This window comes from Pseudophryne corroboree, chromosome 3, assembly GCF_028390025.1.
Source record: "Pseudophryne corroboree isolate aPseCor3 chromosome 3, aPseCor3.hap2, whole genome shotgun sequence".
Classification (NCBI taxonomy): domain Eukaryota; kingdom Metazoa; phylum Chordata; class Amphibia; order Anura; family Myobatrachidae; genus Pseudophryne; species Pseudophryne corroboree.
This window is the reverse complement of record NC_086446.1, coordinates 759,975,657-760,047,745: the sequence shown is the minus strand read 5'-3', so window position 1 is coordinate 760,047,745 and position 72,089 is coordinate 759,975,657. Positions and strand designations below refer to the sequence as shown.

The following is a 72,089-nucleotide window of genomic DNA, read 5'->3' as shown; positions in this document are numbered from 1 at the left end:
GATAGGGCTTGATAAAAGGTCGTGGAGCACCAGAGTCGGTTGTGGACAGGAACCCGTTTACCAGAGGACGGTCGCGGTAAAAACAATCAGATATTTAAAGCATGGCCATGTCTAATAGAGTTTAACAATTATAACTCTGTAATACATTTCAACTCTGCATGCATAAAAGTTCCAAATTTGCTTGGCAAACCAACACTTAACAACTGGAACTCTTGTTACAATACTTGGAAATAACTGCATAGACTTGTAACCATTTGCGTTATATGAAACAAATACCGCAACAGTTACTATTATAAAGTTACTTATTATATTTTGTTGCCATCCAAACATCTGGCTGTATTAAGTGCACTAATTCTGCTGTAGAAATTTATTACATATATTTTTGGCCAAAATCTATAGTGTTGTGATTATAGGGAACTCATTTGTCTATTTACTGTTAGGGATTGATCAGGGTTACTATAGTAATATAGTGTTTAAAGGTAGTCTAGGAACAGTCCATAGGTATTTTACATATTTTAATAAAAAGTGAGTGTTTTTTAATATTGTGTAGTGTGTCAGCGCTTTCTTAGTTGTTTTTCTTTGTATTTCTATACCTGTGGAGGGCGTGGTGGTCCCTCTAATTTAAGAGAGCTGCAGACAGTTTTTAAATTACTGAGCATTTAAAATTGACGCCACGAGGTACTAAGTACCAACTTCTTTTTCCGAGGTATCCAGCAATTGGCTTCCTCCTCGACGAAATGGATGCTTTAGATGTCCAGATTGTACAACCTGCAGGTCCATGCAGACTGGCACGAGCTTTCCACATCCGCATAGCGGAAATAAAATCTCTATTAGACATCGGTTACACTGCAAAATGGACTATTTTGTCTATATCATCATATGCCCGTGTGGGCTTTACTACGTCGGAATGATGACTCGTTGCTTCAGAGATAGTATGGTAAACCATCGATACTCCATACGTATAGCCTTATCTACTAAAGAAACAGATAAGCCTGTCGCTAAGCATTATGCGCTTCTTGGACATTCAGTATCAAGCATTAAATGTATGCTTATAGATCATATTCCTATTCCTGCATGCGGTGGTGATCATGAGAAACTTCTACACCAACGTGAAACAAGATGGATTTACCAGCTCGACACTGTTGCTCCACGTGGGCTTAATGAATATAATCCATATAATAAATGTTTGCATTAAGGGGCTATGATTGCCCTAGTGGAATTCGTATAAGGCAGGTATCTTGTCTTATCTGACAGGAGTTTTTCCTGAGACAATATGTGGTGATGTTTTATACCCTAAATCTTTTTTCCTTGGAGTTTTTCTGATTTTTTATAATTGGATTTTTTTAATGTTTATATGTTGTTTTGTCTGTTACATTTGTGTTGGTTTATGTCTATGTAGCTCCCTATTACCTGGCAAATACCACCCGGGTCCGTGATTGACAAGTACTGTAATAACCTTTTGTTATAATTAATGACAATTTGATGTAAGGGCTATTTTGCCAATAGTTAACATGGCGAAAAAAACAGCAGGTTTATTTGTCTATATTATAAAGGCTTGTACAGGCCCTCTGACGCATATAGCGCTACTTCCGGTTCCGGCTTCCGGTCACCTGATGCGTTACACATACTGTGGAATGCACAGTACTTTCTGTCGCGGCCGTGATTTCTTGTTTGTTCTCTCTTAAGGAGCTTATTTTTAAGTATCCTTGGTTCTCACTAGGCTAATCGCCTGCTAAGCAGCCCCATGAGAACATGTGTACTCTCTCTAGTACGTGGGTTTGAGCACTTTGATACACTTCTGGTCTTAATTGGCTAGGGGGAAGGACCTAAGTGGTTTGTTACCTTAATAGGGAGCCCTGGTGACATTTGGTGAATGGTGGTCCATTGGGCAACATCTTTGCTGCTGTGCTCTATGATGTCCTGATGAAGGTCGTGCTATGACCAAAATGTCGACACTTTCTGTATAAATGTCCATGAGTTCTCATTAAATGTCTGTTTGAACTCTTTTTTGGTGAGTGCCTGCACCATGGTTTTCATATATATTGGGTCATGGTTGCCCCTTACGGAGCTCCGCCTATGTAGTCCTTTTAAAGGCTGGAGTGTGGACTTATCCATATCTATATTATATATATATATATATATATATATATATATATATATATGTATACCAACGAATACAGGAAGATGGCACTCCTGGACTCCATACAAATGGAAAAGGGCGCTTTTATTAGCATTGTTTTGGGGTACTAGCCCCCATCATCAGGACACACCTCCTACTACCTCAGTTAAGCTTTTTTATATGCTCTTTTTCATTTATCTCAATTTTTTATGTGTATTTATTCAGATTAGCTGAATGCTAATTTATATTTATTTTTTAGACCCTGTGTAACGCTAAATAAGATAAAACAATGTTTTTATCATAATTTATTACGTTTATTTTTAAACATATTTCTGAGATATTCCCGTTTAGATTGACACCATTGGTTGCTTGTACCCTTATCCTCCAATACCACATACTTTTTCAGTAGGCAACCAATACTGTATATTTAAGGGTCAGCTGACACCCACTAGATTGGGAGTGTAATTTTAAGCAATTATTTAAATACTACATAATTAAGATTGGTATATATAATCTCACAAAGTGGAACTGCATTTCTTTGTCTGTATATATATATATATATATATATAATTTTATTTTTTATTTATTTTTCCAAATGCATCTCCAAAACACACAGCTAGTTGGCACTATTATGACATCAGTGTGAAACACTTTTTAAATCCTCCATACAATGCATACAGAACTTTATTTTACCCATATTTTATTTATCTAACAACACCCCAAATAATAATAATAATAATAATAATAATAACAATAATAATAATAATAATAATAATAATAATTATTATTATTATTATTATTATTATTATTATTATTACAACCCTTAAACATGTCACAATCAAGTTAGTGTTTTAATAATAATAATAATAATAATAATAATAAATAAATAAAAATAATTATTATTTTTATTTTATTTTTCTATTAACAAATGTCTATACCGCAAGCATCACACAAAATTGTGCTATCATTCTAGACAAATGACCATTTATACAGGTTTTATAACCATTATAACGGTTCCTAACGAGTTGTTATAATAATAATACTGCTTATAATTTATGAAAATGGTGTAATAATGACACTTATAATGCATAAAAATAATGATGTTTCCAGATGATAATAATAATAATAATAATAATAATAATTTTATTTATATAGCTTTCTTTATCCAATAGACCTGAAGGCTCTTAACAGATGGAATGAATGTAATACAGTACAGGAACAATGAAGTACAACACCGCTATAATAATAATAATAATAATAATAATTTTATTTTTTATTTTTTGCCATCATTCTAGGCAAAGCACCATTTAGACAGCTAAAATACCAAACTGATACAAATTTATGTACTGTATTTCCAAAACACACTGCTAGATGTCACTATTACTGCATCACAGTATGAAACATATCTTAACTGAGCACCCATGTATTGAATACAATGGACATTAAACTTAAAAAATACATTTTTACACCCGCATATTAAAATATGTTATTTTATAATTCATAGACAGGTTTTATAAGTATAATAAAGGGGCCTAACAAGGTGTTATAATAATAATAATAATAATAATAATAATATGTCTTATGTATAAAAATGATGTAATAATAATGCCGCTTTTAATGCATAAAAATGATGTGATAAATAAATAAAAAACTACTTTTAAAACCATTATATAATAATAATTAAAAACATATTAAAAACAAACAAAAGCAATGATATAATTAATGTTACTGCCATGCAAAAATAATAATAATAAATAATTATTATTACTGCAAAGTTCTCTGTGTGTATAGCAATGTGTCTTCAGTTTAATTTCTTTCTCAGATATATACCCCATCCTTATAGCCTTGGACATGAGCCAACTAGCCCCCACCATTATGTGATATGACTGCCCACATTTGTAGGATACAGGGTGGGGTTTTTATACTTACAGATAAAGCTATCTTTATCTTGGCCTTTAATAGTAATAACTGATTCCACGGCAGTCGGACTTAATCCCCTGCTGTATTGTTTTCTCTTGTTGTATTGCAGCTAAGAACAATAGATGATAGGCTTATGCTAACAAACCATGGTATGCCTAGGCACAGCATAGAAGCCAAGATGATCGTGGCACCATCTGTATAATTTACGATTTCATTTGCACAAACTGTGTTAATTCTGATTCAAAACATAGACCAGTAGAGTGCACTCATGGTCTTTGCAAAAATTTGCACAGCACAAACACACTATGTACTTTAATTTGATATACATATATATATATATATATATATATATATATAGTATGCAATTGGCGGCACTCCGGTGATACAAAAAATGCAAACTGCCTTTGCATTTTTTGTATCACCGGAGTGCCGCCGATTGCATGCTATTGTTGTCCCGCTGCCATACGGGACTAGGAGGGCACCGGACAGCTGTTTGCTGAGATTGGGAGTGCTGCCGAAGGACTATCATATATATATATATATATATATATATACTGTATCTTGATAAAAGGGAGAGGTCCATGAAACATTGACCTTACCAGCTGTGGTGTCGACTTATTATTTCCTGAGTGCCTCATTACGTTTTTGTATATGTGTATATATATATATATATATATATATACATTTTCCAATAACCGGCACTCTGTTATCACTGGCAGCTGCCCCGGTGCCTCCCCTTGCTGGATGCAAAGATATACTGTGTAATCGGGTGGCACTCAAGGGGACTTACTTGATAGAAATAATCACAGAGACAGCGCTCTTCAGATGCGGTAACATTTCAGTTGTATTACAACTTTCGTCAGACCCAACAAACATTTACAAAATACAAACATTTATACCTTACCCTCCACCTCGTGCAGCGTCTTCTCCGGCCCGGTGCGCTGGCGGGGATAGATGACGTCATTGCCCACTTTCTGTGCGACGCGCTCCCGCCCCTAACAGCGTCCCGGTTACCTGGAGAACACACGGATACAATAACAGTGCAGCTTATTAAACCCATTGATACAATTAAACACAGCGATTAACATTGGCATATAGAGGCAAAATTACAAAACTTAAATAGACAGCATAACTCTTGAGCGATCAAAGGAACCATAACTGATTTAATGAGCCATTCGCAATTTCACTGTACCGGCCGTGTGTACTTACACGTGCATGGCTCAATCTTTGAGACAAGCATATGCTACTGGCAGGATCAACCAGGTTGATCCTGCCAGTAGCATATGCTTGTTTCAAAGATTAAGCCATGTGGTTCCTTTGATCACTCGAGAGTTATGCTGTCTATTTAAGTTTTGTAATTTTGCCTCTATATGCCAATGTTAATCGCTGTGTTTAATTGTATCAATGGGTTCAATAAGCTGCACTATTATTGTATCCGTGCGTTCTCCAGGTAACCGGGACGCTGTTAGGGGCGGGAGCGCGTCGCACAGAAAGTGCATGATGACGTCATCTATCCCCACCAGCGCGCCGGGCCGGAGAAGACGCTGCACGAGGTGTAGGGTAATGTATAAATGTCTGTATTTTGTAAATGTTTGTTGGGTCTGACGAAAGTTGTAATACAACTGAAACGTTACCGCATCTGAAGAGCGCTGTCTCTGTGATTATTTCTATCAAGTAAGTCCCCTTGAGTGCCACCCGATTACACAGTATATATATATATATATATATATAACAACAAAAAATGCTCCGGCACTCCAGAAATCCCGTAGGACCGACTTGCTCAGGTGCCCTCCCCTGGGGGGTCACCCCAGATTACACACGACGACAGAAAGAGGCGGCACTCAGAGACTTAGAAACAGTGCAAAACTTGTATTAGGTGCGATCTACGTTTCGGGGACCAACTCCCCTTCGTCAGGATAACTGCACAAGTGGTACAAACAGACTTATATAACAGTGAACTTACCCCCACATCAGAATCCCCACGCCCGTTCTCCTCTGGCCACGCCACTCAGGCTTCCGGCAGGCGTCACTGCTCACTCCGGCGAAACCGGAAGTGACGTCGCGGCTCCCTCCTGTGTGACCATGGAGACGCTAAACAATAACAAAAGCAAGTGTATGAACATCGTGTCTGGCAATAAGACTGCAGCATAAATAGCAATACAGATTAAGTGCATCCAAATAACATAACCATACAGTGATCGTGTTGCATAATGTAAAAATAGTTTAAAAAATATATCTAGTCAATCTAGATGAGCTTTGCAATTATTTAAAACAGACGGTGTCCCTATTTTCAAGTGGGCACCTACTTGTGCATAGTGGATTAAAACTCAGTAAATGTGAATGACAACATTACGGTGCGTCTAGATCACTCTGTGCCACTTAAGAACCTCCATATGATTACTACATTAATAAAATAACATCCTGCGCTGACACCTATAAAGGCTTCCTAGTAAATCAGGCCCTCATGGGGCAAGAAATATGCTGCCTCATAGAAGACACCTTGTGGATCTATACAGTTATAACAAGATGTGCAGGTCACGACAATTATGAACATACCTGAGAAGTTATATCAGATTATAAAGACTATTTATAAAAAATTGACGAGGCCCAGGCTCTCATTGAGCCCGCCTGGTTTAAGTGTATTGAGCCTATGTATCCACCTAGACTCAAGCTGTAGCAATTTCTTGCCCCTGTTGCCCCCCCGAGGGGCCTCGGGGACATGGTCAATGATACGATGTTTGAACGTGGCCATGCTATGCCTGTGTTCGAGAAAATGCTTGGCCACTGGCTGCTCACCCTCCCCAGTTGACAGCGCGTTTCTGATGGCAAGCCTATGTTGCGCCATCCTCACCTTGAATTGGCATTCCGTTTTACCAATATAATAACGCCCGCATGGGCAAATAATGGCATAAACCACATATTTCGAGGTACACGTAAGGGGCCATCTGATGTTAAATTTCTTACCCGAGAAGGGATGTGAGATGCTGTCTCCGGGAGACATGTGGGTACACGTAGTGCAGCCTGAGCACTTAAAACAGCCATTTTTGCGGGATAGAAAATGCCTAGGAGGAGGTGGTTTAAACCTGGTCATATCAGTTTTAACTAACCAGTCTCTGATGTTTCTGCCTCGTGTATAACTGGGCATCACTCTCTTGTCTCGAAAGGACTTTAAGTCTGGGTCAGTGGCCACCAAAGGCCACAGTTGACGCAGCTTCTTTGCACTTTGCTCACTCTGGGTGCTGAATTCAGTGATCCATGGAATGACTTTGGTCATATCCTGTGCCTGTCTGGGTGATAATAACTCCTCCCTGTTTTTAGCTGCAGCTTTTTGTTTGGCTGTGCGGAGGAGGTCGTATGGATACCCTCTCTCAGCAAACCTCTGCTCCATTTCCTCCAATTGTGTCTCTTTCACCTTGGTGTTACTATTAACCCTGCACACCCTGAGGAACTGGGAATACGGTAAGCCCTGTAGCGTGGATTTAGGGTGGAAACTGTCATATCTCAAGAGCGTATTCCGATCAGACGGTTTTTTATACAGGCTCGTTTCCAAACTCCTATCTCCCAGTGTCAGCTGGACGTCCAAGAAACATATCTCGGTTTTACTATAACTCATAGTCAGTTTCACAGGACTGTCTGTGGAGTTGTGTGCTGTTACAAGATCACAAAGATCCTGCGCTTCATCTCTCCAAAACACTAACAAGTCATCTATATATCTATAATAGATGAACAGTCTGTGGGCAATGTCAGGGTTAGTGAAGAATAATGCCCGCTCCACCTCCCACATATAGGCATTGGCGAACGAGGGTGCCACGGCCGACCCCATGGCACACCCCGTTCGCTGTCTATAGTAGACGCCATCAAAAATGAAAAAATTGTGTGTGAGAGTGAAACGCAATAGTGAAATGAAAAAATCTATGTCAGGGCCTGTGTATGCACTGTTGCCTGTGATCAGCTGTCGCACGGCTTGTAAGCCCTGTTCATGCGGTATGCATGTGTACAGGCTTGTGACGTCTATCGTGGCCAATGTGACATTCTCGGGGACTTGATCTATCTGTGACAACCTCTTTAATAGCACACTTGAATCTTTCAAATGGGTAAAAGTACCCTGCACACAGGGCTGTAAATAGGCATCCAAATATATCGCTAAAGGCTCACACAGGGACCCCCGGGCAGAGATGATAGGTCTCCCAGGGGGTCTCTGTGCGTCCTTGTGTATCTTTGGAATAGTGTAAAAGAGAGGGATGACCGGCCATTCAGAGGACAATTTCTGCACAATATTAGTGCCAATGGTGCCCTCATCTTTGGCCTGTTGCAGCAGCTGGGCCAGTTCAGCCTGGTAAGCCTTAGTGGGGTCTTTGGATAACACACAGTAAGTGTCCCCATCCGACAATAATCGGAGACATTCCTGTGTGTAATCCTCGACCTCCTGTACTACAATTGCTCCCCCCTTGTCCGCACTGCGTATTACAATGTCAGTTCTTTTACTGAGCGTCTTGAGGGCTTCTCGTTCGTCCTTTTGCAGGTTGTGCCATCTTCTTTGCTGCGGTTTGTTTTCTGAACTGTCCAACATGCGGTAAAAGGTCTTCAATGACGCATTGTTGGAGACCGGGTCAAACCGAGATTTGGGGCCTAGCCTCTGAACCCTCGCCGGTAATGGATTGTCGGAAGTTGCAGCTGGCATTTTAGAGTAGTAGTCCTTAAGCTTCAGTGTGCGATGTAACCTGAATGCATCCACCTTCATTCTGAATTCATCACCAGAGTTTGTGGGCACATAAGAAAGTCCCTTATTGAGAACCTTTAACTCAGCTGAAGCAAGGGGGGTTCTCGACAGATTGAAGATTAGCGTTTCTTCGTTTTCGCTGGTTTTGTTTTGTTTTTGTCTTTGTCTTTGGCTCTGTCCTCCCCTCCGTGTATACTTGAGTTTTTCCCCCGTGCTGCTATCCCAGCACGGGTTCGTGCCCCTAAAGGGATCTCTCGGTGAGACGTGGCCGACGAGCTGGTATGTATGTCATCTGAATCGCTGGCGGATGTATGTCCTGCTCTGCCGCTACCTCTAGGTCTGCGCATGCGGTGCGGGCCAGGTCCTGTGTTCAAATGTGTAGAATTGCCAAGCCAGGTGTAAACTCGGTGGTGGGCATAGTCCATCTGAACTTTGTTCAGTTTCTCCTTTTTGAACTTTAATAAGTTGGATTTATACTGTTCCACTTGTTCTTGTAGTTTGGTCATCCACCCCTTGGCCTGTTCGGACGAAAGCAGCCCCGCATGCTCCGTTTCAAATTTCATTATGAGATCTTTGGTTCTGTCATGTTCTTTGGTGGACTCCTCAATGACAAGTAAAATTAAATCCATGGAGCACTTATTCAGCACAGAGATCCACTTTTTGCAGAACTCCATATTGTAACGTCCTATGGTGGGTATATTGTGCACCCTGAAGCCTCGGGGTAACTGCTTAGCTCTGTAGTAATCCGACAATGTGCGGCTATGGTACAAATAGTCAAGTTCACGTTTCTTGAGACGTAACAGATCCCTGTACGCCTCATCATTAGTAGTGGCAGATGTTTCAGAGAACACAGGCTCTTTGTGCAAAATGAGCTCAGCCTCAACATCAGAGAAGCTGAGAGTATCATAGGTGTCGCAGTGCAATAAAAATGATGTAAAATCTCCTTGATCAGCCGCTGCCGTAGCCATGTTGTATCTTCACTGAGTGATACTGTTTATATTGGTGCAAAAAATAGCATTGAAAAAGTGTAAATACACTGTGCAAAAAATGCGTGCAAATATGCAACCAGTGAATAAAGTGCTCTAGTGCTGTGAATAGAGTCCTGAAGAGGCGGAAAGTTGATGGTGCTAAATGTTCCAGGTGCCTTGAGTAGAAAATCCCGTGTGCCTGCACGGCACGCCCGGGATCAATACAACAACAAAAAATGCTCCGGCACTCCAGAAATCCCGTAGGACCGACTTGCTCAGGTGCCCTCCCCTGGGGGGTCACCCCAGATTACACACGACGACAGAAAGAGGCGGCACTCAGAGACTTAGAAACAGTGCAAAACTTGTATTAGGTGCGATCTACGTTTCGGGGACCAACTCCCCTTCGTCAGGATAACTGCACAAGTGGTACAAACAGACTTATATAACAGTGAACTTACCCCCACATCAGAATCCCCACGCCCGTTCTCCTCTGGCCACGCCACTCAGGCTTCCGGCAGGCGTCACTGCTCACTCCGGCGAAACCGGAAGTGACGTTGCGGCTCCCTCCTGTGTGACCATGGAGACGCTAAACAATAACAAAAGCAAGTGTATGAACATCGTGTCTGGCAATAAGACTGCAGCATACTTCTACTCAAGGCACCTGGAACATTTAGCACCATCAACTTTCCGCCTCTTCAGGACTCTATTCACAGCACTAGAGCACTTTATTCACTGGTTGCATATTTGCACGCATTTTTTGCACAGTGTATTTACACTTTTTCAATGCTATTTTTTGCACCAATATAAACAGTATCACTCAGTGAAGATACAACATGGCTACGGCAGCGGCTGATCAAGGAGATTTTACATCATTTTTATTGCACTGCGACACCTATGATACTCTCAGCTTCTCTGATGTTGAGGCTGAGCTCATTTTGCACAAAGAGCCTGTGTTCTCTGAAACATCTGCCACTACTAATGATGAGGCGTACAGGGATCTGTTACGTCTCAAGAAACGTGAACTTGACTATTTGTACCATAGCCGCACATTGTCGGATTACTACAGAGCTAAGCAGTTACCCCGAGGCTTCAGGGTGCACAATATACCCACCATAGGACGTTACAATATGGAGTTCTGCAAAAAGTGGATCTCTGTGCTGAATAAGTGCTCCATGGATTTAATTTTACTTGTCATTGAGGAGTCCACCAAAGAACATGACAGAACCAAAGATCTCATAATGAAATTTGAAACGGAGCATGCGGGGCTGCTTTCGTCCGAACAGGCCAAGGGGTGGATGACCAAACTACAAGAACAAGTGGAACAGTATAAATCCAACTTATTAAAGTTCAAAAAGGAGAAACTGAACAAAGTTCAGATGGACTATGCCCACCACCGAGTTTACACCTGGCTTGGCAATTCTACACATTTGAACACAGGACCTGGCCCGCACCGCATGCGCAGACCTAGAGGTAGCGGCAGAGCAGGACATACATCCGCCAGCGATTCAGATGACATACATACCAGCTCGTCGGCCACGTCTCACCGAGAGATCCCTTTAGGGGCACGAACCCGTGCTGGGATAGCAGCACGGGGGAAAAACTCAAGTATACACGGAGGGGAGGACAGAGCCAAAGACAAAGACAAAAACAAAACAAAACCAGCGAAAACGAAGAAACGCTAATCTTCAATCTGTCGAGAACCCCCCTTGCTTCAGCTGAGTTAAAGGTTCTCAATAAGGGACTTTCTTATGTGCCCACAAACTCTGGTGATGAATTCAGAATGAAGGTGGATGCATTCAGGTTACATCGCACACTGAAGCTTAAGGACTACTACTCTAAAATGCCAGCTGCAACTTCCGACAATCCATTACCGGCGAGGGTTCAGAGGCTAGGCCCCAAATCTCGGTTTGACCCGGTCTCCAACAATGCGTCATTGAAGACCTTTTACCGCATGTTGGACAGTTCAGAAAACAAACCGCAGCAAAGAAGATGGCACAACCTGCAAAAGGACGAACGAGAAGCCCTCAAGACGCTCAGTAAAAGAACTGACATTGTAATACGCAGTGCGGACAAGGGGGGAGCAATTGTAGTACAGGAGGTCGAGGATTACACACAGGAATGTCTCCGATTATTGTCGGATGGGGACACTTACTGTGTGTTATCCAAAGACCCCACTAAGGCTTACCAGGCTGAACTGGCCCAGCTGCTGCAACAGGCCAAAGATGAGGGCACCATTGGCACTAATATTGTGCAGAAATTGTCCTCTGAATGGCCGGTCATCCCTCTCTTTTACACTATTCCAAAGATACACAAGGACGCACAGAGACCCCCTGGGAGACCTATCATCTCTGCCCGGGGGTCCCTGTGTGAGCCTTTAGCGATATATTTGGATGCCTATTTACAGCCCTGTGTGCAGGGTACTTTTACCCATTTGAAAGATTCAAGTGTGCTATTAAAGAGGTTGTCACAGATAGATCAAGTCCCCGAGAATGTCACATTGGCCACGATAGACGTCACAAGCCTGTACACATGCATACCGCATGAACAGGGCTTACAAGCCGTGCGACAGCTGATCACAGGCAACAGTGCATACACAGGCCCTGACATAGATTTTTTCATTTCACTATTGCGTTTCACTCTCACACACAATTTTTTCATTTTTGATGGCGTCTACTATAGACAGCGAACGGGGTGTGCGATGGGGTCGGCCGTGGCACCCTCGTTCGCCAATGCCTATATGTGGGAGGTGGAGCGGGCATTATTCTTCACTAACCCTGACATTGCCCACAGACTGTTCATCTATTATAGATATATAGATGACTTGTTAGTGTTTTGGAGAGATGAAGCGCAGGATCTTTGTGATCTTGTAACAGCACACAACTCCACAGACAGTCCTGTGAAACTGACTATGAGTTATAGTAAAACCGAGATATGTTTCTTGGACGTCCAGCTGACACTGGGAGATAGGAGTTTGGAAACGAGCCTGTATAAAAAACCGTCTGATCGGAATACGCTCTTGAGATATGACAGTTTCCACCCTAAATCCACGCTACAGGGCTTACCGTATTCCCAGTTCCTCAGGGTGTGCAGGGTTAATAGTAACACCAAGGTGAAAGAGACACAATTGGAGGAAATGGAGCAGAGGTTTGCTGAGAGAGGGTATCCATACGACCTCCTCCGCACAGCCAAACAAAAAGCTGCAGCTAAAAACAGGGAGGAGTTATTATCACCCAGACAGGCACAGGATATGACCAAAGTCATTCCATGGATCACTGAATTCAGCACCCAGAGTGAGCAAAGTGCAAAGAAGCTGCGTCAACTGTGGCCTTTGGTGGCCACTGACCCAGACTTAAAGTCCTTTCGAGACAAGAGAGTGATGCCCAGTTATACACGAGGCAGAAACATCAGAGACTGGTTAGTTAAAACTGATATGACCAGGTTTAAACCACCTCCTCCTAGGCATTTTCTATCCCGCAAAAATGGCTGTTTTAAGTGCTCAGGCTGCACTACGTGTACCCACATGTCTCCCGGAGACAGCATCTCACATCCCTTCTCGGGTAAGAAATTTAACATCAGATGGCCCCTTACGTGTACCTCGAAATATGTGGTTTATGCCATTATTTGCCCATGCGGGCGTTATTATATTGGTAAAACGGAATGCCAATTCAAGGTGAGGATGGCGCAACATAGGCTTGCCATCAGAAACGCGCTGTCAACTGGGGAGGGTGAGCAGCCAGTGGCCAAGCATTTTCTCGAACACAGGCATAGCATGGCCACGTTCAAACATCGTATCATTGACCATGTCCCCGAGGCCCCTCGGGGGGGCAACAGGGGCAAGAAATTGCTACAGCTTGAGTCTAGGTGGATACATAGGCTCAATACACTTAAACCAGGCGGGCTCAATGAGAGCCTGGGCCTCATCAATTTTTTATAAATAGTCTTTATAATCTGATATAACTTCTCAGGTATGTTCATAATTGTCGTGACCTGCACATCTTGTTATAACTGTATAGATCCACAAGGTGTCTTCTATGAGGCAGCATATTTCTTGCCCCATGAGGGCCTGATTTACTAGGAAGCCTTTATAGGTGTCAGCGCAGGATGTTATTTTATTAATGTAGTAATCATATGGAGGTTCTTAAGTGGCACAGAGTGATCTAGACGCACCGTAATGTTGTCATTCACATTTACTGAGTTTTAATCCACTATGCACAAGTAGGTGCCCACTTGAAAATAGGGACACCGTCTGTTTTAAATAATTGCAAAGCTCATCTAGATTGACTAGATATATTTTTTAAACTATTTTTACATTATGCAACACGATCACTGTATGGTTATGTTATTTGGATGCACTTAATCTGTATTGCTATTTATGCTGCAGTCTTATTGCCAGACACGATGTTCATACACTTGCTTTTGTTATTGTTTAGCGTCTCCATGGTCACACAGGAGGGAGCCGCGACGTCACTTCCGGTTTCGCCGGAGTGAGCAGTGACGCCTGCCGGAAGCCTGAGTGGCGTGGCCAGAGGAGAACGGGCGTGGGGATTCTGATGTGGGGGTAAGTTCACTGTTATATAAGTCTGTTTGTACCACTTGTGCAGTTATCCTGACGAAGGGGAGTTGGTCCCCGAAACGTAGATCGCACCTAATACAAGTTTTGCACTGTTTCTAAGTCTCTGAGTGCCGCCTCTTTCTGTCGTCGTGTATATATATATATATATATATAAAATAAGTTTTCATATGCAAACTTCCCAGTCTGGGTTCTTTTATGGTAACGTTTTGTAAGAGTAATACATTTGTGTTATTTTAAAAGATATCTTTAATCACTTTATAATGTATAACAGCTCTAATGTTAAAATTACCAGTGATGTACTTAACAATTTAATTCTGATGCAAAACATAGACCAGTAGATGGCACTCATGGTCTTTGCAGAGATTTGCACAGCACAAACACACTATGTGCTTTAATTATAACTAGCTGCATTTATTATTTTGTGTGTTATTAACAGGCACTGTGCCAGCTAGGCTGTAGTTAATACCCACTCCACCGGACATAGGTCATACTTAAATTGTGCCAGGCTATGTGCTGCCAGCATTAATTATGCTGGGTTTGCTTTGACAGGCTCTACTTTGGACATCTAAGCCTTTTGTAATTTGCTCAGTCATCTTTAATCATGCATGATCCTGGTAATTAAAATCAACACTCTTTTTGCAGTATATTGTATGTCCTTAAAGGGTTCCATATGTATGGCTGGTATGAAATATTAACCAGAGGAATGTCAGAGTAACCACACTTGTGTTATTTTAAAAGATATCTTTAATCGCATCATAATGTGTAACAGTGCTGATGTTAAAATTATCAGTGATTAATTTAACCTAATAACCTGCTGATTATCTGTCAGAATTTCTGAGACTGGTGCTATGTTACCATTTCAAAACAATTATCTTTTGATACAGCTTTATGTCAAGCTCTATAAACTTTATATCAAGCTGTATCAAAATGTTATCGAAGGGGGTGTGGCACCTGTCAAAACCAAATAACTTGATAAAAAGTTGCTCTATATCTACTGAGGGCCCTCAAATCTGATAGCAAGGTACACATATGGTTATTAAGAACAAACAGAACCAGCCAGTGGCAATGGGAGTTATTCAGATGCGGAAGCTGACCAAAAAAAAGCTCACAGCTTGTCAAAACCATGCTGTACTGCAGGTCGGGCAGTTGTGACATGTGCAGAGAGAGTTAGATTTTGGTGGGGTGTATCCAAAAATAAATCTAAATTGCATTGTAAAAATAAAGCTGTCTAACATTTGTGGCTACCTGCAAAACAGCCAGTGCTTACCCTGCACAGAAATAATATACATGTATTTCCTCCCCTTCCATTGGAAAATTGTTTGTTCCAGAAACAAACTTACATGCTTTTTCTGCCTTGCTTCAAAATCTGAATTAGGCCCATTGTGTTAGACTGCTGTACTGTATGCAAGCCTGTAGTGAGAAAGTTGTGTACCTCATTCAGGGTGAGCGAGAGAGGGCACTAGCACCCACACAAAAACTCAGTGTTAAAAAAAAGTCTAACAATTTGTGCTAATGCTCAGACTGTCACCCTCAGCAGGACAATACGAGGGGTGTGCAATACATTTCCTGATGCACAAAAAGTTTTAAATTTACAAGGTGAACATTAAATTTTTTCAAAGTGTTCACCAGAGGAGTCTATGCAAACTTTCATGTGCTCAAATGACATGGTGAAGCAGTTAGACCAGTCTGAAGTCAGTATGCTAGATGAAAGTCTCCACTGCAGCTTCCGGTGACTCATAACGAATCCCATACATTTTGTGCTTGATTTGTGGGAACACAAAGTAGTCACAGGATGCCAAGATTGGACTGTACGGCAGAGGACCAAGCTCCTGGATGTATCATGGGTGAGAAAAGCCACCACTTGAATGCAGCTGTATTGTCATGATGGAGAAGGGCAACATGAAGGCGAGTTCTTGGATGGCACCTTGTAATGGCTTACACAGCTTACAGCAGGCATTGGTTGGCAAACCAGTCCCCAGTGACAATACACTGCTGCATGAGTGGTATGGTAGCTACATGACCAGTCTTGGCCAAACAGCTACCATCTGCTTGGCCACATTGTGCTCATGTCAGAACTTCTCTGTTGCCACACCTCCAACTGGGGTCCAGTGGGCCAACCTTTATTTGGTCTTGGGTTTGAAACTGTTGATCCATGATTCATCGCCAATGAAGATCTCCCAGGCACCATCATCACCAACATCAAACCTGGCAAGCCTGTTGCAGCATAAAATCACTTGAGCCTTCTTCTGCTCTTGAGTCAGCTGATGGGGCACCCAGCATGCAGAACTATGCTCAGGCAAAAAACAGCTGGATCTTAATGAGATTCCTAGCTCCCTCTTTACCTTTGCCACAGACACCTGATATCCACTTCAATTATGACCCGCATGGGAGCAATGTTTTTCTTGGTGATGGTGGACACAGGTTGGCATTATGAAGTCATGACATTCTCATTTCCCACTTACTGTGTAGTGTAATTATTAGGAGTAGGGGAGCAGTGTGTTCTGCCCTCAGGCATCGCAAATGTCACATGGCTCTACATCAATCTTCCAATATTATTTATAACTACCCACTTCCACTCTTCTATTTTCCTGTACCCTATAGAATTCCAGATCAATCCAAAACAAACTGCTCACTATCTATGATATCTTCTTAACCAAATCTCCTGCCACACTTCTCCACTATCTGCTGGCTGGCACCCATTCCTACATCCTCCTGATGCCTGCAGACAGTTCCTGCTTTTGAACCTCTACAACAAAAGAATGAAAGAACAAGATTGTCTTTTGTGTTGGCACACTTAAAGAGAAGATATGTATAGTATGTGGATATCGATGTAATGATTATTATGCTTAAAACTTATCTTTTATTTTTAATAGCTTAAAATATCCTGTTTCATGAAATATAAACACGTATATGTATATACAGTATAAATAAAAAAAAATGATTATAATATCTTTTGGGCTCACTGCGTTGTTATTCCATCGTACCACTCATTGAATGATTGGTGAATTTGAGATTAGTTATAAATCATTTTTATTTGTGTATGGGGGATCAGTAGTTATATATATATATATATATATATATATATATATATTATATACCGTATCTATAGTATTGTTGAACCATGGGGAGATAAATTTTCATAATGTATAGACTTCTTCATATGTACAGGAAAGTTCGTCCCCTAAATTAGAATAGTTTTTGAAGAAGAAGACGAGAGAAACACTTCCACATACCACGTCTATTGTGCAAACTAGTGATGTATTTAAAGTCTGCTGACAAGATTAATCTAATTCCTGTGGATAATAATATATTCCACAGTATGATTTCACACCTTGTCTAGTATACAGACCAATGCCTCCTAAAATTAATGTACAATATCTTAGTTGTATAAATCTATGAACGTCTGCTGACAAGGTTGTCTGATCCCTGTGGACAATATCTTCAGTTTTATAAATCCCTACCAAGGGTATATTTCTTCGCAATCATTCCACGGTACAGTATCACACCTTGTCTATTGTGCAGACTAGTTCCTACTAAGAGTAGTGTACTCTAATATCATAGATATTCAAAAAGAAAAAAAGGAGAACAATAGTTTGCTGACAGTGAATTGGAAATAAGTGCAGTTTCTCTATTATATGATTATATCTTGTCTAATTGTATATCTCATATATATTCCTATATGCATATGTATATCTCACATCCTTTTTCCTCCATGATTTTTCCATACATAGATATTAAGTATATAATATGTTATTTTAATCCAGATCTTAATTAAATTCCTTGTTATAATTAAATGTGTATGTCTGTGTTTATTGTCAATTATACTGGTCAGTGGGAGACAGGAGCCAATGTTAATCCAGGAGAATAACTCAGTATAAATTTATTCTGTGTCAGATAGTCAGTTACAATAATCTCAATTTGACAGTAATTCTCTATTGAGACATTGAATACACTTCCTGCACAAATTGCATAGTAGTTAGAAATAAAGTATCTTTTTACATTTATATATCGCTAAGCAACTGATACAAAGTACCAAGAATACTATCAATGAGTCATTATTGCTCACAGCAGGTCTCAATTTCTGAGGTGTTTACGCTCCGGTTATGAATAGGAATACCTCTTATATTTGGTATTTTAGTATACGGCTGACACACAGTAATAATAGTATTGCTAATGAATAGGAGCAGGGACATACAGAAATTGTATGCTGTTTCAAACTCAATTATATAGTTATTAAGCGTGTCCCTTATATTCCATGTAACAGCGCTGGAATCATGATATCTGCCACTTATATGATCCCAGGTATTTCTATATGATGTTCTTAATAAACTCCTGCTGATCACGAACGCCGGCGAAGCCTGTTCGTGAAAACGTGCACGCCGGCGTTTCTCAGGCTCACTTGTTTAAAAATGCTATAAATGAAATAATATAGCCCATTGAATAATGATTGGGAAGGGGGGACTGTAACTTATAAAATGTGTAATAGATCTGTGACCTTAGTCAAGGGAGTTTATTAGGAGTGTGTTTAGCAGGAGTTTATTAAGAACATCATATAGAAATACCTGGGATCATATAAGTGGCAGATATCATGATTCCAGCGCTGTTACATGGAATATAAGGGACACGCTTAATAACTATATAATTGAGTTTGGAACAGCATACAATTTCTGTATGTCCCTGCTCCTATTCATTAGCAATACTATTATTACTGTGTGTCAGCCGTATACTAAAATACCAAATATAAGAGGTATTTCTATTCATAACCGCAGCGTAAACACCTCAGAAATTGAGACCTGCTGTGAGCAATAACGACTCATTGATAGTATTCTTGGTACTTTGTATCAGTTGCTTAGCGATATATAAATGTAAAAAGATACTTTATTTCTAACTACTATGCAACTTGTGCAGGAAGTGTATTCAATGTCTCAATAAAGAATTACTGTCAAATTGATATTATTGTAACTGACTATCTGACACAGAATAAATTTATACTGAGTTATTCTCCTGGATTAACATTGGCTCCTGTCTCCCACTGACCAGTATAATCTCCTATATATTTGCTCAAGTCTGTGACTCTGTGCCCGTAACGCTGGGCGGAGTCACAGCGGTGGGCGAAGTCAAAGAGCCCGCCCACCACATGTGCAGCAAGTCTCTGCTCCTGCTGCCTGTCCATGTCACACCCCTTCCCCTCCCCCCCCCAGCAAATCTGACTAACCAGCCACGGCGCGCCGAACAACAACAACTGCTGCCCCCGGCATACACATTAGGAGGGATGGGTGGCGCAGGAGAAGGCTCTCATAGCCCTCCCTGCCCCGCGTACACAGACCCGCCGCCTCCTCCGCACACATCTCGCTGTCAGGAGCCGAGTGCTGCAGTGACGTCATCTCCTGCAGCACTCTTCTCCGGTCACACAGCCGGCACACACACTCTGCAGTCTCCGGGGGCTGCCAGCATCTACAAGCAAGCTGGAAACACCCCCGGCCCGAGAGAGAAAAGACCCACGAGGACACGCCCCTTTTACTCTAGGCTACGCCCCCATTTTGCTGTGCGAGGGGGGGCTGGGGGAGGAAATGTCATAGTACAGACTGCTCTCCCACACCTGGTGACGCCTCTGGATACTGAACTATTTCTCAGCCTGCAGCAGCCACCCACAGCCCCAACGGTGAGTCCCTCCAACCATCCTAGCCACTGTATGTCTGGTCACCACTTTACACAACTCCACCCCCTCCACTACTTCCCCCCCTCTCTTCATCAGCTTCCTCACTGGGGACCCTCCCTACCGCCCCGCGTCTCTGTATCCCCTCCCTACCGCCCCGCGTCTCTGTATCCCCTCCCTACCGCCCCGCGTCTCTCTATCCCCTCCCAACCGCCCGCGTCTCTTTCCCCTCCCTACCGCCCCGCGTCTCTCTATCCCCTCCCAACCGCCCCGCGTCTCTCTGTCCCCTCCCTACCGCCCGCGTCTCTCTGTCTCCTCCCTACCGCCCCGCGTCTCTGTCCCCTCCTTAACGCCCCGCATCTTCCTGTCCCCTCCATACCGGCCGCGTCTCTCTGTCCCCTCCCTACCGCCCCGCGTCTCTCTATCCCCTCCCAACCGCCCCGTGTCTCTCTGTCCCCTCCCTACCGCCCCGCCTCTCTGTATCCCCTCCCTACCGCCCCGCGTCTCTCTATCCCCTCCCAACCGCCCAGCGTCTCTTTCCCCTACCTACCGCCCCGCGTCTCTCTATCCCCTCCCAACCGCCCCGCGTCTCTCTGTCCCCTCCCTACCGCCCGCGTCTCTCTGTCCCCTCCCTACCGCCCCACGTCTCCCTGTCTCCTCCCTACCGGCCGCGTCTCTCTGTCCCCTCCCTACCGCCCCGCGTCTCTCTATCCCCTCCCAACCGCCCCGTGTCTCTCTGTACCCTCCCTACCGCCCGCGTCTCTCTGTCCCCTCCCTACCGCCCCGCGTCTCTCTGTCCCCTCCCTACCGCCCCGCGTCTCTATATCCCCTCCCTACCGCCCCGCCTCTACCACCCCGCGTCTCTCTGTCCCCTCCCTACCGCCCCACATCTCTGTATCCACTCCCTACCACCCTGAGTCTCTCTGTCCCATCCCTACCGCTCTGTGTTTCTCTGTCCCCTCCCTATCGCCCCACGTCTTTGTATCCACTCCCTACCGCCCTGCGTCTCTCTGTCCCCTCCCTACCGCCCCGCGTCTCTATATCCCCTCCCTACCGCCCCGCCTCTACCACCCCACGTCTCTCTGTCCCCTCCCTACCTCCCCACATCTCTGTATCCACTCCCTACCGCCCTGCGTCTCTCTGTCCCATCCCTACCGCCCCGTGTTTCTCTGTCCCCACCCTATCGCCCCACGTCTTTGTATCCACTCCCTACCACCCTGCGTCTCTCTATCCCCTCCCTAACGCCCCGCGTCTCTCTTTCCCCTCCCTACCGCCCCGCGTCTCTCTATCCCATCCTACCGCCCCGCATCTCTTTCCCCTCCCTACCACCCCGCGTCGCTGTATCCCCTCCCTAAGGCCCCATGTCTCTGTATCCCCTCCTCCCTACGCCTCTGTATCCCCACCTTACCGCCCCGCTTCTCTCTATCCCCTCCCTACTGCCCTGCATCTCTCTATCCCCTCCCTACCGCCCTGCGTTTCTCTATCCCCTCCCTACCACCCGCGTCTCTCTATCCCCTCCCTACCGCCCGCGTCTCTGTATCCCCTCCCTACTGCCCTGCGTCTCTGTATCCCCTCCCTACCGCCCCGCGTCTCTGTATCCCCTCCCTATCGCCCCGCGTCTCTCTATACCCTCCCTATCGCCCCGCATCTCTGTATCCCCTCCCTACCGCCCCGCGTCTCTGTATCCCCTCCCTACCGCCCTGCGTCTCTGTCCCCTCCGTACCGCCCCGCGTCTCTGTATCCTCTCCCTACCGCCCTGCGTCTCTGTATCCTCTCCCTACCCCTCTGCGTCCCATACACGGTCCATACCACCGGCTCCTTGATACCTCCCTGACAAACCCTCACCAGGAGGACAGGAGCCATAACCCCCTGCGGTGCCCCCCATAGTTACCGGTATATTGGTGATGCTCCGCTGTGCCGCCTCCTCCCTATCCCTCACTCGGCAAGCGCAGGGCGCAAGCCCAGCACCGAGCACATGACCGTGCTGTCCATGCCCATTGGCCCTGGGAGCAGCACCAGCCTGCGCACCCTCCTCCTACTGCACCTGAGGGGGGCGCGCACATAGCACATGCAGAGGGGACTGGTGCACCTGCGGCCGCGTGGAGACATTGCGTGCGCAACATGTCCGCGTTGCTACACCTGAAGGATGGTACGGTGTAGAGAGAGGACACAGCTGCCTCTGTTCCGCATTGTACCAGCACTCCTCTCTGTGTCTAATGACACCGTATACCTCTTCATGCGGGTATGTCTATATCACATACACCCTTATCCGTGTCCTATATATTGTTACACATACAATCATATAGTTATAGGTCCTGCACCCACCCCCCACCTGCATCCACCTCCCCCTCCACCCGCAGCATCTACATACTCCCTGCCTCATCCCCCCCCGCACCCGCTACATTCTGTACATCGTGCCCTGCAGGCACCGTTAACGCCGTTGCAAGGGCCTACACCCCCTTCACCATCTCAAGCCCTTTCGTCGTGCAATATTTGACCACTGACAAACCTAGGAATGCAGGTAATACTCATACAAATATTGAACCCCAGCAAAGCGTGCAGGGGTTAAGGGGGCGTAGCCCCTTTCGACGGTGTGAAGAGCGCCCGTAGGGCGCGATGAATCGCCTAGTTGACAATAAACACAGACATACACATTTAATTATAACAAGGAATTTAATTAAGATCTGGATTAAAATAACATATTATACACTTAATATCTATGTATGGAAAAATCATGGAGGAAAAAGGATGTGAGATATACATATGCATATAGGAATATATATGAGATATACAATTAGACAAGATATAATCATATAATAGAGAAACTGCACTTATTTCCAATTCACTGTCAGCAAACTAATGTTCTCCTTTTTTCTTTTTGAATATCTATGATATTAGAGTACACTAGTCTTAGTAGGAACTAGTCTGCACAATAGACAAGGTGTGATACTGTACCGTGGAATGATTGCGAAGAAATATACCCTTTGTAGGGATTTATAAAACTGAAGATATTGTCCACAGGGATCAGACAACCTTGTCAGCAGACGTTCATAGATTTATGCAACTAAGATATTGTACATTAATTTTAGGAGGCATTGGTCTGTATACTAGACAAGGTGTGAAATCATACTGTGGAATATATTATTATCCACAGGAATTAGATTAATCTTGTCAGCAGACTCTAAATACATCACTAGTTTGCACAATAGACGTGGTATGTGGAAGTATTTCTCTCGTCTTCTTCTTCAAAAACTATTCTAATTTAGGGGACGAACTTTCCTGTACATATGAAGAAGTCCATACATTATGAAAATGTATCTCCCCATGGTTCAACAATACTATAGATACGGTAAATAATATATATATATATATATATATATATATATATATAACTACTGATCCCCCATACACAAATAAAAATGATTTATAACTAATCTCAAATTCACCAATCATTCAATGAGCCCATAAGATATTATAATCAATTTTTATTGATTTATACTGTATATACATATACGTGTTTATATTTCATGAAACAGGATATTTTAAGCTATTAAAAATAAAAGATAAGTTTTAAGCATAATAATCATTACATCGATATCAACATACTATACATATCTTCTCTTTAAGTGCGGCAACACAAAAGACAATCTAGTTATTTTGTTCTTTTGTTCTTCAGTATTATTGTCTTAGGCAGCACCCCCAGTTTCTAGATTCTAATTAATGACATTATGAATAATTGGGGACCCAACAAGTAATAAAACTAGTGCAGAAGTATACTATCCGATCCCCCATTTCCCTTCTTTTCCCTTATGAGTTTTGAACCTCTACTCCTGTCCACAGTCGACTGGACCACCTTGCTCAATTACTACTATGAATATCATCTTCTGCTCCCTGAAATGTGTGAAATCTAATTCTATTACTTTAAAATTGACCTCACAACTGTTCCAATTCCACATTTTATGCCACTGTTTTACTAATCTCCCACACTGTAAACTTTTTAGTGGACCCAACATAGCTGCCTCACCTGGTACCCTCATGGATGGGATGAAAAATACATGGACCCAACTGTTATGTTGGGATCCGAAACCTAGCATTAGGATGCTGCAATCACCCATTTTGTGCAATTTCTTTTAGGAATGACCTATTCCACCCAGAGAAATCTATGTAGTGTGCACAAGATAGCTGCCTCACATGGTACATTTTGTGGGTTGACTATATATTGGAGAAAGAGGGCCTGGACTGCACACCCTAGCTACTTAGAATGGTATGTGCCACCTAGAAGAGACTTAATACTACAGTATAGAAAAAGAGAGCAGATGCATCATACAACCATTGGAATTATTCTAAATTTAAAAATTACACATTATATCTGAGGTATTTGGTAGAGATGTGCGGCGGGCACTTTTCAAGTTTTGTGTTCTGGATATGGATCCCCGCTCGTGTTTTGGATCTGGATTGGTTTTGCCAAAACCACGCTTTCGGGTTTTGGTTTTGGATCTGGATGATTTTAAAAAAAAAACACCACACAAAAAAAGCTAAAATCACAGAATTTTGTGGTAATTTTGATCCTACGGTATTAATAACCTCAATAACATTCATTTCCACTCATTTCCAGTTTATTCTGAACACATCACACCTCACAATATTGTTTTTAGGCCAAAAGGTTGCACTGAGGTAGCTGGATGACTAAGCTAAGCGACCCAAGTGGGCGGAACAAATACCTGGCCCATCTAGGAGTGGCAATGCAGTAGCAGACATGATGGCAGTTTAAAAAAACAGTCCCCAAAAAGCACATAATGCAAAGAAAAAAAAGAGGTGCAAGATGGAATTGTCCTTGGGCCCTCCCACCCACCTTTATGTTGTATAAACAGGACATGCACACGTTAACAAACCAATCATTTCAGCGACATGGTCTGCCACATGACTGTGGCTGAAATAATGGTTTGTTTGGGCACCCACAAAAATTGTTTTATCCCCCCACGAAAAAAGAAGCAATTCATCTCTTCTTGCACAAACTGGTTCTACATCCTCATCCTCTGATTTCTCACCCCTTTTGTCTGTGTACATCCTCCTCATCACAGAGTTTTAATTCGTCCCCACTGGAATCCACCATCACAGGTCCCTGTGTACTTTCTGGAGGCAATTGCTGGTGATGGTCTTCCTGGAGGAATTTATAATTAATTTTGATGAACATCATCTTCTCCACATTTTGTGGAAGTAACCTCCTACGCCGATCACTGAAAAGGTTACCGGCTGTACTAAACACTCTTTTGGAGTGCACACTGGAGGGTGGGCAACTTAGGTAATGTAAAGCCAGTTTGTGCAAGGGCCTCCAAATTGTCTCTTTTTCCTGCCAGTATACATACGGACTGTCTGACATGCCTACTTGGATGATGTCACCCATATAATTCTCCACCATTCTTTCAATGGTGACAGCATAATATGCAGCGACAGTAGACATGTCAGTAATCATTGGCAGCTCCTTCAGTCCAGACCAGATGTCAGCACTTGTTCCTGACTGCCCTGCATCACCACCAGTGGATTGGCTTGGAAATGTTATCCTTTTCCTCGCAGCCCCAGTTGCGTTAGAATATTAAGGAGGACCTGTTGATGGTTCACGTACCGCTGGACTTGTCAATTGTCTCACCAGCAGGTCTTTGAACCTCTGCAGACTTGTGTCTGCCGGAAAGAGAAATACAACATAGGCTTTAAAACTAGGATCGAGCACGGTGGCCAAAATGTCGTGCTCTGATTTCAACAGATTGACCACCCTTGAATCCTTGCAAAGTGAATGAAGGGCTCCATCCACAAGTCCCACATACTTAGTGGAATCGTTCCATCTTATCTCCTCCTTCAATTTCTCCAGCTGCTTCTACACAGCCTGATGAGGGGAATGACCTGACTCAAGCTGGCAGTATCTGAACTGACTTCAGGTGTGGCAAGTTAGAAGGGTTGGAGAATCTTACACAAGATGGAAATCATTCTCCACTGTGCTTGAGTCAGGTGCATTCCCCCTTCTTTGCCTTTATCGTAGGTGGATGTATAGGCTTGAATGGCCTTTTGCTGCTCCTCCATCCTCTGAAGCATATAGAGTGTTAAATTCTTCCTCATTACCACCTCGATAAGGGGAATGCATTATCTTCAGGATTGGTAACTATTGTGGAGTAGATAGCCCCACCAGCAAAAGGCTAACCATCATCAGGTCCACTTACCACTGGATACTATTATTATTATTATTATTATTATTATTATCCATACAAGTCCAAATTGATACCAGAGACTGTTTTTTTACGCTATCAGCTCCTCTATTCTTTATAAAACAAGAGATATTCTCGCACCAGTAAGGATATTTTAGAAATAGATGTTCTCTTTCCCTTTCAACAGTTTTATCATGTGATATACACACCTCTTTATTGTTCGGGAGTGCTACCCTTGGCCTAGGAGACTATAACATAAACACATAGAGAAAGAAGCCATTTCCTGGGTGCAGTGAGATCCTAATAATTACAATTTAATATATAACTTTTATTGTTATCATTGAAACATTTTCAGCCATATGAAATATATAAAAAAGATAGGTAAAGAAAGTTTAGAAATTGTGAAATTAAAATAATTATTTTCCACAGAGACTGCTGCTGCTATGCTAAAATTTTTCTTCTAATAAAGGCTTAATAGCCCCCACTGCTAATAAAAAGCTTTATTTGTGAGATCCTGCTGGCTTTCAGTATTATTGTTCAGCAGTCATCAAAAATTCTCACTTTCTGTTGCTAAAGAGTATTAAATGTCACAAATAACATGTAACTCTTTTTCACTGTTTCAATAAAGATTTCTTTTATACAAAGATACGTGTCTTGTGTGTAGCTCTTGCTTTCACAGTGAATGGGATGAATATACACCTGTCTTTAATATATTATGATTGTACTGCTGCTATCCTTTAATTGACATATCTGTATTCCACATAGAGTCGATGTAATCTCCCTGTATGGTTAATATCACTGTGCCGGTGTCCAGCGGTACTGCTAGTGACACCGCACCATGTATTTCACTAACCACATATATAGATTCAGTGTTTTTAGCAGCAGTATGTATTAACCAGCATGTGTATATATTATATTATATAATATAGAGATTATATAGACTCTATGTGGAATATAGATATGTCAATTAAAGGATAGCAGCAGTGCAATCATAATATATTAAGGCCAGGGCCTTAGCTGTTCCTTGCCACTCCGTGTCGTACATGGCATATTGGCAAGTTTACGTTTCTCCTCAGACCATTTAAATTAATTTTTTTGGGTAATTTTACTGAACTTTGGCTTTTTGGATTTTACATGCCCTCTACTATGACATTGGGCATCCGCCTTGGCAGATGACGTTGATAGCATTTCATCATCTATGTCATGACTAGTGGCAGCAGCTTCAGCACTAGGAGGAAGTGGTTCTTGATCTTTCCCTATTTTATCCTCCAAATTTTTGTTCTCCATTATTTTTCTGAAGTTATACAACAATATGCGGCACAGGAGAGCGTACCCCTACACCACACAGGGCAAACCCTATTAAAATTATTTGGATTAAATATTAATATCCCCTGTATTTGGAGTAAACAATATACAGCACAGGACAGCACCACTGGACTTATACGGCATTACCACTGGACTTAACAGCAGTACCACTGGATTTATGCGGCAGTATCACTGGACTTATATGGCAGTATCACTGGACTTATACGGCAGTATCACTGGACTTAACGGCAGTACCACTGGACTTAACAGCAGTACCACTGGATTTATGCGGCAGTATCACTGGACTTATATGGCAGTATCACTGGAGTTATACAGCAGTATCACTGGACTTACACGGCAGTACCACTGGACTTTTACAGCAGTACCACTGGATTGATTTATACGGCAGTACCACTGGTCTAATATGGCAGTACCACTGTGCTGGACTTATCCTGAAGTACCACTGGACTTATATGGCAGTACCATTGGACTTATACGGCAATACCACTGGACTTATACAGCAGTACCAATGGACTTATGTGGCAGTATCACTGGACTTACATGGCTGTACCACTGGATTTGACTTATACGGCAGTACCACAGGACTTGACTTTAACAGCAGTACCACTGGATTTATACGGCAGTACCACTGGACTTATATGGAAGTACCACTGGGCTTATAGGGCTGCACCACTGGACTGGACTTATTCGGCAGTACCACTAGTCTTTTACGGCAGTACCGCTGTACCTATATGGCAGTACCACTGGACTTATACGGCAGTACCACTGGACTTATAAGGCAGTACCACTGGACATGACTTATACGGCAGTACCAATGGACTTATACAGCAATATCACTGGACTTACATGGCAGTACTACTGGAATTGACTTATATGGCAGTACCACTGGACTTGCCTTATACAGTAGTATCACTGAACTTATACAGCAGTTCCTTTGGACTTATACGGCTGCACCACTGCACTGGACTATATGGCAGTATCTCTGGACTTATACAGCAGTACCCCTGGACTTATGGCAGCACAGGGACACCACCACTGGACTGATGCAGAACAACACAGCACCACTGCAATGGACTGGACTTATACAGCAGCAATGGACATATGGCAGCAGAGGACACCACCACTGTGATTGGACTGATGCAGCACAAGACACCACCACTGGACTGATGCAGCGCAATACAGCACCACTGGACTGGACCTATACAGCAGCACTGGACATATTGTAGCAGAGTACCCCACTACTGTGACTGGACTGATGCAGCACAAAACACCACCACTGGACTGATGCAGCACAACACAGCACCGGAATGACACATAAGACAGAGCAGGTTGCAACACCACTTTCCCGCACAGACATTCACTGAGGAGAGAGACAATTCCTCTTGCTACACTCTCCAGGACTGAAGTGAAAATGGAGGCTGCACGCGGCTCCTTATATGGAATCCAAAACCTGCGAGAATCCGACAGCGGGATGATGACGTTTTGCCTCGTTCTGGTTTCCGAGTCTGGCAGGAAGTCCCGACCCGTGCTCGGATCTGGGCTTAGGACGTGAAGTCAGGAGGGGGGGGTGATGGTTTTGTTCTCAAAGACCCGACCCCTCTCATCTCTGGTTTTTGGCATAAAATTAGGCAATATTATGAGCATGTCCACCAATCAAGATAACCCCATCAGTCAGCTGTACACCACCTCAGCCAGACCACTCCAGGGCACCACACAAACAAAGGATAGCAGTTAAAAGTCAGAGTCTTAGGTAAGTGAAGGTAGCTGCTGAGTGTTAGAAAGAAGACAATAGTGAAGTAGTAAAGTGTTAAAAAAGTGAAGGTAGCTGATCAGTGTTAAAAGTGAAATATAAATGTGTGAAAATGTTACATAAATAAAAAACATTCAGTACGATATAAGTTATAAATAAATGTTAGATGATTATGCCCCACAGTGGCCCAGCCAGAGTAATCCAGGGAGAGCCGCACCCCAAAAGTTCACCCCACAACTGACTTGCTATATAATTATAAAGATCTTACCTGTGGCTTTGATATACAGATTGAGCAGTGAGCATGTGCTAGGTCTCTGTTTAAAAGCCTCAGAGGCAGTGGTAGGGGTACCAATCCAGATAAAGGAAGTCTCTAGCCTTCAGGTGTATATGGTATTCGGGCTCTAGGTCAACACCCATTAAGTCGACAGTGGATAGGTCGACACTAGAAATAGGTTGACACGGAAAAAGGTTGACACGAGTTTTTCAAATTTTTCTTTTTCTTTTTGGACTTTTTCATAGTTTACAATCCACGTGGACTATGATTGGGAACGGTAACCTGTGCCGAGCGCAGCGGTAGCAAAGCGAGGCACCTTGCCCGCATGCAAGGGGATGCAATGCACTAATTGGGGTTCCCAGTCACGTAACGGAGAAAACTAAACAAAAAAAAAACATAAAAATATCATGTCGACCTTTTTTCATGTTGACCTTGTTTATGTCGACCTATTTCTAGTGTCGACCTACCCACTGAGGACCTATGGGTGTCGATCTTGAGTCCCATACCCATGTATACACACACATAATATTGAATATATTGGGGGAAAAGGGACTGGACTGCACACCCTAGCTACTTATAATGGGATGTGCCACCTTGCTGTGACTTAGTACTACAACATAGAAAAAGAGATCAGGTGCACCATACAACCATTGGAATTATAATAACACATGTAATAAGTCATTGAGTACTTCAGAACGACCCATTTTTTATCACAAATGTTTGCAAATGGAGACTGCATGGCTCGGTGCTTGATTTTATACACCTGTGGCAAGAGCTCTGATTAAAACACCTGAATTTAATAATTAACAGGTGTAACCAAATACTTTTGTCCATATAGTGTGTATATATTTACCGCTAGTAAGGACGGCAGCACTGGAAGGAGTAGCACACTAGGCTCCCAACAGGATTTTATGTGTGTTCCAATCCCACAAAAATTGTGGCTCTTAAGTGGTCCTTACTAGTGAATTTCATACACTGATTATCCACACTGGATGTGTCCTAAGACAATCCTTTGTGGCAGGTGAAGCCCATAAAATTGTTCTATCTATACATTTGGGCCGACTCCTCCTTTTTTGTTTAAAGATAATAACTTTTCTGGTACAGCCTCTAGTGTTACCAGTAGTTCGCCAATTACGTGATTTTCCCCTGAAGAAGTCCTATGAACATGAGTATTAGGATATCGGATCCACCATCTACATTAGGAACATCCACCAAAGAGCTCACACCTTAGGGTGGTTGGTGGTACTATCTAACATCTGTTCATAAGTAATGCTGGTATTCTGGAAAAACACCTTTGTATGATATTTGAATCAATTTTTATTGTACTTGTTCTTATATATGATTTCATGTACGACTTTTTTTGAACGTTATGAATTAAAAACACCATTGATGTTTTACTAATGAAAGGCCTTCGTGCCGTATTTTGGGTGTCCTTTTTGGTGTGAGGGTATCTTCCAGGTCGATATATGCAATTAAATCAATTTTGGTAACCTAAAAGAATTCATCCATTACTTCCAGATCGAGGTTTAAATCAAGTCCTATTGTGAAATTTGAAATACTTATATATTGGTTTTCACTGTTTGTAAGGACTCTTTTGTTTATACAATAGTTAAGAGTCTTAGCGCCCTCTTGTTTCTTTATATTCATATCAATCTATCTATCTATCTATCTATCTATCTATCTATCTATCTATCTATCTATCTATCTATCTATCTATCTATCTCCATTCTATATTTGTATAGACCAGAGGTTCTCAAACACAGTCCTCAAGGCACCCCAATGGTCCAGGTTTTAGGTATACCCATGGCTCAGCAAAAATGGTTAAATCAAATTGGCTGAGGTGCTAATTAAGTTACCTCTGGGCAAGCATGGATATACTTAATACCAGGACCGTTGAGGTGCCTTGAGGACCGCGTTTGAGAATCTCTGGTATAGACACATACACGCATAGAAGGAACCCCCTATGATTCCCGCATTTGCTCCTATAATGGGCTGTCTTGTTTTATTGTCTTGATCCCCTTCTGTTTCCGAGGGATGAGCAATGGCACACTGTCTGAGGAAAGAAGAGAAGCTCTGTGGTGATGTTGATCATGTCACTTAGGCTTTTATTGTATTGTTTTATGTTTTACTGCTTATTATTTTTGCTGCTGCATTGTATTTATATTTGTGATTACTGACTCGGACTTTTATTATCCCTATGTCTTTCATGCATATTGGACCCTATCAGTATGAAGTGCAGATTCTGCTAAAAAGCAGAATCTGCAACTGCTTCTGCAGCATGCTGGGGGCTTCCCAGCGAAGGGCAAGCCCACCCAGCATGCCAATCAGCAGTCATAGATGCGATCGCAAAACAATTGCATTGCTGAGGCAGGAATTAAGGACGACCCCCTGCAGATGTCCCGAAAACGGCCCGGCCATGCCTGCATTGGCCGGATCACTAACCCACAACGGTCTGTCACCACACACCCGATGCCCACTGCAGTCACTCAAAGTGTGATTGCCTCCCTCCAGGATGTGATCGCACTTTGCTACTTCACGCACGCATGTAGCAGCCGCTGCGCATGAGCAGAAGTACAAAAAAAGCTCGATAGATTTTTGTACTTTAAAGATCCGTACTGAGTGAGGGACATTTTTCACAGGTTATTATACTGTATGTTATTTGTCATTTACTGCTAATACACACCTAGCTAGCTGCCAGTCTACTGGTGTTGGTCCAGATCGCTACATTTCAGTTGGTCTTACTAATTCATATGTAGTTTGTATGATCCACTCCTGTTTACTCCCCCCCCCCTTCATTTTTTCTTTTTTCCTCCTGTGTTTTTTCGACACCTTCTCATATGGCCATGGGCATCTTCAGATTCCTCATGTGATGATTTTTTTGAATGTATACTAGTTTTATGATACTACTATACTTTGTGATTATTCTTTCATGTTTGTCCTCTATGTTTTCTTTCCATTTGTATTTTCCTACAACCATGTTCACCTCCCCTTCCTAGGTCTCCATAAACCTTTATTTTGGAGAACAGTGTCCCCAAATTGGTTCATTTGGGCATTTATTGACTTAGGGTATGGCTTTCCCCTTTGAGTTCTCTGCTTATCTCTATCTGTTGAGATTAAATTTCCTCTATTAATGTAAAAGGGCTTTACATCCCTGAAAAATGGACACATGCAATCTGGGAGTTTCGTGGCGGAAGGCTGGGCATGGTTTTTGTGCAAGAGACACACTATAAGTGAGGGAATGCTACCTCATTTAAAAATGATCCATTTGTTTTACACAGATGGACAGGAGTGATAACAGGCAGGACTGGCAAGAAAACAGGCATGACAGACAGGCTGGTTCTGTATAACCAAGTAGAGTATCCACAGGAACTAGCAGAGAGTTCTTCAGATGTACAGAGTATCCACAGAAACCAGGGGTAGTTACCAGTGACTTACACACACAGGGTATAAGCTATAACTAGCACAGTTCAGGAGGGCTGGCTGCCTTACAACAGGGAGAGCACTCAATCAGAGATGCAGGAAACATACAGGCCACAATGATTAGAAACAATCTGCATCTGCATTGCAGCGCATAGTCTTGAGTTCAGGATTTAGTAGGCAGCCTGAGACACAGTAGCTGTCCAGAGTCCCGACTGCCCAGCAACCAGTACAGACTGCCGGCCCTTGTGGCTGAAAGACGCAATGTCCCGGTTGACTGGCAACAACCAGGACCCATCATGGATATAAGCCGCACGAAGGCTTGTAACAAGATGGCCTCTTATGCAGCTGCTTGCACGGACATGCCCAAGACACTTCCATAACACACCCTCTGAAATTACTTTATGCGTGCACTGCAAGTCACCTCCCAGTCAGGAAAGCCCATCACTTTCTGACACATTTCTGATACCATCTGACCCGATCACAGCCCCACCTTTGTGTGTACATCTGGGTAATGCATGCGCCATAGAAGATTTCATAATTTTTCACACACGCACAGTTAATTTGATACTTGGAATGCACATTTGCAAAATCCTGCGCTTGCTCCTGTATTCTTAGAACTGTTGGTTTAGCCAATAAAATGGCAGCTTACATTGTAAGCAATAGAGACTCCTTACGGAGGACTGTGATGCACAAACAAAACTCTCCGGACACACTGCTACCGATTGGTTGATTTTATTTTTGTTTCACAAGGAAATCTCTTTAATTACATGGCACGAGCTACACTGGGAACAAACATAATAGTGACAGAGACTGTGACCAGGGACATCTACTGATCTATTCATTAGTGACGGAGTGTGAAAATTTGTAAAATGTAAAATGTTTTTGTTGTCAGACAAGTAAGAGTTAATTTGTTCAAATCACAAAGCATCAATTTTGTCTAATCATAAAAACACGTTGTTACTTGCAAAATATTTTTTTCTTTATGGTTAGACACTTTAACATTCCCTATATCATATCCTTCCTATTGCATACGCTTATGAATAACAGATCAGAATTGCATTTTCCAATGATTAAAATGATCTCTTCAGCTGTGTAATGTATCAGGCTGTAATCAGGTTCCTGTTGTGTTTCTTATACTGTGATCAGGCTTCTTTCATTTGCTGGTGCGACCCGGGTTATTACTGCAGAAAGAATACAGAGAGTTACTATAACGCCATCACTGTCCTCCACCTTTCATAAATGACCACACAGGAGAGTTGTACAGTGTTGTCAGACCAAGACCTTTCACCAAACAATTTTATTTCAAATCCATTAGGAAACAGTTGGAACAAGTAATGCACACCTGAAAACCTTTCAAAGTCAAACTCTGGGCAATACAGTCCTACACCAAATCCACTCAATCCTACCGAGACCCACGCAGCCTTTTTCATATACCAACAAATACACGCAAACTCCCATTTTGGAAACTACGTAGAAAACTCACAAAATCAGGATTATTGGAAGTTACTTTTCAATATACTGTATTAATTATATATATATATATATATATATACACACCACAGTATTGCATAGATGCACTCTCCTTTCAATTCCCTTCACCATGCAGGGTGCTCTTTAATTATTCCTCACCGGATTTGTCCATATCCGCCTAAGTAAAGGCACTCACTACCATTTTCATGTTTCAACAATACACAGTTGTTTTTTATTTATTCAATCTTCAGGCACAGCTGTATCAATCCGCTGTTTCAGTAAGGATGTTCATTAGCATGGGGTGACAAAGTTCAGCTTAACATATATGCCACTTTTTATACACTTCAGTGATCATTGGAAAATCCTCCACTTATAGTATATAATACTCCTTTACATGACTCTACACACTATGCCAACATGCTATCCTCCTTTAAATACATCATGATTCTTTAATTAAAGACTCATGATGTATTTAAAGGAGGAATATATATATATGTATAACCCCATGATGCTCTTTGTTACATCCGAATAGAAGGAAAGGTAAAGGAGGACAAATCTGTATGATGTCACACAGCAAAGTTTTTCTAAAGTCAGAACCCAGTTATTTTGTTATGGTCACTTGTCTGGGTCACTTCTGGGACATATGCCGCCTTTACCAATGTTCTGTGATTAAAGTGGTCGTATGTTTCTGAAACATCTGCCACCCATGGAATGCGGCCCTCCTACAATAGCTAATAGCTTTGTTTGGCTCCATCCTGTACCAGCCCTGAACAAATACATCCCAGCAGCCAGTGTCCATGTACTGTAAGCTGGGAGATCGGTAAACGTGTACATGGGCCAGATTCCAGAGCCCCGAACTGTGACAAGTGGTCAAGGGGCCCATTCATCAATTGATCAATAAGTTTATTGTCACTACAAAACTTTAAACAATGCATTGTACTGCAAATGAAATTACATTGTGATTCTTGCAGGAAATTCAGGAATAAAACAAAGGTTACAAGTCTTATAACAATGCAATTACAAATTCAGCCTAAAAAGCAGTGACGGAAAAAAACTAATTTATCTTTCAACCTGCTAGTGCGGGTTCTGTTACCCCTGAAGTGTTTATTAGAGGGCATTACTGTAAATAAAGCACGACTGGGATTCCAGCAATAATCATATTGGTCTACATCAGGCTCCATCTCCCATAAAAGTCCTCCAAGTGAGGCAAAGTTTAACCACCCTACTAATGGACTTCCGTGAGAATGCTCTCAATAAGAAAACTACAAATTCATAAGGATATTTCTTGGCAAACCTACATCCTGCAATCTTCTAAGGAATAAAAGCTGTGATGCCTTCCCCACCACAGAAGAGTGTCATAAGCATGATAAATCTGCAGAGATGCTAACACCCACTAACAATCTCCTGGTGGATGGAGTGGCCATGCCCCTTCCCCATATAGCCACACCCCTATCTTTTTAACTTTGCCTGCCCTATTTTAAATGTGGAGGAGGGAGGGGGCACCAATATTCTTTTTGGCACAGGCACCAAAATGTTTTGTTACGGCATTGGTTCTTTGGTTCTGATTGGATCTCTGACCAGTTAAAACACAGTCAGGGCTTTAGTGCATTGCCGGTTATAGTTTCTATACTGCCAGAAGTCACCTGGTTTGCTGCAGCTTTCTAGGAGTTATTCTGCAAGTTCCTGTCTGCCATTCTTGCCTTGAAACTTGTTCCTGGTTTTTGGAAACCCTGCCTGCACCCTGCCTTTGCAGTCCTGCTTCGGTCTAAATTCTACCCTTTGTTTCTGGACCTAGTATTCTCAGCCTGCCTTACTCCACTCCCAGCTTTCAGTCTTTACCTGTTTCTGACTGTGTATTTGCTTACAGCCACCAAACTACAGTATTATTTCTGTTCTTACCTCAGATCATTCCTTTTGCACACCTAGTTTCTACATTGACTCTTTGTTATCTGTCATAAGTCCTGGTGGCATCCAAGTACCAGGAGAACTTACTTCTCCTTGGAATGGTAGCTGTTATAGGTGAAGCCTGTAATAGTCAGTTCAGTAGTCACCTTGTGGTGAGCGAAGCAATCTACCGTACCTGAAGGGCAGCAAGCGAAGCGAGCCCGCGATAGGTGCATTTTGGATGGCATATGCTTAGATATTCAAAACAACCCCCCCCCCAAAAAAAAAACCTGTCAACCATTTTTATGTCTGCAATTTTCATGTTGATCTGTTGTAGATGTTGACCTTCTGTACTGTCGAGCTTTTACATGTCGACCTTTTGACCCTGTTGACCTTTTGTATCTGTCGACCTATTGACTGTCAACCATATGGCATCGACCTATTGACTGATGATTTTCTGACTGTCTATCTATTAAACCACACCCTCGGATCAGAGTAATGAATCCTTACTGCAATACCCATATCTGGATTCCCTGGAAGGTTCTATGCAATTAGCAATTAAAATTGATAGACGTTTAAAAGGAGAAACAAATTGGAGAAAGAAGTATCAAAATTAGCTTGGTTTGGTAATTCCACTCCAGCTTTGGTAGACTCTTCTGAGCCTATGCAACTCGGCGCATGTAGATTGTCAGTGGAAGAGAAATCTAGGAGACACTCTCTTGACCTATGTCTACAGAGCAGAGGCCAGGGTCATGGTGCATTCCTGCCCTAACATTCCAGGAAAAGACCAAGCTTGATGGATAAGGAAAGGGTCCATTTAGGCTTAAATTTAATCTCTTCCAATAACTCCCTCCTTGTACTAGCTCAGATCCACCAATATTTCAGCCTTTACTGACAGTAGCACTGCTGGTAATTTCGTCAACATCAAGTTCACTGAGACCATTAATATTTCCTCAATCTAGCTAATTCCAGCTATTACTGCTTGAGGCTTGGATGGTAGTCCTTTGGTTGGATCAGTATATTCTGAGGATATTAATTGTTCCACAGTTCCCCTTGTCTTTGGTCATCCTTAGCTTACTCAGCATAACCCTACCTTTAATCGGAAGTTGGGAAACATTACTCGCTGGGCTACAGGTTGTGCTGATTCTTATTTCTCCCTACCAGTTATTGAAATTCAGCAGGTACCCAAAGGTCTTCCTTCATATTAATGTGACTTTTCTGATATATTTTCCAGAAGTAAAGCGGATAGCCTGCCTCCGCACCAGAACTAAGACTTGACCAGTGATCTGATTCCAGGCACTGAATTATCAAAAGGAAGACTACAGTATATGCTTTTTTAGCTCCAGAGACCAAGGCCATGGATAAATATATTAAAGAGAATCTTAGTTGATACTTCATCAGGTCCTCCAAGTCCCCTGCTGGTGCGGGGTACTTTTTTTGTCTCTAAGAAAGGTGGCAGTTTGTGACCCTGCATTGATTACAGGGCGCTGAATAAGATCTCTATTAAAATACCTACCCTGTACCACTGAGTTTTGTTTGATCTACTCCAGGACACCAGAACATTCTCTAACACTGATCAGGACAGAGTCTACAAACTTATATGGATCAAGGAGGGAGATGAGTGGAAGACAGCATTTAATACCCACTCAGGCCATCTCCTATATAATAGCCCAGATCTGCCACTCTGTGACTATGTGGATAATGCTGGACATGGCTAGAAGCTCTCATTGGGTTAGCAGCAGGTCTATCACACCCAGTCCACAGCTGACTGGGTTAGATATGCCCTCCCACACAGGATACATCCAATGGGAGGCTCTGCCCTTTGGCTGCTGTGTGTTCCCAGAGCAGGATTAACAATAGCGCTGAAGGAGCTGCAGCTCCAGGCCAATACCCTAAAATAGTCCCACTGCATCTGCAGCAACATACCCTCCAACAATTTACACATAAAAATCGGTAGAAATTCGAAAAGGGGGCGTGGGCATGGGAAAAGGGACGTGGCCATGCCCCTTTTCCTGTACTTCTAATGGAAGTTTGGAGAGCCAGAAATCGGTACAGACCATAAAAAAAATGTACTGTACCTGCCAAAAAGGTACAGTTGGAGGGTATGCCACTGCATCTGCAGCAAGTCTCTACGCTGTAGATAGGGGGAAAAAAATCCTTTTACTGCAGCATCCTATGTCCTGCTGCCAGTCCACCTACCCCCTCCGACATCAACAATACCCACTTCCTAGCCTTGGCGCAGGTGGAATAAAAGCTGCTGCAGCCACCGGCATAGATGTGTATGAAAGCTGCACAGCGGAAGCCTTTCATAGCCCTCCCTGCGCCGCATACTCTCTGAGCCCTGGAGCCTCCTCTGCGTGTGATGTCACTGAAATGCCTCCCCACCACAGCTGCGCCCAGATACCCAGAGGCTCTGACTCCGCAATACAGCACTTGGCCCGCCGGACTGAAAGACCAGAGATGGCTAATGTAACGGATAGAGTGGGTGATATCGCAGAGGGTAATGCCTGAACGCTGAATCAATGTAAAAGGTGACAGCGCCGTGCAGTGCAGTGGTCACTGACACTGCACAGCACTCTCACCTTTTATACTGATTCAGTGGGTCAGTCAGTTGTGCCAGCCAGTCACTATTGTTAGCACCAATGTCCTAACGAGTCGCATTACAGGGAGTAGACGCCCTAAATAAACTACAGCTCCCAGCAGCCCTTAGCGCAGGAGCATTCCATCACTAAGGGCTGCTGGGAGCTGTAGTTTATTGAGTGCATCTTCTTCCCTGTAATGCGGTGCGTTGGGACACCGGCACTAACAATAGTGACTGGCTGCTTGGCTGTTGTGCGAGTCTCCGGGAGAGCCACTGCCAAAGGTAGGGCAGCCGCTTAGCTGCTTCCAGGAGGAGAAGAAGGAGAAGCATTACCCGACCCTCCCCCTCTTGCAGTACCTCCGGGCCCCATCCTCAGCACCCCCCCCCCCCTCCACTACCCGCGGTGGCTCCTGACCCCCACCCGCAGCACCCCTGTACACGCCCCACCTGCGACACCACCGCACCCGCCCCTCCCCCACCTGCGGCACCCCTGCAACCACCCCTCCTCCACCCGTGTTGGCAATGGACATTCACCCACGGCACCCATGCACCCGCCCCTCCCCAACCTGCAGAACCACTGCATCAGCCGCTCTTTCACCCATGGCACCCCCACAACCACCCCTCCCCCACCCGCAGCAGCCCCGGCCCCTCCCCTATCCGCGTCTCCCCCGCACCTGCCACTCCCCCAACCACAGCAACTACTAGGTGATTCATCAGGCCCTGCGTGCACTGTTCACGCCGTTGCAAGGGCTACGACCCCTTAACGATTGCACGCCCTTTGTGCAATATTTAACCATTTGCACAATTATGATTGGAGGTAATACTCCATATAATAAAAATATTGCACGCCACAAGGGTGTGCAAGAGTTAAGGGGGCATAGCCCCTTATGACAGTGTGAAGAGCGTCTGTAGGTCGCGATGAATCACCTAGTTATGTATTTTTGGTCATACCTTTTGGCCTTTGCAATGCGGACAAAAAAGAGTAGTCGAAGCACAAGTTCCAATCATTCAACCCCCAATTACAGAAATTAACGGCAATAGTATTCACCAAGGGGGTGTGCTACCAACTACCAAATGGGTAACTACGTTGCAAAGAGAAGAAGGATATCTATGTAGTGCACTGACGATTTGTAAATAATACACACAAAAAATAATTTTTAATAGAATTAGCTAAAACCAATTTCTCCCCAACCAAGATGGTTAAGAAAGTGAAATATTAAAAAGATAGAAAATAGGTAGAAGAATGAAAGTGTTAAACACTGTGCCAGGGGTACCGCTAGTATACTTACTAGTATTCTTTGAGTTAATCTTAATCTCAATGGATATCGCATATATTAAATGCTGCCTGACTCAGAGTATATTCCTTGCAGATGTATATGTGTGTTGTTACTTGGTTTATATCAATAAAAATATTCCCTTATATCAGTCATGTGTTGTCATCTTTATGGGCATATACATAGGTGTTTCTATAATGGGTGCAGTGTGTGCGGTGTACATGGGCCCCTGAGTCTAGGGGGGCCTACAATGTACACACTGTACCCATACATTATACTTACCCCTCCAGGTGGCCCTGCTGTGCGGGCACAAATCACTCGGAAAATGGCCACCGCGGTCATTTCCAAGTGATTTGCGCATGCGCACTGAAGGTGTCCCTGGGAACAAGGCACAGGCGCCATTTTCCCGGAGACCTGCGCATTCGCCGTAGACTCTGGCCAGAGTGAACTGCTGCCGGAGAGGAGGGGCCCCACGACGGAGGCTGCACACGGGTCCCATCCTCTCTTACAACGCTCCTGGGTAAATACCAAACCTCTCCTCATAAGATGGAGAAGAGGGAACTTAGAAATCTATATAAAATAAAGATGATATACAGTAGACTATTATTCCTAAAAAGGACTGAGTATCCAGATTGTTCGCGAAAGCTTGGAGGAATTAAAGCTGGAAATATCTATTTTGGCCCTCAAGAATATCCAATTCCAGGGTTTGATTATAATATATTGATAATAGTATCAATCTATTGGTTGAATCTACCAGCTTTATTCCCAATATTGTCACATACAAATCCGGGGTTAATACATCTCCTAAGTATCCTACTGTAATTAGCGATACTCGGATCACCCCTTCATAGGTATATTACTCTGTAACTGGTTGTAATGATTTAATAGCTATCACTGCTTATTCATTCTTGCAGTGTTGTTTATATAGTGACAGTCGGGTAATGTTATCTCCAGTGCTTAAAGTGGTCCTAGAGAGGTGGTGGAACTCACACCCCTCCCCACGGTGCCCATGCAATAAAGATATTGAGAGCGCCGTATGCGCGTGCTGCAAAAAGGGGGTGTGGTCTCAAAAAAGAAAGGGGTGTGGTCACACAATAGTAATAATGCCCACAGTAGTAGCACCCAAGTGGAAATTTTGAAGTGGGGGCATGGAAAAGTGAAGGTTGTAATTATGCGCGTGCCGAAGCCGTGCGCGCTCCTGAAAAGGGGGAGTGGCCATGCAAAAGGGGGCGTGCCCTTCAGTGTAGTTTACCACACCATATACCCCTTATACACATTATGCACCACAATAGTAGGACCCCTTTCACATTATAGCACACAGTATAAGCCGAAATTCACATTATACCACACAGTATGAGCTGAAATTCACATTATACCACACAGTATGAACCACATTCATATTACACCACACAGTATGAGCCAAATTCACATTACACCTCACAATATGAGCCGACATTCACATTATAGCACATGGTATGAGCCGGAATTCACATTATAGCACACAGAATGAGCCAAAATTCGCATTATAGCACACAGTATGAGCCGAAATTCACATTATAGCACATGGTATGAGCCGGAATTCACATTATAGAGTGACAGAGTGACAGGGAGAGTGACAGCAGGGACATGGAAAATGACAGCAGGGACATGGAAATTGACAGCAGGAACATGGAAAGTGACAGCAAGGACATACAGTAGGGACTAGGGAGAGAGAAAGGCAGCAGGGTAAGATTACCTGTTTAGCAGCGGCAGTGGTCAGCGGTGCGGTAGATGAGTAGGCTTTTGTAGGCATGGAGTGGAGGAAGGAAAAAACAAGATTACCACCTGCGCTCCTTGCTGGTGAACTGGCTGCTGGAACTAAGGGTGACTACACCAATCACAGAATTATAATACAAATAAATAAACAGTTCCTGCGCACTGAAGAAGGTATATGACGCTCCTTAAAATAAAAATAAAAATAAAAAATATATAAAATAAATAAATAAATAAATAAATAAATCCTTCTAATTTTAAAGGATAAAATCTTATGGGGGATATATTCTTCCCAACACTTTTTCCCAAACGGAAATCTCTTAGTTTGAGGCTGGATTGTCCAAAATGGAGTCTATAAATCAAACAGTCAGAAATGTGATGAATTTCTTATCTGGTCTCCTCCCGAAAGTTTCAAACACTGGAAAAATCCTTGTAATAAGTCGTCCCCACCATTTGTAGTTTCTGTCAAAGTCCTCAATCAAGGTACATGTAAGACAAATAATGGGGAATCATAGGCCCTCATTCCGAGTTGATCGGTCGGTATTTTTCATCGCATCGCAATGAAAATCCGCTTAGTACGCATGCGCAATATTCGCACTGCGACTGCGCCAAGTAATTTAACAATGAAGATAGTATTTTTACTCACGGCTTTTTCATCGCTCCGGCGATCGTAATGTGATTGACAGGAAATGGGTGTTACTGGGCGGAAACACAGCGTTTTTTGGGCGTGTGGATGAAAACGCTACCGTTTCCGGAAAAAACGCAGGAGTGGCTGGAGAAACGGGGGAGTGTCTGAGCGAACGCTGGGTGTGTTTGTGACGTCAAACCAGGAACGACAAGCACTGAACTGATCGCACAGGCAGAGTAAGGTTGAAGTTACTCAGAAACTGCAAAGTAGTTTGTAATCGCAATATTGCGAATACATCGGTCGCAATTTTAAGAAGCTAAGATACACTCCCAGTAGGCGTAGGCTTAGCGTGTGTAACTCTGCTAAATTCGCCTTGCGACCGATCAACTCGGAATGAGGGCCATAGTGCAGACTTAAACAAATTTATTCTTACAGTGATATTTTTCACCTTGACAAAGACCGTATAGGTTGAAACGCGTTGGTGCTCTCTGTTGCCCAGGATTTGGTGAAGGTACAGCTCAATAGGGGGGGCTTCATAAATACCCCTGTATGCTATTTACTGTGCCTTCCTGGAAGGTCATTTTGGGTACGCATTTTATTTGGAAAAATATCACTGTAAGAATAAATTTGTATAAGTCTGCACTATGATTCCCCATTATTTGTCTTACATGTACCTTGATTGAGGACTTTGACAGAAACTACAAATGGTGGGGATGACTTATTACAAGGATTTTTCCAGTGTTTGAAACTTTCGGGAGGAGACCAGATAAGAAATTCATCACATTTCTGACTGTTTGATTTATAGACTCCATTTTGGACAATCCAGCCTCAAACTAAGAGATTTCCGTTTGGGAAAAAGTGGTGGGAAGAATATATCCCCCATAAGATTTTATCCTTTAAAATTAGAAGGATTTATTTATTTATTTATTTTTTTTATATATTTTTTATTTTTATTTTTATTTTAAGGAGCGTCATATACCTTCTTCAGTGCGCAGGAACTGTTTATTTATTTGTATTATAATGGAGTGGAGGAGGCTGTGGGCCTCGGAGAAAGTGTGGAGGAGGAGGCTGTGGGCATGCAGAGGTCCAAGGGCGGGGCGGCAGAGGAGGCTGAGGGCGGCTGCAGTGGATCTGGAACCAGGCTGGCTTTATAATCCCTGCCGCCGCATCGAGCTCCTGTGACCACGGCGCTAATATTTCAAAACTGCTGCGGACCGGCAGCCAATCAGCGACAGATTTGAACTAGTAGCGCCGCGGTCACAGGAGCTCGATGCGGCGGCAGGGATAATAAAGCCGGCCTGGTCCCAGATCCGCTACAGCTAGGAGTCTGGAACCAGGGCTTCCAGTGCAGCGGCGATGGTAGGGGCGGAGTGACGGAGGGCGGACCAGGAGCTCAGCTTCTTTGTCGGCCCATACAGTAATGCCTACAGTAGTAGCACCCCTTATACTATGCCCACAGTAGTAGTGCCCCTTATGCAATGCCCGCAATAGTAGTGCCCCTTATGTCCCCAGGAGTGGTGCCCCTAATGAAGTGGCCCCTTTACAATGCCCTCATTAACAGTGCACCCCATCAGTAATGCCCTTAATGGTATTGCCCCTGTGTAGTATTGCCCCCAGTAGTAATGTTGCATGTAATAATGCCCCCAGTCATTTAGCCCCCTGTAGTTTAGCCCCAGTAGTCATGCCCCCACTGGTAATGCCCCTGCAGTTATGACCCCAGTAATTTACTCCCCCCTTTAGTTTAGCCTCCCAGTGGTAATGCCCCCAGTTGTTTAGCCCTCATGTAGTTTACCCCGTTAGTAATGCCCCCAGTATTTTGCCCCCTTGTAGTTATACCTCCAGTATTTTAGCTCCTGTAGTTATGCCACCTTGTAGTTTAGCCCCCAGTAGTAATGCTGCCAGTAGTTTAGCCCCCCTGTAGTTTGCCCCCTTGTAGTAATGCCCCCAGTAGTTTGCCCCTTTGTAGCTTGCCCCCTTGTAGTTTGCCCCCAGCAGTAAAGCCTCCCAGTAGTTTGCCCCTTTGTAGTTTGCCCCCAGTACTGAAGCCCCCCAGTAGTTTGCCCCTCTGTAGTTTGCCCCAGTAGTAAAGCCCCCCAGTAGTTTGCCCCTTTGCAGTTTGCCCCCAGTAGTAAAGCCCCCCAGTAACTTGCCCCTAGTAGAAGCGCCGCTACTAGTACACATATGGGAGGGGGGGAGGCACCATACTCACCAAGCCCCGCTCCCGCCGCAGTCCTCTCTGGGCGTCCGCTCCTCGGCACTATGGGAGAGACGTCATGACATCTCTCCCATAGCGCGCACTGACAGAGGCGGAAGCAGGATCTCAGTAGTGAGCTCCTGCCTCCAGCTGTCACTGTGGAGAGGGAGACGGGCGCCTGCTGGTAACGCAATCTCAGCGGGCGCCTGTCATCTCCCTGCAGCGCTGGGACATCGGGTTAGGTGAGCCGGGGGAGGCGGAACTGCATTCCATCTCCAAGTCCCATTCCGGCTCACTTTAACCCCTGGTTATCTCTATAATACTGATAAAATAATATTGTTTATATTCTCACAAGCTCAATATTATCATCTCTCTATCCAAAGAATACAAGAAAGGGTTACAGATGTAGTTCAAATTACAAATTCGTATTGTCTCAGGTAATTGTATGTGTCTCCTTTCTTACACTAGTATGACATATACATACAGTATGTATCCACAATTTGTTACCTATCTAGTAACAGTTTCAAGTTGCAGAGCATTTATAGGATACAGAGTATTAGTTGGATACAAAGTCACAAACGTGTGTGCTGCTGGCATAGTATGCTTATAAGTTGTAACACATGAGGTAGGGAGAGTTTCTCTGGTAATTTCCACCACTTGAGTGGCATGCTCAGAAAATTTCCGGGCCAGCTGCGATGCGCAGACTGGCAAACCCCAGAAATTTTCCGGACACGCCACTGCTCCCCATCCATCCTCCTTAAAGTCCGTTTTGCCGGTGTGCATTTGCTGAATGACGCAATCGCGTCATTCTACAAACGCTCACCGGCAGAACGGAATGTAAGGAGGATGGGGGCAGAGGATAACTGTGCTGGCGGGCTAGTGCCCACCAGCACATGCTGCCCTGGGGATGTCCATTTGTGGGTTATCCATCGATGGTCACCACCATCGATGGATAACCTCGATGGTATAAAACCATCTGGAATATATCCATTGATATTTTTACTCATCGATGGTCATCCCTGATTTAGTGCACAATCGGGCGGACCAGGGGGGCATGGCTTAGTGGGTGTCAGGTGGTGGAGCTAAGCTCCATGCCCTGACACTTAGGAAAAAAACAATGAATTTGGTAGCACTGAACCATCGATGGTAAAACTATTCAGTCATAGACCATCAATGATTTTGAATCATTGATGATCGTTGGCCATCTCTAGCTATCCCTAGGCAATGAGCATTCCCCGTGGCAACGAGCATGGATCCCAGAACACAAAAACCATGGGACAATGCGTAAAACCCCTGGCAACGCGCCTGAAACCCCTGGCAATGCGCAGGTTAAAATTTTTTTTAAAACCTGCCCTGGGAGGTATGACCAATTCGAAAACCCCCCCACTGAAGGGGTTAAGGCACAGAAACTGAGTCTGTGGGCTGCATTCAAATCTTCAACCCTCCCTCCCACCACCTATCGTGCCCGCCAGCGGTATTTTAATGTTACTTCCGACGGGCGCAACAACTTAATTTCAGATCACTATCCCCTGGAGGCAGAGAGCTGAAATGCGCGTAAAGAAACCAGTTTTGGTGCCAAAACGGGTCTCTTCCCAATTGCACCCATTACTTTAGTCGGGTTTAGGTGCTTGACGCGCCTGAACCAGACTGGAATGAGCGCAATCACCGTGATAGCGGGGCACATTTGAATTAGAGATGAGCGCCGGAAATTTTTCGGGTTTTGTGTTTTGGTTTTGGGTTCGGTTCCGCGGCCGAGTTTTGGGTTCGACCGCGTTTTGGCAAAACCTCACCGAATTTTTTTTGTCAGATTCGGGTGTGTTTTGGATTCGGGTGTTTTTTTAAAAAAACACTAAAAAACAGCTTAAATCATAGAATTTGGGGGTCATTTTGATCCCAAAGTATTATTAACCTCAAAAACCATAATTTACACTCATTTTCAGTCTATTCTGAATACCTCACACCTCACAATATTATTTTTAGTCCTAAAATTTGCACCTAGGTCGCTGGATGACTAAGCTAAGCGACCCTAGTGGCCGACACAAACACCGGGCCCATCTAGGAGTGTCACTGCAGTGTCACGCAGGATGTCCCTTCCAAAAAACCCTCCCCAAACAGCACATGACGCAAAGAAAAAAAGAGGCGCAATGAGGTAGCTGTGTGAGTAAGATAAGCGACCCTAGTGGCCGACACAAACACCGGGCCCATCTAGGAGTGTCACTGCAGTGTCACGCAGGATGTCCCTTCCAAAAAACCCTCCCCAAACAGCACATGACGCAAAGAAAAAAAGAGGCGCAATGAGGTAGCTGTGTGAGTAAGATAAGCGACCCTAGTGGCCGACACAAACACCGGGCCCATCTAGGAGTGTCACTGCAGTGTCACGCAGGATGTCCCTTCCAAAAAACCCTCCCCAAACAGCACATGACGCAAAGAAAAAAAGAGGCGCAATGAGGTAGCTGTGTAAGTAAGATAAGCGACCCTAGTTGCCGACACAAACACCGGGCCCATCTAGGAGTGTCACTGCAGTGTCACGCAGGATGTCCCTTCCAAAAAACCCTCCCCAAACAGCACATGACGCAAAGAAAAAAAGAGGCGCAATGAGGTAGCTGTGTGAGTAAGATAAGCGACCCTAGTGGCCGACACAAACACCGGGCCCATCTAGGAGTGTCACTGCAGTGTCACGCAGGATGTCCCTTCCAAAAAACCCTCCCCAAACAGCACATGACGCAAAGAAAAAAAGAGGCGCAATGAGGTAGCTGTGTGAGTAAGATAAGCGACCCTAGTGGCCGACACAAACACCGGGCCCATCTAGGAGTGTCACTGCAGTGTCACGCAGGATGTCCCTTCCAAAAAACCCTCCCCAAACAGCACATGACGCAAAGAAAAAAAGAGGCGCAATGAGGTAGCTGTGTGAGTAAGATAAGCGACCCTAGTGGCCGACACAAACACCGGGCCCATCTAGGAGTGTCACTGCAGTGTCACGCAGGATGTCCCTTCCAAAAAAACCTCCCCAAACAGCACATGACGCAAAGAAAAAAAGAGGCGCAATGAGGTAGCTGTGTGAGTAAGATAAGCGACCCTAGTGGCCGACACAAACACCGGGCCCATCTAGGAGTGTCACTGCAGTGTCACGCAGGATGTCCCTTCCAAAAAACCCTCCCCAAACAGCACATGACGCAAAGAAAAAAAGAGGCGCAATGAGGTAGCTGTGTGAGTAAGATAAGCGACCCTAGTGGCCGACACAAACACCGGGCCCATCTAGGAGTGTCACTGCAGTGTCACGCAGGATGTCCCTTCCAAAAAACCCTCCCCAAACAGCACATGACGCAAAGAAAAAAAGAGGCGCAATGAGGAAGCTGTGTAAGTAAGATAAGCGACCCTAGTTGCCGACACAAGCACCGGGCCCATCTAGGAGTGTCACTGCAGTGTCACGCAGGATGTCCCTTCCAAAAAACCCTCCCCAAACAGCACATGACGCAAAGAAAAAAAGAGGCGCAATGAGGTAGCTGTGTGAGTAAGATAAGCGACCCTAGTGGCCGACACAAACACCGGGCCCATCTAGGAGTGTCACTGCAGTGTCACGCAGGATGTCCCTTCCAAAAAACCCTCCCCAAACAGCACATGATGCAAAGAAAAAAAGAGGCGCAATGAGGTAGCTGTGTAAGTAAGATAAGCGACCCTAGTTGCCAACACAAACACCGGGCCCATCTAGGAGTGTCACTGCAGTGTCACGCAGGATGTCCCTTCCAAAAAACCCTCCCCAAACAGCACATGACGCAAAGAAAAAAAGAGGCGCAATGAGGTAGCTGTGTGAGTAAGATAAGCGACCCTAGTGGCCGACACAAACACCGGGCCCATCTAGGAGTGTCACTGCAGTGTCACGCAGGATGTCCCTTCCAAAAAACCCTCCCCAAACAGCACATGACGCAAAGAAAAAAAGAGGCGCAATGAGGTAGCTGTGTGAGTAAGATAAGCGACCCTAGTGGCCGACACAAACACCGGGCCCATCTAGGAGTGTCACTGCAGTGTCACGCAGGATGTCCCTTCCAAAAAACCCTCCCCAAACAGCACATGACGCAAAGAAAAAAAGAGGCGCAATGAGGTAGCTGTGTGAGTAAGATAAGCGACCCTAGTGGCCGACACAAACACCGGGCCCATCTAGGAGTGTCACTGCAGTGTCACGCAGGATGTCCCTTCCAAAAAAACCTCCCCAAACAGCACATGACGCAAAGAAAAAAAGAGGCGCAATGAGGTAGCTGTGTGAGTAAGATAAGCGACCCTAGTGGCCGACACAAACACCGGGCCCATCTAGGAGTGTCACTGCAGTGTCACGCAGGATGTCCCTTCCAAAAAACCCTCCCCAAACAGCACATGACGCAAAGAAAAAAAGAGGCGCAATGAGGTAGCTGTGTGAGTAAGATAAGCGACCTAGTGGCCGACACAAACACCGGGCCCATCTAGGAGTGTCACTGCAGTGTCACGCAGGATGTCCCTTCCAAAAAACCCTCCCCAAACAGCACATGACGCAAAGAAAAAAAGAGGCGCAATGAGGTAGCTGTGTGAGTAAGATAAGCGACCCTAGTGGCCGACACAAACACCGGGCCCATCTAGGAGTGTCACTGCAGTGTCACGCAGGATGTCCCTTCCAAAAAACCCTCCCCAAACAGCACATGACGCAAAGAAAAAAAGAGGCGCAATGAGGTAGCTGTGTGAGTAAGATAAGCGACCCTAGTGGCCGACACAAACACCGGGCCCATCTAGGAGTGGCACTGCAGTGTCACGCAGGATGTCCCTTCCAAAAAACACTCCCCAAACAGCACATGACGCAAAGAAAAATTAAAGAAAAAAGAGGTGCAAGATGGAATTGTCCTTGGGCCCTCCCACCCACCCTTATGTTGTATAAACAGGACATGCACACTTTAACCAACCCATCATTTCAGTGACAGGGTCTGCCACACGACTGTGACTGAAATGACGGGTTGGTTTGGACCCCCACCAAAAAAGAAGCAATTAATCTCTCCTTGCACAAACTGGCTCTACAGAGGCAAGATGTCCACCTCATCATCATCCTCCGATATATCACCGTGTACATCCCCCTCCTCACAGATTATCAATTCGTCCCCACTGGAATCCACCATCTCAGCTCCCTGTGTACTTTGTGGAGGCAATTGCTGCTGGTCAATGTCTCCACGGAGGAATTGATTATAATTCATTTTAATGAACATCATCTTCTCCACATTTTCTGGATGTAACCTCGTACGCCGATTGCTGACAAGGTGAGCGGCGGCACTAAACACTCTTTCGGAGTACACACTTGTGGGAGGGCAACTTAGGTAGAATAAAGCCAGTTTGTGCAAGGGCCTCCAAATTGCCTCTTTTTCCTGCCAGTATAAGTACGGACTGTGTTACGTGCCTACTTGGATGCGGTCACTCATATAATCCTCCACCATTCTTTCAATGGTGAGAGAATCATATGCAGTGACAGTAGACGACATGTCCGTAATCGTTGTCAGGTCCTTCAGTCCGGACCAGATGTCAGCATCAGCAGTCGCTCCAGACTGCCCTGCATCACCGCCAGCGGGTGGGCTCGGAATTCTGTGCCTTTTCCTCGCACCCCCAGTTGCGGGAGAATGTGAAGGAGGAGATGTTGACAGGTCGCGTTCCGCTTGACTTGACAATTTTCTCACCAGCAGGTCTTTCAACCCCAGCAGACTTGTGTCTGCCGGAAAGAGAGATCCAAGGTAGGCTTTAAATCTAGGATCGAGCACGGTGGCCAAAATGTAGTGCTCTGATTTCAACAGATTGACCACCCGTGAATCCTTGTTAAGCGAATTAAGGGCTCCATCCACAAGTCCCACATGCCTAGCGGAATCGCTCCCTTTTAGCTCCTCCTTCAATGTCTCCAGCTTCTTCTGCAAAAGCCTGATGAGGGGAATGACCTGACTCAGGCTGGCAGTGTCTGAACTGACTTCACGTGTGGCAAGTTCAAAGGGCATCAGAACCTTGCACAACGTTGAAATCATTCTCCACTGCGCTTGAGACAGGTGCATTCCACCTCCTATATCGTGCTCAATTGTATAGGCTTGAATGGCCTTTTGCTGCTCCTCCAACCTCTGAAGCATATAGAGGGTTGAATTCCACCTCGTTACCACTTCTTGCTTCAGATGATGGCAGGGCAGGTTCAGTAGTTTTTGGTGGTGCTCCAGTCTTCTGTACGTGGTGCCTGTACGCCGAAAGTGTCCCGCAATTCTTCTGGCCACCGACAGCATCTCTTGCACGCCCCTGTCGTTTTTTAAAAAATTCTGCACCACCAAATTCAAGGTATGTGCAAAACATGGGACGTGCTGGAATTTGCCCATATTTAATGCACACACAATATTGCTGGCGTTGTCCGATGCCACAAATCCACAGGAGAGTCCAATTGGGGTAAGCCATTCCGCGATGATCTTCCTCAGTTGCCGTAAGAGGTTTTCAGCTGTGTGCGTATTCTGGAAAGCGGTGATACAAAGCATAGCCTGCCTAGGAAAGAGTTGGCGTTTGCGAGATGCTGCTACTGGTGCCGCCGCTGCTGTTCTTGCGGCGGGAGTCCATACATCTACCCAGTGGGCTGTCACAGTCATATAGTCCTGACCCTGCCCTGCTCCACTTGTCCACATGTCCGTGGTTAAGTGGACATTGGGTACAACTGCATTTTTTAGGACACTGGTGAGTCTTTTTCTGACGTCCGTGTACATTCTCGGTATCGCCTGCCTAGAGAAGTGGAACCTAGATGGTATTTGGTAACGGGGGCACACTGCCTCAATAAATTGTCTAGTACCCTGTGAACTAACGGCGGATACCGGACGCACGTCTAACACCAACATAGTTTTCAAGGCCTCAGTTATCCGCTTTGCAGCAGGATGATTGCTGTGATATTTCATCTTCCTCGCAAAGGACTGTTGGACAGTCAATTGCTTACTGGAAGTAGTACAAGTGGGCTTATGACTTCCCCTCTGGGATGACCATCGACTCCCAGCAGCAACAACAGCAGCGCCAGCAGCAGTAGGCGTTACACGCAAGGATGCATCGGAGGAATCCCAGGCAGGAGAGGACTCGTCAGAATTGCCAGTGACATGGCCTGCAGGACTATTGGCATTCCTGGGGAAGGAGGAAATTGACACTGAGGGAGTTGGTGGGGTGGTTTGCGTGAGCTTGGTTACAAGAGGAAGGGATTTACTGGTCAGTGGACTGCTTCCGCTGTCGCCCAAAGTTTTTGAACTTGTCACTGACTTATTATGAATGCGCTGCAGGTGACGTATAAGGGAGGATGTTCCGAGGTGGTTAACGTCCTTACCCCTACTTATTACAGCTTGACAAAGGCAACACACGGCTTGACACCTGTTGTCCGCTTTTCTGTTGAAATACCTCCACACTGAAGAGCTGATTTTTTTGGTATTTTCACCAGGCATGTCAACGGCCATATTCCTCCCACGGACAACAGGTGTCTCCCCGGGTGCCTGACTTAAACAAACCACCTCACCATCAGAATCCTCCTGGTCAATTTCCTCCCCAGCGCCAGCAACACCCATATCCTCCTCATCCTGGTGTACTTCAACACTGACATCTTCAATCTGACTATCAGGAACTGGACTGCGGGTGCTCCTTCCAGCACTTGCAGGGGGCGTGCAAATGGTGGAAGGCGCATGCTCTTCACGTCCAGTGTTGGGAAGGTCAGGCATCGCAACCGACACAATTGGACTCTCCTTGTGGATTTGGGATTTCGAAGAACGCACAGTTCTTTGCGGTGCTTTTGCCAGCTTGAGTCTTTTCAGTTTTCTAGCGAGAGGCCGAGTGCTTCCATCCTCATGTGAAGCTGAACCACTAGCCATGAACATAGGCCAGGGCCTCAGCCGTTCCTTGCCACTCCGTGTGGTAAATGGCATATTGGCAAGTTTACGCTTCTCCTCTGACAATTTTATTTTAGGTTTTGGAGTCCTTTTTTTACTGATATTTGGTGTTTTGGATTTGACATGCTCTGTACTATGACATTGGGCATCGGCCTTGGCAGACGACGTTGCTGGCATTTCATCGTCTCGGCCATGACTAGTGGCAGCAGCTTCAGCACGAGGTGGAAGTGGATCTTGATCTTTCCCTAATTTTGGAACCTCAACATTTTTGTTCTCCATATTTTAATAGGCACAACTAAAAGGCACCTCAGGTAAACAATGGAGATGGATGGATACTAGTATACTTATGGATGGACTGCCGAGTGCCGACACAGAGGTAGCTACAGCCGTGGACTACCGTACTGTACTGTGTCTGCTGCTAATATAGACTGGTTGATAATGAGATGTAGTATGTATAAAGAAGAAAGAAAAAAAAACCACGGGTAGGTGGTATACAATTATGGATGGACTGCCGAGTGCCGACACAGAGGTAGCTACAGCCGTGGACTACCGTACTGTACTGTGTCTGCTGCTAATATAGACTGGTTGATAATGAGATGTAGTATGTATAAAGAAGAAAGAAAAAAAAACCACGGGTAGGTGGTATACAATTATGGATGGACTGCCGAGTGCCGACACAGAGGTAGCTACAGCCGTGGACTACCGTACTGTACTGTGTCTGCTGCTAATATAGACTGGATGATAATGAGATGTAGTATGTATAAAGAAGAAAGAAAGAAAAAACCACGGGTAGGTGGTATACAATTATGGATGGACTGCCGAGTGCCGACACAGAGGTAGCTACAGCCGTGGACTACCGTACTGTACTGTGTCTGCTGCTAATATAGACTGGTTGATAATGAGATGTAGTATGTATAAAGAAGAAAGAAAAAAAAACCACAGGTAGGTGGTATACAATTATGGATGGACTACCGAGTGCCGACACAGAGGTAGCTACAGCCGTGGACTACCGTACTGTACTGTGTCTGCTGCTAATATAGACTGGATGATAATGAGATGTAGTATGTATAAAGAAGAAAGAAAAAAAAAACCACGGGTAGGTGGTATACAATTATGGATGGACTGCCGAGTGCCGACACAGAGGTAGCTACAGCCGTGGACTACCGTACTGTACTGTGTCTGCTGCTAATATAGACTGGATGATAATGAGATGTAGTATGTATGTATAAAGAAGAAAGAAAAAAAAAACCACGGGTAGGTGGTATACAATTATGGATGGACTGCCGAGTGCCGACACAGAGGTAGCTACAGCCGTGAACTACCGTACTGTGTCTGCTGCTAATATAGACTGGTTGATAATGAGATGTAGTATGTATAAAGAAGAAAGAAAAAAAAAACCACGGGTAGGTGGTATACAATTATGGATGGACTGCCGAGTGCCGACACAGAGGTAGCTACAGCCGTGGACTACCGTACTGTACTGTGTCTTCTGCTAATATAGACTGGATGATAATGAGATGTAGTATGTATAAAGAAGAAAGAAAAAAAAAAACACGGGTAGGTGGTATACAATTATGGATGGACTGCCGAGTGCCGACACAGAGGTAGCTACAGCCGTGAACTACCGTACTGTGTCTGCTGCTAGTAGACTGGATGATAAATAATGATATAAAAAATATATATATATCACTACTGCAGCCGGACAGGTATATATTATATAATGACGGACCTGCTGGAGTGGACACTGTCTGTCAGCAGAATGAGTTTTTTAATTTTTATAGAATAAAAAAACACCACACAAGTCACACGACGAGTGTACTTTTTCAGGCAGACATTCAATCACAATATACTATACTGGTGGTCAGTGTGGTCAGGTCACTGGTCACAGTGGTCAGTGGTCAGTCACACTGGCAGTGGCACTCTGGCAGCAAAAGTGTGCACTGTTTAATATGTACTCCTGGCTCCTGCTATAACCTATAACTGCTCCCCAGTCTCCCCCACAATTAAGCTGTGTGAGCACAGTCAGATATTATACATAGATGATACAGCACACTGGGCTGAGCACAGATATGGTATGTGAGTGTGACTGAGTCACTGTGTATCGTTTTTTTCAGGCAGAGAACAAGAACAGAACGGATTATTAAATAATAATAAATTATAAAACTGCACTGGTGGTCAGGTCACTGGTCATCAGTCACTAGTATAACTCCTCCTAAGCTCCAGTAAGTAAATGAAGTGTCTCACTCTCACTCTCCTATCTATTTTAATTTCTAAACGGAGAGGACGCCAGCCACGTCCTCTCCCTATCAATCTCAATGCACGTGTGAAAATGGCCGCGACGCGCGGCTCCTTATATAGAATCCGAGTCTAGCGATAGAATCCGAGCCTCGCGAGAATCCGACAGCGTGATGATGACGTTCGGGCGCGCTCGGGTTAACCGAGCAAGGCGGGAAGATCCGAGTCGCTCGGACCCGTGTAAAAAAACATAAAGTTCGGGCGGGTTCGGATTCAGAGAAACCGAACCCGCTCATCTCTAATTTGAATATCACCCCTCTATGGCCCTCATTCCGAGTTGTTCGCTCGTTAGCTGCTTTTAGCAGCATTGCACACGCTAGGCCGCCGCCCTCTGGGAGTGTATCTTCGCTTAGCAGAATATCAAACAAAAGATTCGCAGAATAGCGAATAGAACATTCTTAGCAGTTTCTGAGTAGCTCCAGACCTACTCACAAATAGTGATCAGCTCAGGCCGTTTCGTTCCTGGTTTGACGTCACACACACGCCCAGCGTTCGGCCAGCCACTCCCCCGTTTCTCCAGACACTCCCGCGTTTTTCCCTGATACGCCTGTGTTTTTCCGCACACTCCCAGAAAACGGCCAGTTTCCGCCCAGAAACACCCACTTCCTGTCAATCACACTCCGATCACTTCAACAATGAAAATTCTTTGTTCGGCCGTGAGTAAATCTACTAAGTTTTGTGCTAAAATACTTAGCTCATGCGCAATGCGTACCATGCGCATGCGCATTTTTGCCTTAATCGATCCGTAGCGAAAATTGGCAATGAGCGAACAACTCAGAATGACCCCCTATGTCCCGTCACTTTAGATGGGAGATAGCGGGTGCAATATAATTTGAATCCGGCCCTATGTGTCTTAAGTATATTCATAGACACATTATATGTTTGCAATTCAGGTAATATTCTCCTACATATTACACCTCAGGAAAACATGCTCAATTATATATACGTGTGCAGTGGCGTCGAGAGGGGGGGAAAGGGTACAAATTACCTGGGCCCAGGTCTGATGGAGGGGCCCAGTGAGGGCCCACATTCCCCCCATCCTTACCTGGAAGCAGTAGCTAAATCTTTTCTTCTCAACCCAGCACAGACTGCTGTGTGCGGTTCTGCAGGGGGCATTCCTTCTGTAATTAGGCCATGCCCCTGAAAAGTACCTGGGCTCAGCCAGGCTCTCTACTACCCTGGCTGGGGGAGGCATGCCATGCTCCTGTGAGTGGGTGCTTCTCATGTGCTAGACACGACCACTAAAAGTTGTGACCCTGCACTCAGCATGCTGTAGTCACATCCCAGGAAGTTGTTGTACTGGGGCCCAGGATTTCTCTTGGTAGCCCTGTACGTGTGTGAGCGCTGTAGCATTAACTTAAATAAGTCCTCCCGCCGTTGTAGCATTACTACATTCACTGCTTCAAATAGGACACAAATACAAATGACATTGATTAACTCAATAATGTTGCAATGTATATTAAACAATTAGGTGTACATAGCGGGCCCCTGGTGCATTACACTGATGCACATTTTGCCCGTATCTTAATCATGGAGTTGACATGATGAGTGGGTCCGCCATGTTTAAATAGGTTAGGACAGTAGAGGAGGAGACCTTACCAATCAACCTGTTAGGAGAGAGGTAATGTATGTCCTATCTTCCTGATGGGAAGTATTTATCCCTATGGACTTAGGGGTATATTCAATTGAAGTTGGATCCATTCCGATATTCATTTGTCAGAATGGATCCAACCTGGGCTATTCAATGCATTATCAATTCGACTTTAAAAAAAGTTGAATTGAGATGCAGGAGCTTAGACGGGGGAGAGCCGCGGGCATACAGGGGTGAGCAGCGCTACAGCAGCAGCTATATAACTGCTGCTCTCCACTGTCTGCCCGCGGCGTTCCCCCATCTCCCCCCCTCATCTCTCTGCCTCTCCCCGTCCCTCCTCTCCACAGCCCTGCATCACAGCCGCAGGTCACAGCAGCGTCCACCCGGCTCCAGCAAGCGAGGTCTCACTTGCTGGAGCCGGGTGGATGCTGCTGTGAGCGGCGACTGTGACATCCTCCTGCTCTTTCCGTCTGGCTGCCCGCGGTTCTCCTCGTCACTGCTCACGCATCTCACTTCGACTTTTTTTAAAGTCGAATTGAGATGGTCGAAAAGGGGGCCAAAACCTGTCGGTTTTGGCCCCGTTTTCGACACGAGCACGTGTATTGGCAGCTATTCCGCCGATCCATGTGCTTTTTCGACAAATCAAATTCCTTGACTTGTCGAATATATTGAATAGGTCGGAACCCCTTCCGACCTAAAAAAAGTCGAAAACTGCCGTCTTTTCGACAGACGGCAGCTTTCGACTTCAATTGAATATACCCCTTGATGAGAAGAATAATTACTCCTCCTTTCTCTGAATGAATAATTTAGACTATACAGTATATTATAGTCTATTAAGTGGTACTCATGACACAATGTTGGGGAAATTGAATTACTCAGGAATATATCATAAATATAGAGACCAATGCCGTTGACTATTGGGAAATAATAATATTCTACATCAATCTTTATTTTATGCAGATTTATAAATTCTCTATTCTGACTCCTACGATGAGAGGTTTGGTATCTTTACATAAAGATGACAACACATAACTGATATAAGGGAATCTTTTTAGTAATATTAGCCAAGTAACAACACACATATATGAATTAGACAATTTGGTTTATTGAATTAACAATTATATTTCTGCAAGGAATATACTGAGTCAGGCAGCATTTAATAAATGTGATATCTATTGATATTAAGATTAACTCAAAGAATACTAGTAAGTGTACTAGCAGGACCCCTGGCACAGTATTAATACTTTTATTCTTCTACATATTTTCTATCTTTTCAATATTTCACTTTCTTAACCATTTTGGTGGGGGAGAATTTTTTTTTAATTAACTCTATTAAAGTTATATTTTATGTGTATATTTACCTATTATCAGATTGCACTACATAGCTACTCTTCTTCTCTTTGCAACATGGCCTTTGCAATGCCCTAACAATATTTCAGGACCTAATCAATATTGTCTTTCAAGGTTTCATTTCGATATTTGTTGACATGTATCTTGATGACATCTTGATATATTCACACACCACAGATCTCCATCACTTCCATGTCAGACAAGTTCTTCAGAAATGCAATGCTGGAGAAATGTGAATTTAAAGTTTTGCCAGGTAACCTTTGTTGGTTGCATCATCACTCCCGAGGGCTTCACTATGGATCCAAGTAAATTCCAAGTCATTCATGACTGGGCCCTTTCCACTAATCTAAAAGCTATTCAGAGATTATTGGAGTTCACAAATTATTACAGGCAGTTTATCTGCTCTCTCTCTCTCTTTGGGTAGCTCCCACCACTATTTTAATAAGGGAGCAGATGCTGCCAGTTCGTCTCCTCAAGCTTTGGAAGCCTTTGAAATAAGCCTTTGTCTTAGCCCTGTTACATCATCATCTGAACCGTGACTTGCCTTTCATTGTGAAAGTGGATGCTTTAGAAGTTGGGGTTGGAGAAATCCTATCTCAGAGAGATCATTGTGATGACAAATTGCACCCTTGTGCTTTCCTGTCCCGGAAGTTCTCTTCTGCTGAATCCAATTATGATGTTGGTAACTGTGAGCTTCTTGCCATCAGGTGGGCCTTGAAGACTCGAGATATTGGCTAGAGGAAGCTAGGCATACCAACACAGATCATAAGACCCTCCAGTATATTGAGTCAGCAAAGAGACTCAACCCAGGCAGGAATGGTTGCGCACTATTCTTCACTTGTATACATTTCATTATCACCTACAGATCCAGCTCTAAAGGTGGGTGCACACTTAGCGATAAAGCAAACAATGTCACTCATTTTGACCCTTTCTGAGTGACGTTGTTTACTATATTGCCCAGTGTGTATGCCGCCGCCACCAAGCAATGCACAGCCCGGCGGGTCGTTAACGACATTGGTGTTGGCTGTGCATGCAGCTCAAGTTGGACTCATCATCCAAAACGGCATGCTTCGGCTGGCAGCGGCATGACACCACTGTGCTATATCATTAAAGATATCACACAGTGTGTATGACTGCCATCGGGCAGCCTGGCACAGGAGGGGAAACACTAGGCGATCTCGCTCACTGAGCACATCGTCTAGTGTGTACCCAACTTAAGACTCTTAAGCATACCGCTCATCGGGATACCGGCTGTCACAATACCGATGCCAGGATCCTGACAGGGGCACCATACCACCACTAGTATACCGACATCCATAAAGGGATGCTCGCCACCGATCCCCGCCATTTCTCACTTGGCCGGCATAATTTATTAAAGCCCTCCCCACTCCCGCAGCACCCTCCAACATGCGTAATTCACTCACCAGATATTCATTGCAAGTGCTCACTCAGCCAGCCAAAAATGCCTGAAAGGAGCTGCGCGGCTCACAGGGAGGCCGCAATCAGCCAGTGTCAATGATGGATGTTCACTACATTGTGTTGCGCATGATACCTAGAACTTGAGTCTTACTTACTGAGCTGATACACTGATATTTGCTTCTTTCTCCAAAATAGATCAGGTGCTTGGACAACTGACCACTAATTTAGATCTTGGTAGCGCTGAAATAAAAGGATAAGTCCTGTTAAAATTTAAGTGATAAAGATAAATGGAGTTCAGCAATTAATAGAAGTAACTTTGATGGGTTTTAATTAAGTATAAGAGAAGAGCAAGAGGTGATTTGGTGAAAGGGAAATATATGCAGACAGCAAATTGGTAATAAGCAATTTACACACTTTTTTATTTAAGTATTTACCTGGAAGAGGTGCAGAACATTTATGAAATATTTGGTAACATTTTGTAAAATGACATCTTCTTGGCATGTGTTTGGGCAGGTACAAACTGTCAGATTATTAAATCACAGCCACGGGAAAATGTCTGCACCTGACACTGTTTATTCACCCATCGTTAGGATGATTGAGTACAGAATGGATTTGGTCCCAACCAGTCTGTGGTGTTATAGTAATGTTTGTAATTATGCTATTATTGCCCATTGTTTATTGTATTTCTGCTCTGGTAACTGGTTTGGTGCTGGGAACTGGTTTGTGGTGAGTGGTGACTTATAAATAAAAGTTAAAAATAATAACAATTGACTCCCTCAATTAATAACTGACCAGACAGACTTTTTGTATTCATAGGGGGGAATTCAAATGTTTGAAAAGTCGGTTGGGTGTCTGTTTTTTCTTGTCTATTAGATAGGAAAAACAGACACCCAACCAACTTTCCAAACATTTGATTTCCCCCCATAGTGTTGCCAGAGCTCTTTGGTGCAAGTTGCCACCTATGTCTTCTCTCCGGGCTTCTCCAAAAGTACTGTATGAAATGGAGATGTGTGTCAGACCATTTTTCTGGATTTGGATTTGGCTGTGATTCATCAACTGGTTTTGGATTTGGATTTTCCAAACAGCTGTGACTGGTTTTGGATTTGGATTGCATTGGTTTTCAAAAATTGACAAAAAAGGTAACCGCACATAATTTGGGCCTTTTTATGTTCCTAGTGTATTATTAACCTCAATAACATTAATTTCCATTCATTTTCAGTCAATTTTGTCAACCTCGCAGATCACAGTACTGGCCAAAGGCTGCAACAATCTGGCTGGTTAATACAGAGCAGCAGCAAAAACACACAGCAGTTTAAAGCACATCCATAAAACATTGCCACAGCATACTGGGATACAGTACACAGAATAGTACAAACAATATATCTATATATTTTTTTCTTTTGTGCTTTATAAAGTGCAACTCGGTACAAACAACGTGGAGTCACAGTGCTTATAAATGCACGTGAACAAAGCACACTAAGGTAAAGCGCACCAAACAGTACAAACAATAGAAATATATGGGGTAATTCAGATCTGATCGCAGCAGCAAACTTGTTAGCAGTTTTGCAAAACCATGTGCACTGCAGGTGTGGCAGATATAACATGTGCAGAGAGAGTTAGTTTTTGGTTGGTTATATTGTTTCTGTGCAGGGTAAATACTGGCTGCTTTATTTTTACACTGCTATTTAGATTTCAGATTGAACACACCCCACCCAAATCTAGCTCTCTCTGCACATGTTATATCTGGCCCCCATGCAGTGCACATGGTTTTGCCCAACTGCTAACAAATTTGCTGCTGCGATCAGATCTGAATTAGGCTCTTTTTTATTTTTCTATGTTTTAACTTTTAGCTTGGTTCAAATTGCACAGATCACAGGGCTTAGAGATGCACGTGAACAAAGTGCAACAGGGTAAAGCTCACCAAACATTACAAAAAATAGAAAGCAGTGAATTATAATTGGGATAATTCCATTTATTTCAAGTACTTCATGGCAGCCATACAATGGGTTAACGACCCATTCCCCTAGCATAGACAAGAGGTTTTCTTCTAGTACCCGCCTTGGATATAAAAGTGTGTGCCTCCTCTTCCTCCCTGTCTTTTTGAGTGTATCCGCAATATCTACAAGAAAAAAAACTCCCCACAGAGTGGGTAATTCATGGGCTGCCATGATGTACTTCAAATAAATGTAATTATCATAGGTATAATTCACTGCTTTCTTTTCCTTACTTCATTACTTCTTTTCCTTACTTTGAGACAACTATGCCACGCCCCCATTTTTGCTTGCGCGCCTTCGACGCGCGCATGATATGGCTCTTACCCTTGACTACAGATCTTTTGTGGCTCTTTGCCACTGACTGGTTAGCCACCCTTGCACTACACAGTTCTGCTGAAGCAGCGGCCGCACTGACAAATTTATAATAAAGTATATTTGGGATAATTTACAGTACACCAGGCCTATTTTTTTTTATTAATAAATAATTTTTAAACAAAAAATCCTCCATTTAAGATGGCGCCGTTACTTATGGGCCAGTGCACTGGACTTGCCCCCCAGGCTAAAAGTTGCCATCCAGCCCCTGATCATAAGGCAGTGGAAAATAAGTGCATTAGCTAACAGAGACAAACTGTACATAGCTGAGCTTTTTCCTGCTTGTTAAAGTCTAAAGCCCAGTACTCACGGGCCGATCAAGGAGAGATGCGTGCTGAGCGAACCGCTCAGCACACATCTCTCTTGCCGCTCAGCACAGCGCGATCTGTGCTGAGCGTGCGGGGGGAGACGGGGGGGCCGCTCACTTCACCCAGCGGGTGAAGTGAGCGACCCGCTAGATTGGCCTGCATGCAGGCCAATCTAGCAGCGGCGATAGCGATGTGCGGGGCCGCGCATCGCTATCGCCGAGGGGGCTACACACGGAGCGATCCTGCCGATATTCTAAGCAATCTAGTCAGATTGCTTAGAATATCGCTCCGTGAGTACCCCCCTTAAATCGCCATTCCCACAGAGATGACCCCTGTGATTTATTTACAGTAGCGCTGAGTGCAGTTGATATCTCCTGTGCTAAAGCTTTAATGCCCCAAATCATAACCCCATACATTACATCAGTTGCATGAGTGATGCGATTAAGACGTACTGTAAACTTCCACTTGAATATACGAGTAGTTGGCCACCTCTTTTTCATTCTCATGTATGAATTGGTAATATCCAGTGTTTGCATCTTCAGAAATAATGAATTTCGTGTGCAAAATATCCCGATCTACCAGCCCTGGATTCAGCACCTCGGCTATACACGCAGGAGACGGTTTCTGCAAGTGATATAAGTCACAGATGAGGAGATTTTCACATGTTATACAAGTGATAACACCAAGCTTCATTTATTGATAGACCAAAGTTTATATTGTTTGTTTTAGAGCACCTGACTCTCTTTTGTTATCAAATACAAAGGGTTGAAATGTATCAAGCCTTGGGGTCCTATTTATCCCAATCTGCATATTAGATGCGAAAGGCATGTGATAAATTTGCCCCAACTTGCATTGTGATATCTGATTACATTACAAGGCTGTATCAACGCATAGTGGGCCTGATTCTGGTGTATAAGTAAAGCAAAGAGCAAGTAACTTTGTATCTGCAGCAAACCATGGTGGTAATTCAGACCTGATCACTAGGGTGTGTGTTTTTTTTTGCATCCCCGTGATCAGGTAGTCGCCGCCTACAGGGAGAGGGTATTTGCTGTGTTCAGGTGTGCGATCGCATTTGTAGCGGAACTGCAACAACATCAGTTTGTGCAGTTTCTGCTCAACCCAGGACTTACTGAGCCACTGTGATCGGGGTTTGAGCTGACGTCATAATACCTCCCTCCAAACGCCTGGTTCCTCCTGCATTTTCCTGGCCACTCCTACAAAACGGTCAGTTGCCACCCACAAATGGCCTCTTCCTGTCAGTCACCTTGCGATCGCCCATGCAATTGCTTTTTTTGCACTATGCCATAGCTATGCACCGATGCCCGGTGCAGTCATCCAACGCACAGCAACTGAAAACGCACAGCAGCGATCAGGTCTCAATGTTGGCTAATTCTATCTGAAATATTAGTCAGCATTATTTTCTTCACTCTATTTGCAATTTACTCTATTGGTTAATAAATATTCTTTTTAGGGCTACTCTCTCATCCCTGGGTGGATAATGGATACTCTGCAATACATTCAGTAACAGAGTGCCACCCCATGCAGTGACAGCAGAAGTACCCTCTAAATCTATATTTCTGAGCCGAAGTCGGTTCCAGCTCATTCTCTCATTCTGTGATTCGATGTGGACACAGATCACAGAACAGCAGAAGTGACAGGAAATTAAGACCCAGCTTTCTTGTTTCACCAGTATTATTTGGATTACATATTTTTATCTATACTGTTTTCATTTTTTCAATATATACACTTTTTTTCATTCAAGAAATCAGCTCAGCATGTGTACGGCCATATACACTTAATACAATTTATATTTAACAACAATGTGCTGGATTTGATGTTATATACCAGAACATACCTACCTACGGTCAGACCGCACTGAGTGCGCCCAATCTCGTCCGATCTTGGAAGCTACACACTGCAGGGCCTGGTCAGTACCTAGGAGGGAGACCACAAGGGAATACCAGGTACCGTAGGTATTTTTGTTCACCTTCACAATGGCAGCAGCTCATCCTTTCCAGACACAATTCCGTGTATAGACACTATTGGAATCACGCTGAGCCAATGTAAGCGAACAATTCCTACAATTAATGTCCTATCAAAAGGTTGATTGACTATGATGATGTTTTAGGAATTGCATATTTTCGCTTATCAATTTATTATCGCCTAGGATTAAAGTATTTGTGCGTATATCAATATATATATATATATATATATATATATTGTCTGCTTCCTTCCTCCCCCCTTTTTTAGTGTATACTAAATAAAAGTTATATTTTAATTAAATTGAATCTTCATAACAATATTATTATTTTTCAAGAGTGCCCTGGAAAAGACACATAGTTCTTTTTGGCCCTTTCTCCCTTAGAAAGGGTCACATTCTCTATTTTTCATTTCTCCCAATCCTGCCCACTTTACTAGGAAGTGTGATGGATATGTACAGTATGTGAATATGCTGATGTTTCTGTAATACATTTTGCTTTGTATCTACTACACATGTAGATAACAGTTATAAAGTAGGCTTTATGGGCACATTTCTTTGAATTACATGTAAGTGCAATTACAGTTGTTTTGACAACACAGTTGAAGAATAGAAGGACTAGGCGTCAACATTTTGGTTCAATCATTTTTATTGAAATAGGGTTTTGTACATTTCAAATATAGAGAATCAATAACAGTATAAATGTAACAGAAAGATAACAGAGAAGAGATATTCCATAAAGGAATCCAGTTGTAATCACCAGGTCTCGTAGTGAAGAGTAGTACAATTCCAAGTTCAGAGGATGATAGGTCAAAGACCCACTGTATTACTAAGAAGTTAAACCTCAAAAAAATAACAAGGAGGGGGGGGGACAAACAAAGACGAGACAGGATAAGGAGGGGAAGTATAAATAGGGGAAGCATAATTGGAACACCTTACATTATGTGCCATTATATAGTAGATGAGTAAAACAACTATCGATTTACCTTGCTGGGGGGATTTTAACCCCCCCAAAAAAAAAACAGTGAGACATGAGCTTAGTATCCAGAAACAAACAAAAAAAAAAAGGAGGCAATCAAAATCAAAACAGAGGTCAGGATAAGTTAACATAACAATATATCATCAAGTGATTAAGAGCTTCAATGTGGGTGGCGTTAGTGATAAGAAATCAGGAAGAATTCTCGTTTCAGTAATAGAAATAGACATCTTTTCATCCTGATAATATTAGAAGTATGGAAAAAGAGGGGTTAAACCTTGCTCAAGTGGGGAGGGGAGTCTAGAACAAAAGGGGCTGTTGTGTCAGATCAAGGGTGCATAGATAATACTTCCATTTTAAGACAAATTTATCATAGGAAAGAGAGGGATCTAATGCCAATGAACGTCTGTCAAAAAGGAGTAATTACAGCATTCTATTCTTCAGTTCGTATAGGGTCGGAGCTGAGTGTACTGTCCAGTGTGTTAAAATCCATTTTTTGGACATGGTCAGTATGATTGTGAGTAGAAGTATAATAGATGATGTGTCTGCGGGGAGTGTCCAATTCTAAAATTCATACAGAGGCATGCAAAAGGGTCAGCAACTAATGAGGTAAAAAATAGCGTGTTGATAAAGACTAGAACCTTCCTCCAGAATTTGAGTATTTTTGAGCATGACCAGAAGCAATGAAAAAATTTAGCATTCATCATTTTGCATTTGCAGCATTCACCCGTCTCAGAGGAATGCATGTATTTTCTCTGGGCAGGGGTGATATAGAGTCGATGTAAAGTCTTAAAGTGAACTTCTTGGAGATAGGCTGACTGGAGAATTTTCATGGTGGTATGATGATGAGAAATTAATACCTGGGTAGTAGTAACTTCCGGACAGTCCGTGGACCAAGACGTAAGGAGAGGGGTAAGCGGGTCTTTATCAGTGATGTCAAGAAGTAATTTATATAGAAAGACTGTTTTATATGCTCCATTATGTAAAGTCAGGAAGAGTGGGAGTAAAGGGTCTGGGGGAGAGAAAGAGAGGATAACTGATTTAATAGTGTCAACATAATGTCGAGCTTGGATGTACATGTAGAAGTTGGAGTGTGGGATATCATAAGTCTCTCGTAGTAAGGTAAAGGTGAGTATTCACCCTCCAGGATCAAATAATTTGGTGGCAAGGTCTAGTCCTTTTGTGTGCCAATTTGAGAAGGAGGAGTTGTGCAGTGAAGGGGGAAAATTATGGTTGCCCCAGAGAGGGATGTAAGGTGAGATTGCATGATTTCTATTCAGGAGTTTATTTATATGTATCCAGGCGTCATATGACCCCCTAAATAAAATATGATTCAGAATGTGGCGTGGGAGGAGGCGCAGGGGCGTATGTAATAGTGTGCTAGGTGAGAATGGGGAAAAAATAGCATCATCTAGAGAGCGATCTGTGTATGTAGATTTATTAAAAAGCCAGTCCGAGATATACCTAAAATGAATTGACAAGTGATAGAGAGTGAAATCCTGGATGCCCAGTCCCCCCAGTCTAGTCGGATGTGTTAGCTTAGATAGTCTCATCCTGGGTCTCTTACCGGACCACAGAAACGAGGAGATCAGTGAATTTAACATTTGTACATCCGACTTTGGTAGGGGGGAAGGTATCATTTGGAGACAGTAAAAGATTTCAGGAAAAATTATAGTTTTGATTACAGCAGCTCTACCTAGTAGAGACAGGGGGAGTTTAGTCCATGAATTTAGTTGGGTTTTAATCTTGGAGAATAGGGGTAAGAAATTCGCCTTATAGATCTGAAGGGGATCTCGAGTGATAAGGATACCCAAATATTTGATATGGGAGGGCTGAATTGTGAATTGTGCTAAAGTGGGGTCAGTGGCCAAGGACGGTGCTAATGGAGTGATAGGGAGAATTTCAGATTTGTGGACATTAATCTTGTACCCGGAAGTGGGTCCAAAGGAGGATACAATGTCTATGATTACCGGTATAGAGACTATAGGATTGGACACAAAGAGCAACATGTCATCTGCGTAGAGAGCAAGTTTCAATTCAGTATTTGCGAGGGGTATACCTGAGAAATCAGTAGATGACCGAAGAGCAAGCACTAGGGGTTCTAGGGCAATGGCAAAGAGGAGGGGGGAGAGGACAACCTTGCCATGTGCGTTTTTTGATCGGGAAGGGAGGGGATAAGTAGCCATTACAGGCAATTTGGGATGAGGAATTGGTATATAAAGTCCGAATGAAGGATATGTATTGGTCAGGGATTTTAAATTTGGTCATAGTGTCAAATAGATGTGGCCAATGGACGAGATCGAAGGCCTTCTCGGCGTCAATCGATAGAATAAGATTGGGGGAGTCAGTAGATGTCACAGAGGTTAGCTTTGGGTAGCCGCCATAACTTTGCGGACATTGCGTACTGAGTGTCTGCCCTTAATAAAGCCGGTCTGGTCCTGATGGATTATATGGGGGAGGAGGGGGTTAAGGCGTTCCACCAAAATCTTGGTTAGGATTTTATAATCACAATTCAGTAGTGAAATGGGGCGATAAGAGCCAGGATTGGAGAGGTCCCTGCCCGGTTTAGGAATCACTTTGATAATGGCAGAATTAAAGTATGCAGGAATATTTTGGTTAATCAAAATATGATTAAAGACCGATTCAAGAACCGGGGTTAATTTATCAAGGAAAAATCTGTAGAATTCCCCAGAAAATCCATCAGGACCAGGAGCCTTGGCAGGTTTGAGTGACTTAATAGCCTTGCTTATTTCAAGAGTGGAAATAGGGGCAGTGAGGGAGTCTGCGAACTCCGTCGGCAATTGTGGATAAGTGAGTTGGGACCAGGTATTGGTCAGTTTACGTTCGTCCATTACAGGCAAAGTTATAGGAGGGATGGTAGGAGTAGGGTTAGGGGGGGAGTAAATGTCTGTATAGAAGGCTGTCATAACCTGAGAAATTTGTGCAGTGGAGTTAGTGAAGGAGCCATCTTGTAGTTTGAGGGGGTGGACAATCATCGGTGCCCTAGTGCCATTGAGGATGTTGGTGAGTAATTTACTCGTCTTATTACCGAATTTGTGATAGCAATAATGAGAGGAGAAATTCATCTTATCAGACATGGACAGAAGTAATTCCTCAAGAAGGGACTTGGCAGAGAGATACTTGGAGCGTGTAGTAGTGGTAGGTGTCTGGACATAAGAAGCATAGGCGTAGGTCAATGATTCTTGGAGAGTGGTATAAGAGTGAGAGAGTTGTTTTCGTAAGGAAGCCTCAAAGGCTAAAATAGAACCTCGCAGTACTGATTTGGCCGTCATCCAATAGAGTGAGGGGTCTGTAGCTAGAGTAGTCTTATTATGGGTATGAAAATCAGTCCATGCCTGATCTAAGTGTTCTCTAAACTTCAGGGAGCTAAGGAGATAGGCTGGGAATCTCCATGTTTTATATGGGGACAGCTCTTTTTTTCGTGTAGAATGAGAAAGTGACAAGTGCATGGTCAAAGAGAATGATAGGGTGTATGATTGCATCTTGGACTAGGGGGAAAAGAGAGGAAGAGGGAAAAATAAAATATATGCGAGACAGAGTGTGGTGCGCTGCAGACAGACAAGTACATTCTCTCTGGGTTGGGTGTAGGGTCCTCCATACGTCTATTAATTAGAGAGTTTTTAACAGTGAAGGAATCCCCAGGGAGGGGGGTGGGGTACGCAGTCTTCGCGTGGAGGATCTATCAAGTGTAGGGTGAACAGTCAGGTTGAAGTCGCCACAGAGAATAATGGGGGCAGATATATGTGGGAGGAGTAATTTAATGAGCTTCTGGAGGAAGGATCTAGAATAGACATTGGGTGCGTAAATAGAGCCAAGAGTATACGTTGCGTTGAATAATGAGAAAGAGACTATCGATATCCTGCCGTCAGGGTCAGAGTAAGTGGACAGTATTTCTATAGGTAGTGATTTGGAGTTTAAAATTACAATACCTCTGGATTTGGAGTTATAGGGGGCAGAGGCTAGAATTTTCCATTTAAGCATTTGGAGTTTCAAAATCTCAGGGGGTAAAAGATGTGTTTCTTGGAGACATGCAATATCTATAGACTGTTTATGTAAATATAATAAAACCTTACAGCGTTTAGCCGGAGAGTGGATGCCACCGACATTGAAGGAACCTATCTTCAGCTCAGTCATATGTGTCTGGATGAGAGCACAATCCGTCCATCTGTACATGACCCTGCCGGAGCAAAATGGCGGTGAACCTAAATGAGGACAAACACGAGGAGAGAAAAGGGGGGGGGGGAAACATGGAATGACAAGACATGGGGAATACAAGAAAACATAACAATAGCACGATCAACATGCCAGGTGTCCAAAGGACATAAATGACATTCCGCAAATGTAACAATAGATATAACTGTGGGCTTATCCCATAGAAAGGGATAGCTATAGACAACTGTAGATACCGGGGCATGACAGGTGCCCAGGGACCCTGTAAAAAGGGCTGACGTAATGGACCTTAACATCAATATTGGGGAGAACCATAAGCTCTGGGTCACATTGAATTAGGGGGGAGATTATAAGGAGGCCTAGACCAAAACAAAAAAGGGGGGGGAGGGGCTAAAATAATAACCGGTGGACAAATATATGCATCACACAATAACTGGGAAAAAGCGGAGTTTTAAACAAAAAAGAGACAGTTCTGGGGGTGGCAAGAGTTCAAGCAGGGGTGTCAGTGATGTCAGCAGTGGAATCCTCGCGGTCATCATATAGGAAGGCGTGTGCATCTTCAGGCGTCGTGAAGTCATAGTGGGTGTCATTTATGAAGATCCTTAGCTTAAATTAGGGCAAATCGTCGATTCATGGAGACTAGCTTCGAGCAGATAGGAGAAAAGGATTTACGCATACATGAAAGTTCCTCAAAGAAATCCTGGAAAAGGCGTAGTCGTTTTCCTTCCCACATAAGATTCTGGGTCTTTCGCGAAGCTCTCCAGAATGCCACTTTGTGAAGATAGTTTAAACATCAGAATAATGTGACCCTAGGGCGTGATTCATTCGGGCGGGGAGGCGGGCCGACTCGATGAACTCTTTACACCACCAGATCCTTACATTCATCTTCAATGTCTAGTAGCTTGGGTAGGGTCACAGAAACAAAAGAAGCCAATGCTGGGCCTTTAACATTTTCAGGGAGTCCCACCACCCTGATGATATTACGACGGGAACGATCTCGCTGCCCAGTGTCAGTTCTAGTATCCTGAACAGTGCTCAATATCTGTGCTCAGTGTTAGTGCTGCATTGTGGTGATCAGTATATACTAGTACAGTACTGTAGTCCAGTGTTGTTCTCGCTGCCCAGTGTCAGTTCTAGTATCCTCATCAGTGCTCAGTATCACTGGTCAGTGTCAGTGCTGCATTGTGGTGACCAATGCAGCACTGTACAGTACAATAGTGCAGTGTTGCATCTCACTGCCCAGTGTCTGTTCTAGTATCCTGAACAATGCTCAATATCTGTGTTCAGTGTCAGTGCTGCATTGTGGTGACTAGTATATAGTCGTATAGTAGTCCAGTGCTGTTCTTGCTGCCCAGTGTCAGTTCTAGTATCCTGAACAGTGCTCAATATCTGTGCTCAGTGTTAGTGCTGCATTGTGGTGACCAGTATATACTAGTACAGTACAGTAGTCCAGTGCTGTTCTCTCTGCCCAGTGTCAGTTCTAGTATCCTGAACAGTGCTCAATATCTGTGCTCAGTGTTAGTGCTGCATTGTGGTGACCAGTATATAGTAGTACAGTCCAGTAGTCCAGTGCTGTTCTCACTGCCCAGTGTCAGTTCTAGTATCCTCATCAGTGCTCAGTATCACTGGTCAGTGTCAGTGCTGCATTGTGGTGACCAGTATATAGTAGTACAGTCCAGTAGTCCAGTGCTGTTCTCACTGCCCAGTGTCAGTTCTAGTATCCTCATCAGTGCTCAGTATCACTGGTCAGTGTCAGTGCTGCATTGTGGTGACTAGTATACTACAGTACAATAGTCCTGTGCTGCATCTCGCTGCCCAGTGTCAGTTCTAGTATCCTGAACAATGCTCAATATCTGTGCTCAGTGTCAGTGCTGCATTGTGGTGACCAGTATATAGTAGTACAGTAGTCCAGTGCTGTTCTTGCTGCCCAGTGTCAGTTCTAGTATCATGAACAGTGCTCAATATCTGTGCTCAGTGTTAGTGCTGCATTGTGGTGACCAGCATATAGTAGTACAGTACAGTAGTCCAGTGCTGTTCTTGCTGCCCAGTGTCAGTTCTAGTATCCTGAACAGTGCTCAATATCTGTGCTCAGTGTTAGTGCTGCATTGTGGTGACCAGTATATAGTAGTATAGTACAGTAGTCCAGTGCTGTTCTCGCTGCCCAGTGTCAGTTCTAGTATCCTGAACAGTGCTCAATATCTGTGCTCAGTGTTAGTGCTGCATTGTGGTCACCAGTATATAGAAGTATAGTACAGTAGTCCAGTGCTGTTCTCACTGCCTAGTGTCAGTTCTAGTATCCTCATCAGTGCTCAGTATCACTGGTCAGTGTCAGTGCTGCATTGTGGTGACCAGTATACTACAGTACAATAGTCCAGTGCTGCATCTCGCTGCCCAGTGTCAGTTCTAGTATCCTGAACAGTGCTCAATATCTGTGCTCAGTGTCAGTGCTGCATTGTGGTGACCAGTATATACTAGTACAGTAAGTAGTCCAGTGCTGTTCTCGCTGCCCAGTGTCAGTTCTAGTATCCTGAACAGTGCTCAATATCTGTGCTCAGTGTCAGTACTGCATTGTGGTGACCAGTATACTACTCAGTTCTGGACGTGTCTGGACGTGTCTGCAGGAGCTCCTGGGCTCCATCTGGTTACCTGAGGGATCCCGCCCCCTCTCCCTGCTCTGGGAGCTTGGGAGCGGGCAGCTGTGCTAAGGGACTCCCCTGCCTGGAAGGGCCCAGCTGGGGTCTGTGTCTTTAACTATTAGGGGGTGCCAGGAGGTACCCTTTAATCATGAGGAGGTCACGGAGGATTTTACTAGCTTCCCCAGTGAAAGTAAAAAAGAAAGGGAATGAAAGAACATCTAGCAGGATTGCAATGGCGGCTGCTTCTGCAAAAGAACAGAAGAAAAAGCTTCCGGAGTCAAGATCTGAGTGCCCAGGACCTGCAGGGGCTAGAGGTGAGCAATATACCCACTCCGTGCAAAGGGGGGGTACCTCAGAACAAAAAACGCAGAGTGCAGAGAGCCCCGGAGC

General features: G+C 44.0%; 1 pseudogene; it reads left to right on the top strand.

Annotated features, from left to right (window-relative positions):
• The first annotated feature begins 63,775 nt into the window (after positions 1-63,775).
• On the top strand, positions 63,776-63,894 carry LOC134895130 (5S ribosomal RNA; annotated as a pseudogene).
• The last annotated feature ends 8,195 nt before the right edge of the window (positions 63,895-72,089 follow it).